Raw genomic sequence first — 69600 nt, 5'->3', positions numbered from 1 at the left:
TCTCCTCCAGAGAGTCCCTTTACAGCCAATGGGCTCATACCTTGGAGGCATTGATCTCCTCTGTATGGATGTGTATTCCTCACAGGAGAGCGCTGAGATCAGAAAGTGTCTGATTGTTCCCATTAGCTTCAGAAGGACTCCAGAGGAGCAGCTTCCGTGGGGTGTCTGTGTTACAGGCAGGTCAGTTTGGGTAGGAGAGACTCATTCTAACAAAGTGTATTTTTTCCTTGAATGCCCTTCTGTTCCTGGGATTCCTTTCTGTGCTTTGGCCCAGCTCAGCACTTGCACCTAACACAAAATGGGGTGGCACTGCTATATTTAACAACAGATACTTTAGAGATGCTAAATATTGAGACGTGCCTAACGCTTCACCAAACAAGGATAAATCAGCACTAAGGAAAAGCAAATTAATTTGCTTATAACAATATGTTTTGTTAAATGCCCTGAAGAAATATTGAATGAAGCTTGCCGCAATGCCAAAGCAATTCCTCTTGGCACTCTCCCAGCACAGTGTGCACAGCCACACAGCTCCCACTGCCTGCGTTGTTTCAGGCTCACAGGATTTGTTTATTCTTCTTCGCAGGTGCAGGGAGCCTGCTCAGATCCTCCTGCTCGGTGAGGTTGTGCTCAGAGCTGTCGTGAGAACAATCCTTCACAGCACTGTAGTACACCGGGGTGGTGCGGGGGGCAGGGTGCTCTGCACTCTTCTCCTGGCACTTGTACAGCTTCCTGAAGGCAGCCCTGAACTTCTGTGACATGAGGTTGTAGATGATGGGGTTGATGGCGCTGTTCAGGTAGATGCACAGGCGGCAGAAGAGGAGGAACCAGGTGTTGAGGTACGGAGGGTCCACGAAGGAGTTCACCACCACCAGCGTGCGGTACGGCAGCCACAGCACGGCAAAGAGGGCCACCACCACAGCCAGCATCTTGGTCACCTTGTGGGGGACATCAAAAAGAGAAACAGCCAGATGGGGCTAAATCTCCTGCAGAACTTTGCCTCCCGCAGAACTTTCCCCCCAGCAAAACATTCCCACCTGGAGCACTGCTGCAGACAGCTAGTTTCTCTCTCTAAGCATTTAAAAGAAACACCCAAGCCATGGGGTTATTTTTCGCTTTTTTTCTCTCTATTTTAATCAGGGAATCATCTTGCATAAATAAAACCAGAAATGATAGGTTTTCATCTACCATTGAAGAGCCTCTAAATCTCTTTAGAGAAAGTATTCACCGTCCTGGAAACAGGCTGGGATAACCATAGGAATGTCTGTACCAGAAAGCAAATTTGAAAATTGTACATAACAGTAAATGAATGGGGAAAATACTTGTCTAAAGGCAGGGACCTTGGTTTTAGGGGTGCCATGGGATACACTTCATCTCCATCCCTAGGGTTTCCTGGTTTCCTACGCCACCCATATGGCTCCAGGGAATAGGCTCCTGGTACACAGCAACCCCGGAAGCAGAGGAGACTGTTAGGAATCTTATATTACTTGTGCTGATTTAGGTCTAGTTAGCTGCTTACCATGGGTTACTTTAATTTTCAGCACACTAGGGGAGTACTACATAATCATATTGGGCGCAAAAAGAAACTGAGAACTCAGAAGCGAGCAATAACTGCCCTCAGCTCAGCATAAACTTGTTTAGGAAATTGGGGTTTTTCTGAAACACCAGTCATCCTAGTAATTTCAACAGCTGTTTCTTGACAATCTGCTAAGTGACAATCTTCCTCAAACAAATTACTTACAAAATACACACATTCCAAAGAAGAAAATATGACTAAATACTGATGCCTCATGCAAATCTAGGCAGTGGTGTTTCAAACATCAGAAGGGAAGTTGTGCAATAATCCAGTTATTAGTATGAAAATAAGCACTGGGATCCCATTTAGAGTCTCTCAGCTTTTTTTGGAGTGCTTTTTTACTTCATCAAAAGAAACTATGCCTTTCTGTTATGCCATGAGTAGAAACGGGGAGTCACTGTTTGTGACAACAAAACTTCTCCTAGAAGAGAGGAACTGTTACCAAGCGTGGCTGAAATAGAAGGGTTTGCTGTATGTGGATAAATGGAAATGTGAGGACACTTCCAAAAATAAGCTCTCACAGTGATACAGTGAGTGCTGAGGCTGTTGCTGAGACTGAAGCTTGTTTTCTGCCACAGTGTTTTGCCTTTTGGGAAAGATATGAGAGAACGTACAAGTGGTGTCTCACAAACCTCTGTCCAGCCTCTGCCCCTGTCCAGGGAGCCACAGATGCTTCTCCCCAGCCAGTATCCTCCCTCCTTGCTCCTGCTCCATCATTCCGAGTTGTACATCCTTTTTTTTTAGGAATCCCACTCCCTCTAGTGGTCCCTCTCCGGGAGGAGAAATACGGACTTGGAGGTGTTCATAGAGGTGATAAATACAGCAAAACTCACACCTTGTGTTGTCCTGCTGAGGATTTAGGTGCTTTTGAAGCCCCAGCGAGAGAACAGCAGCATCTTCATACCCCAAAAGCAGTGCAGTTCTGGGGCTGTGTAGGAGCACAGCCAGAGAAAACCTGTCTCAGCCATCTAGGAGAAAATGGGCACCTCTGAGAGAGCCCCTTTTGGACCTTTCCCAGGGAACTCTGGGCATGGGGTCTGGAAGAGCCAGTTCCCCTATAAAGAGAGGCCAGAGCAGGAATGCTGATGTGAGTGCCTGTCCTCTGTTCAGAGGCACCTCCAGAGCTACTCACACACACCAGCTGGAAACCCTGGAAAACTGCTTTACAGTTTAAAAACTTAGTGCCATCTTTATTCTTTATGATAGCAGCACTGTTATGTCAGGCCACTCAGGGGAAGTCTTTGCATGCTAGGATATTTTGGGAGGTAATGAGAATCTCCAGTAAACTCCTGGTGTAACAGTGAAGAGAGCACAAGATGTTTCCAGGAGCTGGAATGCCTCAGCAGCCACTTGTCCTAATGGTGCTGGATCACACTGTGCCCCTCCACGACACAGCACTGCAGGGGGAGCAGCACAGCCCCTCCAGCAGCTGCTCTGGAAGGAGAAATCCATCAACCAGCCAAGAGCCCTTGCTGCCAAACGCCCTGCCCGAGGCTCCTGCAGCAGCCTGGGAGAGCAGGCAAATGCTTTAGAAGAAGTCAGAACTTGCTTTAAACGTTTCAGAAAAAGAGGAAGGAAAATCTGGACTGGAAAGACTTAGAAGTTCATGAAGAAATACACGTTCTCTGAGCTGTTTGCTTCCCCTCTGTGACCCTGATTCATCTCTCCTGGGAATGGAGGTTCCTCTGCAAGGCAGGCAACAAGTCACTGAGCTGGAAACAGGACAGGCTGAAGTCTACTTTGGGCTATCTGCAAATCACAACAGAGCTAGTGATTTCAAGGACTCAAGCCAAACTCCCAGATTCAACCCTTTCCTTTAAAAGGAAAGCTGAATGGGCCCTGCCTATTCCGAATGGGACTGTCCGTTGTCTAGATACTGACCTGTCCAAAGGGATGGGACACAATGCTGAGATTGTCCATGTGAACAGAGCAGTGAGGACAGAAGGAGGTGGAAGGAGAAGGACATGGTGAGAAGCAAGCAGCTGAGAGACACAGGAATCACCAAAATGCAAGCACACCATTGTGACACCGAGGTGACTCACCTAGCTGGCTGCAGCCAGGACTCCAAGGGAAGACAGTTCTCCCTTCTCTTTGCTCCTTTAAATCTGAGTTCACATGCACAGGACACCGTCTGAGAGGTGACCCAGCCCTCTCCTCCTCAGGGTGGCAATCAATAATTAATTAGCCAGCAGAAGTGCCTGCACTCCTGCCTCTCCCCAGCTGAAGCCCTGTCCTGCTCTACCAAGCCCAACCAAAGCAGGGGGAGCCCATCCATGCTACCAGACCCCAGCAGGGCTTGAGTGGCTCCTTTGCAGCAAACCAACCCTCCCCACTCCCTCCAGCAAGGCAAACAAAGCACTGTGGCACTCTTTCCCTGCCAGAACGCCCCTCAAAGCCCCGAGCCGGGCACACCCAGCCCCTACCTGCCTGCGGGAGCTCAGGGCGCCCCTGGTGCCCCGGCAGGAGAGCCGGAGGGAGCTGCCCAGGTGCACGGAGCCCAGGGAGGAGTGCTGCTGCTGCTGCTGCTGCGGGGTGCCGGGCAGGGGGCTCACGAACAGGATGCGGGCAATGAGGCCGTACAGGACCGTGGCCAGCCCCAGCGGGATGACATAGAAGACGGCAAAATCCAAGAAGTAAATGGGCATGTAAAGGTTTCTGGAGACCCGGTAGCCGCAGATGACCTGCGCCCCGTCCGAGAAGGTGACCTGGGTGGTGTCCACCAGGAAGAACCACATGAGGCAATAGAGGGAGGTGAAGAGCCACAGCGAGGCGATGATGCGGCGGGCGCGGGACACGGTGCACAGGAGCTGCGCCTTGATGGCGTGGCAGATGGCGATGTACCGCTCCACCGTGAAGGCGGCGATGGACCAGGCCGAGATGTTGATGCCCAGGTACTGCAGGTAGGTGATGCAGAGGCAGCCGGCGTAGCCGTACACCCAAGAAGCCACCACTTCGGAGATGTTGGGCAGCCCGGCCGCCAGCAGCACGATGAGGTCGGCCACGGCCAGGCTCACCAGGTAGCAGTTGGTGGGGGTCACCATGTGCTTGGTGCGCAGCACCACCAGCACCACCATGGCGTTGCCCGCGATGCCCACGCCGCAGATGAGCAGCACCAGCAGGATGGTGACCACCTGCAGCTCCAGGGGCTGCCGGGGCATCCTGCCCAGGCTCTGGTTGCCGCTGGCCGAGCCGTTCTCCATCGCGCCCGCATCCATCGGCGGAGCCCCGCGCACCCTGCGGCTGCAGCGGGGACCGGGGCTGCCCCGAGCCCCCTCCCCGCATTCCCGCCCACCCCGGCTCCTCCCTCCCCTTGTTTTTTTGAATTTTTTTATTTCCACGATTCACCCGAGGTCTTGCAGCCGCCCTGCTCCTGGCATCCCCCTCCCCTGCAAACTCTCAGCCTGCAGGGGCAGGGAGCGGCTCCCCGGGACCCTCCGGCCGGGACTGTCCGGACCCGCCAGGCTCCCGGGGCTCTCCAGCTCTCTCCTCAGCCGCCGGGACCCCCAGGAGGAACCAGCCCTCCCCCGGGACAGCCCGCAGCCCCCAGGGCCCCCTCGGTGCCCGGGACCCCGCATCGCCCCCGCCCGCATGCCCTGGCTCAGCCCGCCGGGTCCCAGCGCGCCCGGAGCCGGAGCGGGAGGAGGAGGAGGAGGAGGAGGAGGAGGAGGAGGAAAGCAGCCCAGGCAGGGGATGGGAGCGCAGGTGAGAGATCCCAGGGTGGGGTGGAGCACAGGCTGAAAGCAGCCCAGCACTGAGTGGGACCCCGGAGTGTGGGTGCCTTTGTCCCCCGCCGAGGCTTCGCTGTCCCCTAGTGTGACCGTGTTCACAGGGGTCCCAGGATGAGGGAAGAGATGAGAATGTTGACTCTGTGTTTCAGAAGGCTTGATTTATTATTTTATTTTATATATTATATTAAAACTATACTAAAAGAATAGAAGAAAATGTTTCATCAGAAGGCTAGCTAAGAATAGAAAAAGAAGGAATGATAACAAAGGTTTGGGGCTCGGACAGTCTGAGCCAGCTGACTGTGATTGGCCATTAATTAGAAACAACAACATGAGACCAATCACAGATGCACCTGTTGCATTCCACAGCAGCAGATAATCATTGTTTACATTTTTCCCCCAGGCCTCTCAGCTTCTCAAGAGAAAAAAATCCTAAGGAAAGGATTTTTCAGAAAATGTGTCTGTGACACCCCAGGGCAAGTGGAGCTGAGGGTGAGGAATCCTTTATTTCTCATCCTCAGGAGGATGGGAGCAGAGATGCCAGTGAGATGAACAGCCTTTCCCGTTTGCCTGGGACTGGAGCAGAGGAATGGGACCCTGAACATGGGGCAGTGACCTCCTTGTGCTGTCTTTCCTTTCCCCGTCCCATATTGCCATGATATTTTCTGAAAAATCCCTTTGCCAGGATTTTTCTCCTGAAAAGCTGAGAGGCCTCAGAAACGAAATGTAAACAAGAATTATCTGCTGCTGTGGTATGCAACAGGTGCATCTTTAATTGGTTTCATGTGGTTTTTTTAATTAATGGCCAATCACAGTCAGCTGTCTCAGACTCTCGGCCCAGTCACAAGATTTTATTATCATTCCATTCTATTCCTTGCTAGCCTTCTGATGAAATCCTTTCTTCTATTCTCTTAGTATAGTTATAATATATAATTTTCTTTCAATATAATATACATCATAATAAATCAGCCTTCTGAAACATGGAGTCAAGATTCTCATCTCTTCCCTCATCCTGGGACCCCTGCAAACACCACCACAGTCCCAAACAAGCACAGTGTCACCTCTGAGGGAGAAGGCTTAACCAGTCCTGGACTGGGAGATTCCAAATCCTTCCAGCAATGAGCCTGGGGTATCTGGTATCTCCCTGGTGGTCAGGTTGGGAGATCCAGTGTTTCCCTGATGGTCAGCAGGAAACACAATTTGCTGCCAGCTCTATGCTTGCTCCTGATATCTCTGCAATCTGTCAGAAAATGCACTTTCAAATTGAAAGAGCAATTGTGCTAAGGGGCCCCTAACCTGTGGAGTGGAGGAAAGGACTAGGGGAGAACTCTCCTTTTATTAATTAGATTTCAATTAAAGGCAGAATTGTGCTGTTAATCCCAGACGCTGAGGCACATATCCAAAGTGTGAAGGATCATTCTGATGCTGAGTTATTCAAGTCCAGCATTTCACAGGCAAATTTTTAAACCTGGGCTGCACAAACCTGGGTGGATGAAATGCCTTTTGCCTCAGCCCAAGGAGCAGCACTCTGTCCCCAGGCTTTGACATGCTGTGGCAAATAGCATTTTCCCCTTTGCTTTGGGAAACTTCATGCTGCTCTTTGGCAGACAATAATCCATGTAGGCTTTTACTTCTTCCCATGATATTTCCTTCACCTATGGGTCAATTTTAAAGGACAGTTATTCTCTTCTCTTTCCATTTGGTTTCCTTAGGGCTCCCCTGGCAGCCTGCACCAGGTCCTCCTTGTCCCAGCAGCCTCACACCCTCTATGGCCCCAGGTTTGGGGCATGGCAGCTCCTGTCCCTCACTGCCCTTCCGTGGGAAGGACTGGCAGTGTGGGCACGAGTGTTTGCTCACACAAGCCAAGGGCTTGTCTATTTTGGTGCTCTGGAGTGACTCAAAACCAGACACAAGTGCAGCACTTCATCCGCTGCTGCTGTCTCACAGTAGTGCTGCACATCCTCAGGATGGGGACTGTGTCACAGAACTGTGTGGAGGAGGAGGAGAAGGGACAAATCTGGCTCAAATGTCCTGAGAGGGGGGTTGGGGCTCATTTGCTTCCTCAAACCCATTCCAGGAATTGGCTTTGTGGGATCAGGAAGCAAAATTAAGACAGACTCCTACAAGTAGTGGAAAAAGCTTTGTTTTGGTTCAGACCTGGAACACTGTGCAGCATAATTGCAGGTAATTATTTCCCTGGCTGCTTTGCTCTGTGGCACAGACAATCCAGCAGTTATTAGTGCAGATAACAGCAGCATTAAAGCACCCCACTGCAGCAGCTCCTCCTGCCTGTGCCTGAGCTGCTCTGTGTCCATCCCCAGGCTGGGGGAATGTGTGCCTGCCCAGTGCACTCACTGGGGGATTCTGTGTCAAAATTGCGAGGTTTGCTGTGATGTCTGTTTAATATTCCCTGTACATACTCCTTCAGTAACTGTGATGTTCAGGATGTGACTGAGGCATGTATTTAAGAGGCTACCCAGCTTGACACTTGCAAAAATATTTTCTTCCAGGTTGACTTAAATGTAAATGTTTTGATGGCCAAAGACATTGATTTTTTTAACTAAAATTCCACGTTTTGTTCTTTTAGCACACATCAGCATTTCCTTCTCTGCTGGCATCACCTGGTACTGCCATCTATGAATACCTGCCACCACCCACTCTCTGAAACATCAGCAAAGAGAAATCTTCATTTTCCTGAGGTCCCCAAATGGGAATGGCCACGTCCCTGGGTGCTGGCAGGGCTGTTTTTGGAAAGGGGTGTTCGTGATGGTGTTCACAGGGGGTTTTGGATAAGGGAAGAGAGGAGGATCTGACTCCATGTTTCAGAAGGCTTGATTTATTATTTTATGATATATACTACATTAAAACTATACTAAAAGAATAGAAGAAAGGATTTCATCAGAAGGCTAGCTAAGAATAGAAATGGAAAGAATGATAACTAAGACTCTGTCTCGCACTCTCTGTCTGAGCCAGCTCACTGTGATTGGCCATTAATTAAAAACAACCAACATGGGCCAATCACAGATGCACCTGTTGCATTCCACAGCAGCAGATAATCAATGTTTACATTTTGTTCCTGAGGCCTCTCAGCTTCTCAGGAGGAAAAATCCTAAAGAAAGGATGGTGTCTGTGCAGCTCCGTGGCCAGGTGAGCAGCACTGTGCCCAGGCTGGGTGCTCAGGCAGCTCCTCACTGCCTTCAGGATGTCCAGGAAGTTTTCTTGCAGCTCATCCCTCTCACACAGCCTCACTGGGCAGCTCCCTTAGTCCTATGAACAGAAAAAACTCTGAGGTTTCGTATATTAAATAAACAGAGCTAAAAGAAAGTGATCCTCCTACCTAAATCTGTGAAAAACTTCTTTCTGTTCCCTTGGGCTTCATTGCTACAAATATTAAATCCATAAAACTTCTGCTGCTAGAGCTGGGGCAGAGGTGGCAGTGTCCACGTGGTGCCAGTGAATGTGGAGAATTGCAATTACAGAAACCACAAGTGATTTTGAAACCCTGGTGACAGGGTTTAGGCAATGGCCAAATTTTGAGTTGTGAGTGGTGGTGGGGAAGTGATTCCCACTTGTGCACTCCTGCAGCTCAGCAGGGAGCAGGCAGGAGGGTGCTGGTGGCTCTGCTGAGCAGCCTGAGGGCTGACAGGTGCCAATGGAGATGGGGAATGGGCCGGTCTGACAGAAGCAGCAGGGATTGCTCAGTCAGAAAGACAAAGGAGAGAGAAGTTCTGTCAAAATCACCTTCAATGTTTCAGAGTCACAGGCAATAAGTCAATTGCTTTGGGGCTTTCTGGGTTATTGCCCTCAGAGATCAAGCAAAAAAGGCAGCTGTCAAGGAATTAAACAGATGCAAAATTGATCTGGGTTTGTGTTTCATGAACACAAAAATGTGGAAAAAAAAACCAAAACAACAAACTCTGGTGGTTTTCTACTGGTTTCTGTGAACAGCCCTAGAGGGAGCAGCTCACAGACCTGGTGGCATCACATCCATGCCAGCAATGTGGAAGGGAACAGCTTTATGGAAAATGCTGAAGACTGAAGGAATGGAAAACAATTAAGAGGAAGGCAGTGGTGTGGATTTCTGTGGGTGAAACCATTCCAGGTCTGAAGATGAGAATATCTTCAGGCTCTTCTCTCAGGTACCAACACAGGGGACACATTTCCCTTGTGGCAGGGGGTACCTGATGGACCTGGAGGTGCCAGGGGCTCCAACCTCTCATTGGAACATGGAGCCTGGGAAGAGCTGTCCCAGGAAAAAGATGCTTCCCCATGCTCATATGAGGACAGAGTTTGTTAATTCTGGGTTCAGGGAGCACAGGCAGCTCTGTGGGTCCTCTCAGGATCCTCTCTTCCCTGTCTCACTGGCAGTTTCCTCCTGGTTCTGGGTACCTTCCTCTCTGGTTTGAATAATCTCTTTTAAAGAGCTGTTGCTGTTCAATCTGTGATGCACTGTGTCTTACAAATGCCTTCAGGACACAAAGGAACTGATGATTTTTCTTCAGCTAATAACTGTAATTTGAGCTTTTAAAGAAAGTCAAGTGAGGCCATTTCACAAACAGGAAAATTATCCCTTCACCCTTCCCTTGCTTCCTTGCTGTGTTTGCAGCCTGAGACCTCAAGGAAAAAGCCTCTCACTGCCCCAGAGTTACCAAACAGATGAAAACAGGTATTTCAAATGAGGGGCTTGGCCTGGGCCAGCCATTCACAAGCCTCTCATTTCTGAGTGTGTCCCTACTAACATTTTGATAAGTGCATCCTTCAAACTCTGCTTGCTCCAGGTAGCTCCTGGAAGGGCTGGGCAGCCTGAATAGTAAAAAAACCCAAAATAATAAACCTGCAGCAACATACACTGGACTGATTTCATAAGTCAATGAACCAAACCACTGGGCATTTATTCAGCTCTGCAGAGAATACCAGAATGGGAAAGGATGCTCTGTGCAGGTTTGAGTGTGTGTGGGACACAGTGTATTTTATACAGCCTGTGAAAACAAACATTGTCATCCCAGGGGATTCCCCACCCTGTGTCACCAGCAGTGCTGCTCTGGGCTGGCTGTGCGAGCCTGGAGGAGCCCAACATCCAGGGATGGCATCACCTGCACACCCCATGGCCCTGCAGGACCTGGGCATCAGCCACAGCAGCAGGGCAGGGCTCACCAATAAACCCTGCCACCTGCTCCAGTGTGCTCAATCCTCCAGGAAATCTGCCTGGATAAGCAAATGGAGAGAAGCAAGTGGAAGTGTTGGCTTTCAGGGCTGCACAAAGAAATGGAAGCACTGGCAGCTCCACTCTTTCTGGATCCTTGATGTCTGTAAGAGGAAATTGTGGTTTGGGCAGCCAAAGCTGAGCCTTCACCAGAACCAGCAAGGCTTGGAGGTGTGCTGTGGAAATGACACATCTTCTGATGTGCTTTTGGGGCAGTGTCTGTGACACATCCCACCTCAATCTCCCATCCCAGCAGGCAGGGGAGGATGTGCCTGCAGCCAGGACAGAGATTGGCAGCTCCCAGAACACTCATCTGGGTGGATGAATGCTGGAGGGGCATCCTGGGGGGATAACAGCCACAATAATGCTGAGGGGAGATAAAAGCTCTTCGTGTGATATTACAAAGGAATAAAAACTCTGGCAGAACAATTAGACTGTAATTATGGGTTATTTCATATTCTGTGACATCTGAATGTCAACACCATAACTCTGTAACAACAAGCACTTGGTACAGCACATTCTGCACACCTGATGAAGTACTTTCTTGCTTTTATTAATGTTCAGTAATATTTCCTTTTCTAAAATTTGGCGCACGGAAGTGTCTCTTCTCCATTGCAATTACAGTGCAAATAATATAGATAGGATAAACAAAATAAAAATGGGGTTTGCTTAAAAGTCAGAAAATACTTCTGGAGAAAGGTTTTTGTTTGCTTGCCTGTCTGCTGTGATAGATGCAGATTTGTGGCTATGAATGAGATATTTCCTAGAGTCTGTCTGAGCTGGATTATTTACACTTGCACCTCAGTATATTAAGGCCATTCATTCTTGCCTTACAGCCGGCCATAAAAAGAACTTAGCATTTGTTTTACCTAATATACCTGAGGCTGAGGAAATAGAGTCAGTTCACCTCCATCCCTTCACTAAAACACACAACAAAATTCCAAGGGAATCAGGGGCTTCAGGGGCTTGAAAACAAAGGCAATGAGAGCCCTGATGAGCAGGAGTGAGGATGTGAATGTGGAGGGGCTCTGAGGGATGAAAATCCCTCAGCAAATAACCAGACTTGTACATTGGTTCTACTTAATAAAAAATATGTGAATAAATTAATGTTTCCTGCTGGTTAATCTGCTCAGCATTTCTCTCTTGCACCATCAAGCAAACCTTGGCAAGGCAGCTCACCCCTCCAGTGGGCAATGCAGCTTTATAATGGCAATGTTTTCTGATTTGTCACACCTTTATCTGGCTGAGGAACAATGCCTCTCAGGAGGGCAGAGCAATTTCCAGCAGCTCTGCCTCCTGCCAGTTCCCCTGTCTGGGGAAAACATTAAATACAGCCCAATTCAGCACCAGGGACAACATGGCTGATGTCAAAAAGATAAGTCTTCCTGAGGAAAAACTCCTTTTCAAGTTGTTCTTGTTGGAAGACAGCATGCTGCTGGGATGGTTTGCTGTCTGAAGGCTTCTCTCCTCCCAGCTGTTTGAACCCCAGCTCCAGATAATTTTAGGTATTTAGTGGAAATCTTTTTACTTTCACCCAAACCATAGAGCACAGGGCATTTTCTACAGAAACACCATGACAAAGCCCCCCAGCTGCTGTAGAGGCACAAAGATGCTTGGATTAATCATCAGAACAACAGGGCATTGAAAACTCTGGGGAGATGAATTCACCAGGGTTTTGTAAGATAGATGCTTAAAAAATACAATCCAAATTATACTTGTTTCAAGTACCTCAGAAGATGAGAAAATTCAGTGCATCTGGCAGCAGCTACCACTTCATTTCTGTCATTTAATCTCATTGAGGTGCATTATGTCAAATAATTACCTTAATGAAGACTTTAATGGAAGAAGGGAGGAAAATAATAGATATGCTTCGAAGAAATGAAGCTGTGAAGTTGTTTAGTTTTTAACCTGGCAGGGATTTATCTCTCCTTTGGTTCCTAAAGAGGTGTCCAGTCTGCCTCTCTTGGAAAAATAACACATTTCAGATGCTGCCCAAGTGATGCATTTATTAATTTGGATACAATAACGTATTTTCTCTGCTTGAAACAGACCAACATTTAAAACCATGGAATCCAACCATTAACCCATTGCCAAGGGACCACTAATACATGTCCCCAATTCCACATCTTTGTGTCATTTCAATCCCTCCAGGGATGGTGACCCTACCACTGCTCTGGGCAGCCTGTGCCAATGCTTGGTAAACCTTGAAGAATTTTTTTCCTAATATGAAATCTAAATCTCTCCTGGCACAACTTGAGGCCGTTTCCTCTCATCCTATCACTTCTTACTTGGGAAAAGAGATCAACACCCATTGACCTTTATTGACTGTTCTCATTCTCTTCTGAGGTCCTGCAGCTATTTTATTTCTATTTTATTTTGAACAGCCATTTTTAAGAGATTTTGTAAAGCCATCCTGTGCTGATTTCCACCACCCATGCCCAGTATGAGCCTCTTATGGTCATATTGATCTTGAATTTACTTCAGCAGGTTGGAATGACACTTTCTTTGGTGAATAAACTACTAAATCTATCTGGTGTACCCAGGTTTCTGTGCACAAAACCTGAAAGAAAAAGACATTGAAAATTAAATTAATCAAGTCAAATGACTTTCCCTGGAGGTATAACTTAAGAAAGAAAGGAAGTATGTACTTCTTCCAGCACAGATGTGGTAGAGAAGGTAAATGAGCTCCTCCCTGACCCCAACTCCCATCTGTTTCTCAGTTAGCCTTGCCTAGTGCTGCGGATATGCAACAGCTCCCTTCAGACCTTCTTATAGATATTAAAATGGAAATGTAGCCCATTTTCCTCAAATTAATGCAAAAATGTGACATTTCAATTTTTTTTTTTCTTTTTTTAGGGTTGGGATTTTTTAAGGCTTTGTTGGTTTCTTTTTCAGTATTTTTTCCCAAGCTCCGAACACTTCCCGAACTCCGGAAAGCGAGACGCGCGATCCCGCGGCCGGAGCCCGTGCTGTGGTGCCAGCCATGCAGCCATCCCCCTGGCTTCCCCGGGCACCCTTGGCAGGGCTCTGCTCCCTGCCCTGCCTCCTGGCCAGCTTCCCGTAGAGGTGCAGCACTCTCTGGTCCTCGCGGCCCGGGAAGAAGGAGGCGGCGATGCTGCGGCACAGGCGGCGCGCGAAGGGCTCCAGCAGCGCGGAGCCGTAGAGGACGCAGAAGAGCAGCCCCACAACCAGCAGCACTGAGGGGCTGGGGGGCCCGGGGGGGCTGATCCTGCACTGGGCAGAGCTGAAGATCAGCTGGTGGTGGTAGGTCTTGTTGAAGTCCCTGAGCAGCAAGGCCTCGGGAGGACGCCAGAAAAGTTTGTATAGAAAGGGCACGATTCCCATTTCAGCCTGAAAAAAAGGAGAGTTGAAATGTAAATCCATTTTGGTATGAAGGAACCATTTGGGGTATGAAGAAACCAAAATCGACTGGTTACTACAAAATCATCTGGGGGGGTGGAATCACTGTTACAGCACTAGAAGAAGGACGCTGAAGGGTGTGATTGTTGCTCTGAATTTTTAAGATTTTCCAAGCCTTCTGATGTTTACATTCTTGTAACAAACTTTCTCACACACTTTCTGTAAATAAGTTATTGTTTCACATTCTTTTATAGAAGAAAAGAAATTTGATAGACTGTTAGTTTGTCCAGTGTCATTGGAGAAGTGGCACTTTCATTCTCCAATCCTATGTCACTTTTAGAAATCTATAAATGTTAGAGTCAAAAAATAAACTTCCCTTTTTTTTTCCCCAGAAGTGTGTGTGTGTTGTGTTGTTTCGTGTCCTGTAGTGACATGTGATCACCTCAGGCTGAGTAACAGTGCAAAGTGCAGGCACTGAGCACTGGGCAGGCTGAGAGCCAGCCCTATGTGTCATCTTCATCCATTGGAACAGACATCATAACATATATGAGATTTATGGTGAAAGACACCATGCAGACCATGGCATTAGTGGCTAAATATCTGAATATTAGAGGCTTTTTCTAAGCCCTGTCTGTTTTCCTGTAAATCCATCATAAGCAGGTATCTGCAGTAAGGATCCTGGGCTGGGGAAGGAGGCAGGCTGTGTGGCAGAAGAGGAAAGTTCACACACCAGGCCAAAGAATATTGAGTTAGAAACTGGTAAGGTTTGTGGGAAGGATTGCAGAGGGCAAGGACAAAGCCAGCAAGCAGGGATTTCTACTGAAGAAACAGCCCATGCAATAGGATGAGGAGACATTCTCAGTGTTCATCAGCTGCCCCCTTCCTTTTGGACTTGCACCCCCTCTGCAATGGGGGGACAGTGTCCAAGGGACTCCCATTCCTCCACCTAGCTTAGGGAAGGAGCCTGGAGATGTTGCAGACATCTTCTATGAAAAATCCTTTCTTAGGATTTTTCCTTCTGAGAAGCTGCACTTTCGGCAACAAGATGTGAACAATGGTTTTCTGCTGCTGTGGAATGCATCAGGTTTTGTCTGATTGGGCCATCTTGAATGTTTACAATTAATGGCCAACCACAGACCAGATAGCTTGGACTCTCTGTCCCAGACACAGATCTTTGTTATTCATTCTATTCTATTCTTAGCTTAGCCTTCTGAGGAAACCTTTCCTTTTTTTTCTTTTTAGTATAGTTACAATGTAATATATATATATAATAAAATAATAAATCAAGCCTTGTGAACATGGAGTCAACATTCTCCCTTCACCTGAAAACCTCTGTCACCACTGTCACATGGAGACACAAGGGCATCTGGCTGCCTGGTCTAGCAGTGCCTTTGCAGCATGAGGCACTATTTGCTCCCCTCCAAGCTCCCAAGGGGCTGTAACTTGGAGAGTGACTGCTGCTATCTGATGCCCTGGGAGGAGCAGCTGAGGTTGTGCCACTGCCTCCTTCCCCAAAGCCTGTTGCTCATCCTGCTGGCTGCTGGGAAGGGAAGTCAGGATTGTGTAAATAAGAGTACAAAGACTGCAATCCCCACCACCTCCTCCCTGAAGGGACACGGGGTCCCCACACAGGGCAGGACACCCCAGGACTCACTTTGTATTTGATGCTGAGAGTGACAGGCACCACAGAGAACTGCGCTGCCTTTCTCACCGCCGTGTCTGCCACGCTGAAGGCAAAGTGGTCCATGGCCACCAGCACCAGCATCAGCATCAGGGCCACGGTGACCAGCATGGCCTGCACGAGGCACAGCGCCACCTCTTCCCTGGTCAGCTTCAAGCCTGTTGGTCTGATGAGTTTTTTTGATGAGCCCACCAGATGAGCTGCTCTTCTGTCCATGGCTAAACATTCCAGCTTCTTGGTGATGTAAAAATTGTCAAAGCGAACGTTGGTGAGATAATTTTTCAAATACCAGGTGGACTCAAAGCAGAGATAGAGCATGAGGAACCCAGCAGCCAGTCTGTTGGCTGCTCGTACTGAGTCTTTGACCAGTACCTCAACAGACAAGAACTCTCTGCTAATTTTCTCACCAGCAAGGTGCATTTTTTGGTAAATCAAGGGGCTGTTCTGCAACAATGAAAAGCGAACATGTCCATTCATAGGCTTATAAATGGGATGAGTGGCTTCTTGGACTGCATCTGCAAACTCCCAGGAAACTTTCTGTAGTAGAGTAGTTGAGTTCAGAAGGCTGTCAGAGGAGTTCTTGCAGATGCACTGAATGACCTGCAGTATGGTTTTCATGTTGCTTATGATGTTGGGCGTTATGTTCACCACTGCAATCATGATGCAGGTGGAGAAGAGAAGCTTCCGGCCCTGCTTGGTCCCTAAGGTGGGCATGATCATGGTGAAGACACAACGGGCAGGATGCACCAGAAAGAGAGTCAGGAGAAGTAGCAGGCTGAGGGAGATGGCCATGGCAACGGAGAGGCGCCAGGAGTACTCCAGGGAAGCAAACATCCAGTTGTAAAAGAGGCCTCCTATGACTGCTGTAATGCAGGAGCACTGCAGGAACAAGGTCCATAGCTCTCTGCTGTCTGCTGGGACAGGTTTGGAGTAAATCCCCCACAGCTCTGCCATAGTTCTGTGCACCTTTGGGAACAGAAAGTCTTCGCAGTAAACACGGGCTCTCATCCTGGAAAAACAAGTGCCTGTGTGTTAGCAGAGGAAGTCCATAAACACTGATTAGAGGCGTTCTTGAGATGATAATTTATGGGGTTTTGTACTGTCCTCCTCTGGTTGCCTCTGGTCTCACCCTTCTCTACTTCCTTGCTAACTTCCCCGAGTAGCTGGGGCTGAGATCTCCCCTGGAAGCAGCAGGACAGGGAAGTTCGAGGCGTTTATTGAAAAATAAATACTAATTACAATGCAACTGCTCCTCTATTAATGCAAGCACAGGAAAACATTGTGTTATTCTATAAAAACCATAATAGACTCATTCTGAGGGGTCACCTCACTGGCAGTGGTTGAGGCTTTAATGCTTATTTAGAGGATGTTGGAGGGAGAAAGAGGAGGCCACTGGCTTCTGTGGAAATTGTTAGACCAGCTCTGTATTTCAAAGGTTTACCATGGACAAGAGGCAGTTGAGTGGTGCTCTCCCTGCCTCTTAAGAGGAGGCCAAACACAAATCCACATGTTCAAGGGTGACAAACAAGAAAACAGTTTCACACTGAAGCTGCAGTGCCAGAGGAAGTCTCCAAGGACAAGAATTTGGCCACTACAGACTGGATGAAATGTCTCATAAAGCTATTCAAAAGTCAAATGGAAACAAACATTTGGGAAAGAATATAATTTCTCAGGCCTCACATCTGGAGTGACTCTCCAGAAACCAGAAAACCTGGAGGGGAGAAGAGCCTGTCCTGAGGTTAAACCCAGCCAGGCAATCCCTGTCTCCCACTGCTGGACAGCAGCCTCAGCTATCCCTTGAGGAACAATTTTAGCTAGGAAAGGGGGTTTTCTGTGGAAAAGCCATACAATAGCTATCAAGACAGAGAGAAAGGGGGGGAATAAAGCTTTCTCTACATACCCAGTGGCAGTGAGGTGCCCCAGACTTGCCCAAGGACTCTCCATGCTCCAGTGCCTTGCTGCTCTGAGAGAGGATCCCGATGTGGTTGTGGGGTGAGGCAGGGTAGGAAACCAAGGCAGCACCAGAGAACCAGGACTCAAAACCCAGGATGTTTTAAGGCAATTCAGATCAGCAATCCCTGAAGCGTGCAAAACCTGGTGATGAAGCCTGGGGAATAACAGCACTACACAACAGTGCCAGGATGCACAGCACTGCTCGGGCTTCACACTTTTTCTGGTCTCACCCTTATTGCAGAGAAGGCTTATTTTAATGACACATAGGTGAAAAAAAAAAAAAAAGAGACAATGACACGCAGGCTGACAAAGATGGAACAAGGATCCTGGAACCTAGGGTGTCATCATTCCATATGGGGAAATCAGATGACTACTCCTCCCACTGCCCACCAGCAAGCAGCGAGCAGGGCTGGCATCTCTCTCAGGGTGGAAGGGACCTTTTCCTCTTTCAGATATTCTATATCTATGCCCTATATGGGCACAAAAGGCACAGCAGGATCCAGCAACCCAGTTGGCAACTGCTCATCTGTTCTGACAGGCTGCTGCTCCCTGCTGAAACTGTGTGTGGGGTTCACAAACGGCTTCAAGGCTCATCTCACAGTCCCAGCAGAGAGAGTTTTAATCTTGAACCTTTCTGAATTCCTGATAGCCAGCAAATCCACTGCAGAGAAAACCCACCCACAGTCAGGATCCCCAAACTGTTGAGAAGCTCCCAGATGTGCAGGCCAGTGTCGCAGAAATCTTTTCATGAAAAATCATTTCCTTAGGATTTTTCCTCCTGACAAGCTGAGAGACCTCAGGAACAAAATGTAAACAATGGTTATCTGCTGCTGTGGAATGCAACAGGTGCATCTGGGATTGGTCTCATGTGGTTGTTTGTAATTAATGGCCAATCACAGTCAGCTGGCTCGGGCTCTCTGTCCGAGCCACAAACTTTTGTTATCATTCTTTCTATTCTTAGCTTAGCCAGTTTTCTGATGAAATTTTTTCTTCTATTCTTTTAGTATAGTTTTAATGTAATATATGTCATAAAATAACAAATCAAGCCTTCTGAAACATGAAGTCAGATCTCCCTCTCTTCCCTCAACATAAGACCCCTGTGAACACTGTCACAGGCCAGGTTGTGCAGATCCCAAGGGACCAACCTGCCAGGCCCCAGGATGTGCCCAGCAGAGCTCCAGCCATCAAACCTGCTCACCTGGAGATGAGGAAAAACCACAGTGTTTGCTCCTCATTTATGAGCTCAGGGGTCACAGGAGCCTCCCCTGCCCCTTGGCCAGACTCCCTCGTGCTAAGCCACCATTTGTGGGCAGAGGTGACAGAGCTCCCCCAGCTGCCCCGGAGCCCATCCCCTGTGGGAGCCGCTGTCCCAGCCAAGCCAGCCGGGAACCCCCGGCCCCCGGGACGTTCTCATGCTCCCCTGGGTGGGAAAGGGCAAAGGGCTCAAGGTCAGCCCTGTCCCAGCCCCCCCTGGGGACAAAGCACGTGGGGCTCTGCCCTCCAGAGAAAGGTGGGACAGCAGCACCGTGGCTGGATCCCACGGCAGCGGCAGGAATGGGAGGGCAGGGAATGAGGAGCACAGCAGGCAGAGCAAACCTCTGCCCTTGTGCCCTCTCTGCTCCGCTCAACAGCTCCACTTCACAGCTGAGGGTTTCATTTTTCCTGTGTGGCTGGTGGAGCAAAGCTTTCCTCCCGGTGCCCTGGAGCACAGGGGCCAGATGAGAAACTCTGCCTGGCTCCAGCCGGGCAGAGGCACCAGCCAGGCGGGCAGGAAAGAAAGTGCTGTTTGTTTGGAGCATCCATAGCAATTGCTTGCTCAGGCCATGAATTAGGTCTTTAATTCAATGTGCACACTCGAAGAGACTAACCCCAAAAGATCCATAGCTGGATCCTGCAAGGCTCATCAGCTTCTTCTACAACTAAACTCCTTTTTTGCTCTGCTTCAGAGTGAACTGGTATTAGCACCAGCCCCTGGGACCCCATCCAGGCTATGCAGGCAGCTTTCTGGGGCAGAAAAATAAATACATTTAGCAATAGGCTATAAAGAACAAAATCCTCTCAAGTCCACAATGTTGTGGTGTTTTCTGAGCTTGCTACACTGTCTGGCAAAGGCACCTGAGGTCTGGGGAGACACTGAGCAGAAACTATGGCAGCACCAAGAAATGCTTGTTTGCACCTATACTTTGAGTTTTTCCTCTGGCTCTACTCAAAATTGTTGTCTGCCAGCTGGACCTACAGCAAGGGCATAAACCTGGGGAAACTTTGATTTTATATACCATGAATGACTTGTATATGAGCTAGAAACCTAAATGCCTAACCTTGCCCAGAATACAATGAAGAAGCTTGTTTTGCCAAAAAAAACTCCAACAAAAAAACACAGCAGCAAAACCCCCAAGTACCAGCATGTGTGTTCATAGGGATACCTGGGGCTGAAGGCTGGGAGTGGGAAAGGGGCAGGACTGGGACACGGGAAAGGCAGGACCACGCATTGCAGCAAAGCAACTGTGACATCTTGTGGTCACACTCTGCCCAAGGACCCTGAGGCTGGGATCATTTTGGTTCTGCAAAAAACCACTCTGTGGCTGGGAGAGTTCTAAGATAAGGAGCAATGCTGTGTCCTCCTGGGATGCTCCAAGGTGCCTTTTCCCACCTTGTGTCATTTCCAGATGATATAAAAGGAATTTGCTTTCTTGACAAGCTCCAGTCTCTGTAGAGCCCAAGCTCTAAAATTTTATATCACCAATTTTGACCTTTTAGCACTAGGTTTAGGAGCCTGAGCCCCACATGCCTGTGAGCAGCTTGCTGGAATTGTGAGACAGCAGAGGATTCCTTTGGTGTCATTGCCAGGAAGCAGAGCCTGGATTTACCTGGATAAAGGATGAGCACTGAGCTTGTACCCATCAGGACAGAAGTTTTCAACTCAGTTCTGAGTGCAGACTGGGGGGGAACCTGTGCAGGTTCAATCTGTGGTGACAGTGTCACCTTGTCATGGTGACAGGGATGGGAGGGGTGCAATGCTGTACCCCAGGCAGAGGGTGGGGTAAAGGAACTATACAGCTTGAGAAAGAAGATGAATGAAGGGCTAAAATAGAATTATTTAAGTCTGAAGATAATTCTCCATGGCAGTATCATCTGTTGATCACATTATTCTGCCCATTTGAGAAATTGAGGGCGTAGGAAAGGTTAATTAATTAGGGGTGGTTCTTTGTTTGTTAAAATCACTTGCAAATGAGCAGCTTACAGTAACAGAGAGCCAGATCATGTCTTCTTAGGTAACTACTGTAGAAATATAGGAAAATCCCAGCACTATCCTTTATAAGGGATAAATGTGATAAGGGAAACAAAGCTGTCTGACCTGCAGTAGCTGAATTCCCTATCCTGCTGGACTTCCCTTTGTTTCACCACTCTTTCCCTGCCTCTCCTGAAATTCCAGCATTGCTGCTGAGTGCAAACTGATGAGCACAGCTTTGGAATCACTCCCTGCTGTAAGGACCCACAGAGCAGCTCCTCCATGTGAACAGTTTGTAAAGCAACTTGAATGCTTCTGGGATAAAAGACAACGATGAAATGCTTTCCTACTACAAATAAACCAAAATTATTTTCTTCTGAGTGTCTCAGGAGAACATATGGATGTTAGTCCAGGACTTGATGGGGAACATCAAAGGAGTAAAGCAGAGATATTCTGGATGTTGAATTTCAATGAGTGGCATTTCCTGTTAATTAAAATTCACAAGGAGGCTGCTAATGTGAATGGCTTTTGTGATGGTTGTTGGATTTTTACATTCCTAGAGAAATGGTGCATAGGCAAGCAAAGTTCCATTAAAATAACACAGTCAAAGTTAGAGAAGGTTACTACAGCACTTGAAATACCCTTTCCTGGGAATTTTCATATCTCTACACATATCACAGACCCTTCAAGACTAATGGGGTTGACTTGCCATTAAAAGCTGCTTTTGGCAAAACAGTACTAGCAGCAGCAAATGGAATCAGAAATTATTCATGCAGGCCTGTTCACCTTTGAACCCCAGAAATACTAAATCTTAAAATCTCTGCTTAAAAAAAATAATTAAAACTCAAGCATGCCAGCCTAGTCTTTCTCTCACAGAGGCCTGGGTATAAAAGAACAGAATTAGGTAATGCTGTTGTCCACATGCCTTAAATCAGATCCTCTGGGGAGCCCTGGGAAACACAGGGGCTGCTGACAGAGCTGGCAAACAGGTCTTGGACTAAAGAGGTTTAGGATCCAGGTGCTTCTTACACCTTTCCCAGGTGTGCCAAGGCCTCGTTGTGGACCTTGGGTAAATCACTGGCCTCAGTTTCTCCCATTGGCACAGAGATCACAACCCTGCCCTGGCTGCGTTTGTGAAATTCCCCCTGATCCCTGGACAGACAATGACACAGGCATGCCAGCACACTGAAGGTGATTTTTGGAGACTACAACACAAACTCTGTGGTTTCAGCTCTGCTTTCAAGCCAAAGAAAACCATCCTGGATTCGATCACCAGGGATGCACAAAGTCAGAGCTGAGACCATGAACAAAACTGATCCCAAAGGTGACCCCAGCACCTGAGAGGGAGCTGGAGTGGATGTTACCCTTTGGAACTGGGTGATCCCAAAGCCCTTGCTGCCTGTCCTGCAGGCAGCTCTGTGCCCGTGGCTGACAGCATCCCCTGCAGCAGCAGCAGCAGCAGCAGGAGTGGCTCAGGGCAGTGGGACCGCGGGGCTCCTTCCTGCAGGCACAGCCTGTTCCTGTTCCCTGTTTGTTCCCAGTTTGTTCCCAGTTCCCTGGCCTGGGACAGCAATCCCGTGCTGTTCACGGACAGCTGGCTGAGAAAGCAAACTGCAGGGAGCAACTTTCCCTTCCCATTCAGCCCATCTTTGCTAAGGCCTGACGAGGAGCATCCAAGCAGAACGACAGTGCCCAAACCCAGCACAGCCAAGCAGGGATTTGGGGTGTGCTCAAAGGCTCTTGAGCAGAGCAGCCCTGAGATGCTGGGCCAGGGGTTTTCCCATTGCTCCGGTGTTTAACAGGACTGCACTGCCCTCCTGCTCCTCCTGGGGAGCCACTGCCCAAATCAGGGATGGAGCTGGAGCAGGGAGAGGCTCAGGCTTTGTTTTTCTCCCCTCGAACTACAGAGCAAACAGGACCATGTGATGTGCTAACCAATGTGCTTTATTTTAAGTTTTCCACAATCATTATTAAGGATTTTGTTTGAACATTGAGGATTTTTTTTTTAAACTTGATTGATCAAAGTTCCACATTCAATTGGTTTTGGCGATTTCAGTTCATCCCCCTCAAGTTCCCATCTGCCACATCACCCCAAGGGGACCCCCACAGGGTAATCCCTGCAGCAGCAGCTGGTGAACATCTCCCTGCCAGCCCTCCTGCCTGGCCCTGGGGGTTATCAGCAGCACAGGAGCAGGGGGATGCACTGGATCTCTACCCTGGGCCAGTTCATCTTGTCAGCCCCACCACTTTACATTGTCAGAGAAATCGGTCCCAGCACAGGGATCCAGTCACTCACCTTCCACAAAACAAGAATCAGATCCTTTATCATTCAATCATCTGTTTCAATGACTGATGATTTAAGTTTAATATTTTATATTCTTACAGAAAATAAAATAAAAATAATTGGATAAAATGGTGATTAAAATCACAGTCAATTTGCAATGCTTTCATTGAAAGTACCCAAGCAATCCGATTTAAAAAGACGTTAAGAATCAAAGCCTAGTTTTAAAGAAATGTCAATAATATTCCAATGCAACTTGTCCACTGACCTGTGACTCAGCGGGTCATTTGTGAGTGAGTCAATCTCACAGCCTAAGACTGGCCACAGTTACCACAGTGAGACACCACTGATGTCCAAAGTTATGCCAGGAATTAATTTGGTCCCAAGCCCCCATCCGTGCACTCAGTGCAAAGAACCAGGCAGCAGTCGCTGCCCCAGGTTTTCAAACATTGAACATGTTCGGAAACAAACCGTGGCCTTCCAGTTTCCAAAGCATGGAGCAATGCACCGAGTCCTACCCACACATCTCCTGAGTCATCCCTTCACACACAAACCTGAGGAAATGCTCCTCATCCTCCATGAGAGAATTACTCATGAGATGGCAACGAGACCCCAGCCCTACACCCTGCCACAAGCACCCGGCCACCACCCTCTCCCCGGCCAGATTCTGATACACTCACTCACGTTGGGCTGCACATCAATAATCCAGTTGCCTCCACCCTGCTGCCAGGGCTGCTTTCCAAAACGAGGTAGGGTATCAGAAACTGGAGCAGCAAGGCTCATCAGCTCTCATGGGGGGACAGGCATCTATCTACCCAAAGATGCTCCATGCTTACAGGTTGTCCAGTTAACAACCATCTGTGGCAGAAGGACTCTGGGAGAGTCGGATTTGTACCTGCAAAAGGTGGGGAAAGATCTCCAGAGAAAATAACGAATGGATGTTGTGACACTGACCAGAATTTCTAGAAATAAAATTAAACCAGAAGGTCCCACACAGTGTGAGCGGCCACGTGGCTTTTCCTCCTGTGCAAACTCTGACGATTCCAGTGCCCCAGTCCTAAGTGAGTGAGTCCTTCCCCGGGGGTGGCTTTGTTCATATTTTATTTAGTGCACTTAAAGTGACATTTTCTACAGCTGTCACAAGTGAGGTGGCATTTTCTGCATGGATGTTGGCCCATGCAGGGAAGGTCCCCAGCTGGAAGATGCTCTTGGCCCATGTGTTCATAGCCAGGCTAAGAAGGAGAACTCCCATAAGATTCATGAGCAACCCAGTTCTGGCCTACAAAAGAAATACAAAGACAGCTGTTGAGTTTAGACTGGACATCTACAGCATGTGAAGCACGAAGCTATTTGAATGCAAACATTATAAAAATGGAAGGTTTAATTGCTGTTAATATTAGCAACATTTTAAGCAGGCTTAAAGCCACAAAGGCCATTCTGCAGCTGGTTACCAAGCTTTGATCCATCAAAAACATTAACATCTGTTTAGCCTCAGGAATGTGAGCAGGAACTGGGACTAAGCCTAATTTTACTCATAAGCTTTGTTTCACTGAGCTGGGGAAATTTTCCTGCATCCAGAGACCTGTGAAAGTTGAGCTGTTGACACTAGAGAAACAGGACAAGTGGCTGGGGGACGCTGACCACACTCAAGACCACTTTTGTCACCATTTGGAGCCATGGTGGCTCCAAATTTCAACTTCATTCAAGCTCCTTCCATCCTGTGCCTTCAAAGACTGTTGAGAACAGTATCAGACTTCTGTCTTCTCATTTTACTACATATTGAGTACTAACAATACAGAAAAAAAACCTTCTTTAAACACACAGGCTGATTGTTTTCATCATTTTATGTATCTAAAGGAACTTACCATATCCTTGACCATCAAATGTCCAGAGGAAAAGGCAATTGAGTTGGGAGGTGTTGAGACTGGCAACATGAATGCATAGGAACATCCTATAGTTCCTGGTATCATTAAATAGAGGGGATTCACTTTCAGACGAATGGCCTGGAAAACCAGAAGGGAACAGAAATCGGACCTTGGGGATTTGAGCTGCCAAGAGATGAACTAAAGGATGCAAATAGCCAGTGTGCTGTGCACAGCCCTATCCCACACTGTGTAATAAATAATCACATCTCTCATAACAAAATCTGAAGGATTTTTTTCCTTCAGTGCCCACGTTATGCTACAGGACTTGTTGCTCCCAAGGGTTTCAAAGAGCCTGAAGCCCAGGAGCAGGAAAATTCCCCAGTGCCTGTCCCAGCACAGACCCAAGGGGCAGGGCAAAGAGGGGGCAGAGCAGGAGCTGCTCTTGCCATGGGATGACCTTACCAACTCTGCCAAGACAGGCAGGAAGATGATGATAGTGGCAGTGTTGCTGGCAAACTCTGTGAACAAGGCGATGACAACCGTGATGAGGATGACAGCCACGGGAGGTGGCACACCCTCCAGGGGATGCAGACGGCCTCCTATCCACACAGACAGGCCAGACTCCTGCAGGAGGGAGAGAGAAAACAGGAGTCATCCTCCTGCCTCCCTGCAGGGGAACTGGTCCTCTCCTAGAACTTGTCCTCAGGTGTCTCACAGCAAGGAGTTGTAGCCTCCTTAAATATCTCCTGTGCATTGTTGTCACTTGGAGTTGACAAATATGTCCTTTGAGTGTGATGACTCCATTGTTGGAAGTTTTCCAAAGCCAAATGGGAACACCAAGTGACCCCCTGATAAGCTCCAAGCCTGTTGGGCAGGATGGTGCCTCACCTCACAGCCCTTGGCCATGGCAAAGCCTCCTCCAAGCAGCAGGATGATGTTCCAGGGCACTGTCTCCTGGGCCTTCCTCCAAGTCAGCAAGGGCTGGGTCTCTGTGTTTGGTGCTGGACAAAGAGGAGAGGCCTGTGTCAAACACCCACCCAAAGAGGAGCATCAGTCACGGCCTGACTGAATGATAGCACAAGTCTGACAGCAGTGCTGAAGCTCACTGAGCATGAATTGCTTAGCAAATACACACATGGAGTGTCTTGGGTTAGCCAACTAAAGGAACATTTAACTTAGTATCAGATATTTTAATAAAATAGCATTCTAGCAATATAGTTTTCTTTGAGGCTTTCTTGATTTAATATTTAATATGGGGTTAATTTTCTCTCTGTAACAGACATTAACATTGCCTTCAACAGATGAGGGTCCACAGAAGGAGGAAATTTTCTGCCATTTGAATTAAAGATGTTATTAATTTTCCATTTTTCATTCAACAGCCAGTGAGTTTAACAGCAGAGAGCTCATTTCCCCTAAAAGCCATTTCTTAATACGTGATAAAGTGAGCTCTGTTGTATGGAAGGAGGCACTAATGGGACTGAAATTTTCTGTTGAAAAAGAGCACATATTTTATCCACAGGAGGCCTGATTAAACATCTTCCTGTGTATGGACAGCACAACAAATGTGCATAACTCAGAGCAGCTGCTACTTTGTTCCCACAGACCCCAGGCGATTCTCCATCATCCACAAAAGGCCTTCATCTACTTCTCCCCATTCAGATCATCTCTTATGAATTAAAATTTGTATTTCATTGCTCCTCAAGAGGAACGACCCAAGACTTCAAAACCTGCTGGAGAGTTTGAGCTTTAGGAATTCAAATTATTCCAGAAACAGAGGAAGAGCATCCATATCTGAGAATGGACAGCTAGCCCTCTCTCTGCCCTCTCAGAGGTCCATGCTCCCTTGAAGGAGCCTTTGGGAAGTCAGACACTAAACCTGTGTTCCACCATCAGATCTGCTGTGTAAATGAACACCATGGGTAAATGAACACCCATTTCAGGTGACTTCATCCCACCATGGCATTAACCCTGACATTAACATGAGCAGCTGATGATTCCTGCCCTCAGCAGCAGGCGGTGACTGCTGAGCCTCTGCTGGTACTTCAGATTGTTTTAAAAAAGCCTTTCTAGGATGAAATGGCCCCTTGAAGCCATCCTGCTCCACCCTGCAGCTCCAAGGGGGGACAGCACTGCTCCTTGCCCCATGCCTGCCCTGCCAGGACACAGGCTGGCACACAGTCCCTGCCTGGAGGGTCTCCTACTCACCTTTCAAGTCAAACCACCACCTGAGGGAGGGTTTTTGTGAAGGGAAGAAGAACAGTATAATCACAATGGTGATTCCTGTAACTGCATCTGAGATAAACCTGTCCAAAAGCAGCAGAAACACTCGTAAGAAGCACAAGCCTGTAGAATTAGAAAGTTTATGAGAACAGGGATTTACCAAAGAAGATTACAAGTTTCCATCAGGTTTGAACAATGCTTGTTGTTCAGAGTTGTTTTTTAATTCCCTGTCGAGCTAATTTTCTACCATGGGCTGTGAACCCCCCAGAAAAGCTGCCCTACAAAAGTAAAAACCAAGATCTAATCCCCTCCACAGTGATGTTTTGGTTTTCTGATTGCAGAGTTGTAAGGACAAGTTTCCTGAGCCTGTTGCAGGGAGGAAGAGAGACAGAGCCCAAACCATCTTATTTACATGAGCTCTTTGCAAAATGCTCAAACTGTCAGGTGAAAGGGAGGATCCATCCAGTAAAAATAATAACTGATGAGGAAAAGGTCCATAATTACTTTGTTATATTAAGGAAACATTTATCAAACTAGGATTTTATGTGAAAAAAAACCCACCAAACTATGAAGATCTCTTCTTTTAAGAAATAACAACACCCTCTGTGAGCTCTAGCATCCCCTAACTGCTGCACCTATTCATCTTCACAAGGTATGGTTGTCACAGGGGACACAAACTTGGCAAACAGACAGGACAGCACTCAGAATCAGCTCATGCCACCTCTCTTCAGTCTTCAGACCACTGGTGAAATCAGTGGATTGCCTAAGGAACTCAGTATTTCACTGCAAATATCCTATAAACAGCATTCCCAACATTAAATCCTAGGGATGGCCTCAAGCAGACACATCACAACTTCCCACCAGCTTCATGCACCTCCTCTAGGAGACAGAAAATGCAAATTTCGCTCTGCTACTTGATTTAATTTATTCCAGGAAATCTGAGCAATAGTGTTAAGCAACACAATGAGAAACTCAGGAATGTCAATGACCTGGAAATGTTACTGCAAAATGGCAGAGTGGAAGGAAAATAAAAAGTCTTACCCTGGTGCAAACAGGCTTGCCCAGCCTGGAATGAATTTGGGGTCCCTGGAGAACAGCATGATTGCAAACATGCAGAAGAAGAAGAAAATTGCCTGTTCTGCAAACCTGAAATGAAAAGAAATGAGGTTAAAATGCTGATGTGCTAAAGGGGCGGATCCAAGCTGGGACAAGTACCCAGCTCCTGCTGCAGCACCTTGGCTGAGAAGTGAGGCTGATTTTCTAAAACCAGCTACAGTGACACATTGGGACAGACTGTAAATCTATTTGCAAATCCTGGTGTTTGCCAGCAATAGTCTCTCATTGGCAGACACTAAGGAGAGGCAAGATGGGGATCAGGAATGTCCCAGCAGGGGGATGCAAGGCTGACCCTCTGGGTGTGGAAGGGCCAAGCAGCTCCTCATGGTCACCCCTCTGACCATGTCCCTCCAGGACACCAGCCAGGCACGGTGGCACTGCAGCTCAAGCCACACAAAAGGATGATTGAGATTCAAATCATACATGAGACTGCAGGAACAAATTCCTCCAAGGTCAAAATCTAAACACTGTCCCTTAGACACATGACAAACAGCAGGGTAAAAGGCAATAGCATTCACTAAGTATCTAGCGGAGTTAAGGTTTAACCAAGGTTTAAGATGATGCCTCAAAATTCTATTTAAAATCTCTCTGAGCACAGGCAAGGGCACACAAGCCCTTTGGATGAGGCTGCTTGAGCTGATTTTTAGTTATGGGGTTGCTAATCAAATTGGTAGAGCTCAGCTTAATGGACTTTCCCACTCCTAGATCTCAAAGTGGGACTTTGATTCTTTCAGAGACATTTTGCAGGCTGCTTGATAATGTACTGCATGGAACAAATAAACCAATTGCTTTCATTTACAGCGCAGGCACAGAGAGCTGCCTTTGAAGAACCACTCCATGTTCCACACAACAGAAATAATTACAATGTCGATAGCATGACACAAACATCACTGGATATTCACAGCACTGCCCTGAGTATGAAAATATTGTTTTACAGATGGGGAAACGCAGACCATTTAAGGAAGAACCCTACAGTTTCAACAGCCTTCAGTAGTATTGGCTGCCCAGAATATCAGTGGATGGTTGGACATATGCAGGGTTGGATTTCAGCTTTTCCTGCTTTCCCCTTTTTCTTGGCATTTCTCAGAGTCTAAAACTCATGTTTCTTTCTGCTGGTGCCTTACTCCAAAAATATAATCCCCATCATTGCAGTTTGTACCAGCTTTTACTTTCCTCACTTGACTAGCATAGTTGAGGGAATTATTCAGAAAAATAATTTGTTCCATGGCATGGATCTGGTTTCTCTCTGTATACTTTCCCTGAGCTTTAAGATTTCTTTAAGTATACCCACAATCCATATGATTCATATCCATAATTTGATTCAGCAAATGCCTCCTGTATGCACAAACCCTTGAAATCCAGCTTGTGTTGGTTGGCACCTAACTCACACAGAACTGGGTTTGTTCCTGGAGTAGAAAAATCATAAAGAGTAATTAAACAACCCAGCATGAATTCCCTCTATACCAGGAATGTTGTTCTTCAGAAGATTTGAGTGCAAGCTGCAATTTGCAATTATTCATGCTAGCAAAGGTGAGGGGGCTGGAGCATGCAAAAAGCAAAGTTCAGCAGGTTACAGACTTAGCAGAAATATAGGTATAATTTTCTTCAAAAAGCTCCATTCCCCACTCTTAAAACAGGATATTTCCAAACCCACTTCATTTCTTTCTCATTTCTATCCCAGCTTTACAACTCACTTTGTTGGACCCAGTTTCTGGTAGTCCTCCTTTATCACCTCCTTGGCTCGGGCTTCTGCATCCACTCTTATATTTGACTTTTTTGTTTTCCAGCCCCTGCCAAGAAACACAATTATATTTTTACATGCATTTTTACATGCCTCTGACCTAAGTGACACATAGACACATAGGAAATAATGCATTTTCTATGCAGGACTCAGTGTCCTTTTCCAGCACCTGCTCTTCAAGGTTCAAAGAGCTGCACGTCTCTGGCAGCTCACTTTGTGTTATCTTCAGATTATGAAGACTAAAATTGAAAACCTCTGCTGAGATAATGGTAATAAAACTTTATTTTATATATCCTTTGTCTCTGCATTCATACAAAGGAGTCCCTGCAGAGGTGAGGAAGTTTCCTCTCATTTATATTCTGAACTGTTTCCTCCAGCATGGGCTGTGATTGCCAAATGAAAGTCCCAACATTGCTGGATTTCCTTGTCTTCCTTCCAAGCAAGTTACCTACTTGGACAGAACGACTAGGAATAGGGTGACACAGAAAATTAATCTGTCCCTTCATTTTTCAAGTCACTTGTAATTTCCTGGGTGATCCCAGGATGCTGCTGGGGATCAACAAAAAATGTGAGGAATTTCTAAGTGGCCGGGAATGTTAATGTGCTCCTGGCTAAGCCTCTTAGCCCGGCTGCACTGACTGCTCACAGTTTGCTCCTTTGTAGCATGTGCATACAAATGATATATTCATATCTTGCACTTCATCTCCCATCACATCTCATGACACTGAACCTGGTTTCTAGCACTGTGACCTTGATTAAAACTGCAATCCCAAATTTCTGTGTCAGACACATCTGCCCATCCCCATGGTCCCTTGCCTGTCCTTAATTCATTTATTGTTTCAAAGACTGGCTGGATGTTCTATAGAGATGAATGGTTGATCATGCAGAAGCTGCTGCATTTCAAGTTCCTGGGTCTTTAATTTCTTGGTTTTTGGGAGGTGGTATTAACAGCAGCCTCATCTCAGCTCCATTCCCCACAGCCCTCCACTCTTAAAACAGGACATTTCCAAACCCACTTCATTTCTTTCTCATTTCTATCCCAGTTTTACAAGTCACTTTGTTGCACCCAGTTTCTGATAGTCCTCCTCTATCACCTCAGCCTTTTAATGCCTTTTGGATCCAAGCAAAGCCCAGGTGTCCCCCTGGGCTGCAGACACCCAGGACGTGCCCACAGAGAACTCCAGGCCCCATCCCCAGGCAGTTACAGCCCAAGCAAGGTTCCTGTGGAGCCTTGGCCGTACTTGAGGAGCTTTGCAGTGTCCCCTCCACCACGGGGGAATTCTGGCATCCGTGCTGGCCCAGCTATCCCAATAGAGCTCGGGGGACGAGCCAAAGCAAACACAGAGCATCACGTCCCTGAGCTCCACAGCAGCCCTGCCTCTCCCTGGCTTTGGCCTCTTCCCTCACCTGAGGCTGGGGATGTGCCATGTGCCATGTGCCGTGCCCAGGGACACGGGAACTCAGCTCTGCACAAGCCCTGGCACACGGTGAGAGCAGCCCAGCCCTCAGGATTGAGCTGGCCAAGCACCACACAGCAGCACCCAGAGCCTCCTGAGAAACCCCACCAGCAAGTCAAGGACAAGCCTTTGGCATTTTCTGGATTAAAACTTTCCCATTGATCTTTTTTTCTCCCTATGTCTGAGACAATGTAAATATTTGGACACCTGTTCTTCTTTTTCCCCTCTCCCCACATCTGCATTTTAAAGTCAAAACAACAATTAAAGGCTTTTCTAAATATCACGAATTCTGTATGGTCCCTGGAGGAAGCAGGACTCTGTTACCATCACTTGTGAGAGTGTGGAGGGGGAAAAGGCTCCACATGAGCAGCAGAGCAGAGCTGCAATCGCTGTGGGCTGTGCCATGTGTCCAGCAAAGATTTACTGGAAAAACATGTTATTCTCAGTTACAGATTAACACCTTGTTGTAAAATTAAGCCCTGTTGTGAAGTAATCTGTTCTAAACCCAGGTTTTTGCCCCAAGAAGAAATCCTGTTTCTTTCATGGGCAACCAAGATTTTATCACAGTCTTCAAAGCTAAATCTGCTTTTCCTTCTGTCATTAAAAATCTGCCATTTACCCTCTATAGGCCTAGGTCAGGCAGTAAAACTACCTTTAAAAATTATGCATTTAACTGAATGAATATAATACATACTCTGTACATGTATTTCAGTTGGATAAGGCATATGTAACTATGAGATATCTTTAAAACCTTCCTATTCTATATCAGCTTTTTAAAATAGATGACTTGTTATGGGATGGGCCTGCTAGAGTTAGTTGTAAATTCCCCCACTTTCCAGGAGATGATCCTGGGTGATATCAGTAGATTTAGGATGAGAAGCATGATGAAAACACATTATAATGCTAATATAACCAGACTACATAGATGTATAGTGAATATCAACATACCTCAGGTTAATTCCTCCATACAGGATAGAGATCCATAGCCATCCCATGAGAAGAAAAATCAGCATTAAAGGAAATGCAAACATAAACCAAGAACCAAAGTTCACCACATCACATTCTGGAAAATAACTAAGCAAACGGGAAAAATCAAGTTAATGCAAGATGGGAAAGCAACCCTTCCATCCATGGGTAAGCAAGCATCTGAAATCAGCAGTGCAATATCCCACAAACCTGCCCCTGTGCATTTAAAAACTATCCCTGTGAGTTATCTGGACATAGGGAAATGTGGGAGTGTTGTGTTGGAGCAACTCACAGGACACCCTGGCACCCCCATCTCACCCAGCCCAGCTGGGCAAGGAAAGTTCTGGAAATCTCCCTCCAGCTGGACAATGCCTTCATGCAAAGATCCTCCTGAACACCCAGGATTAAATCTGCTACAGAAACTGCTGGGCAGTCTGGACATGAACCTGGCAGGGATGCTGCAGTGCCCAGGACAGGCCATATGTACTCAGCAAAAGTAAGAAATACCTGTGGGCACCTGGGCTGGCAAAATCTCTGCTGCTGTGCACACAGGAGAGGAATATTTTATGACTAAGAAGTGGTGTGTTCATTATTTTTCTTTCTCCCATACAGCAGTAGCTGTAATTGCTCACAAAGCACTACATCAAAACAATTACCAGGTTAATTGTAGGTGTGGAGTCAAGTCCCATTAAATTCAATGGGATTAAAAGCATCAGTGGGGTGAAGCACACATGCTCCAGCCTGGCTGACAGCCTGCCTGCCTAGGCTGGAAACCTGCTCATTAAATCTAAGGCTGGTGCACTCCCTGCTTTCATTTCCCAAAACACTCTGGAAGGGCATGAATTTTCCAAACCAGCACTCAGCACAGAAAGGAGTTTCCTGCAGGGATGAAGAACATGTCTGTGTCCTGCAGGACTCACAGGGATCCCTAGGACAGCCTCCCATACCTCTTCAGCTGTCCCAGAAGGATGAGGTTTGGTGCAGTTCCTGTCAGTGTTGCTGTGCCTCCAATGCTGGCTGCATATGGGATTGAGATGAGGAAACCTTTCCATATGTTTGTTTTGTATTCCTCCTCCTTCTTTAAGTCTGAGAGAGCATCACTGGAGAGCTCCTTCTCCTCTGCCAGATCTTTGCTTTAAAACAGTCCAAAAGAGAATCCGGTGAAAGCCCTGGTTTAAATACAGTGCAGCCACTTCAGAGCCTTGACAGAAGGAAAATTCCCAGCTTTTAGAAATCCAAGCTACCAGTGTGGTGCTCAAGGACACCTTAGCAGCTCAGGGCTGCAGAGGGGTCTGCTTGGTGAAGTGCCACTGGGACTGTCAGCCTTGCAGAGGACAGAGCACCCCCAGACCCGTCCATAGGAGCTGAGGGTGCCTGTGCCTTGCTCAGCCCCTCAGCAGCTTGTAACACTGAGCATAAAGTCCACAGGACTGCCAAAAGGAAAAAGAACTAAAATTTGATAGATTTGAGGGAAGAAACATATGTTCCTGTGTTCCTGAAAAGATGTTTCCTCCCCATCCTTGTTATCAAAGCAGGACCATCAGCAGTGTGTAAATCCTGGGGGGTTTTAAATTGGCTTCACCCATTTGATGCTCCTGAGAAAACCAAGGCACAAATCCCCAGCAGGAGACACCTCTGGCTGTGATTTCACAGTGGCTGAAAAAATTCTCTGTAATGATTTGGACATGCAGAGGGAGGCTGGACACACAGAGCAGGGTTTTTATCATCAGTGACCGGGATGTTTGGTATAATCAAAACATTGCAATGACTGAATTTCAAATTCCTAACACTTGGTCTAGCTCAGAGGATAGTTCTTTCTCAAGTCTAATACAAACTTTATAGTTAACTTACTCCTCAGTACTTGCCAGAAACTGCATCTCAGTTGGTACAGTGTAAAGTTTATTCTGCTGTAAAGATGCTGAAAAAGAAAGATGAGGACTTTAAAACAGTTCAAAGCATCTAGAAAATTCTCCTTGAACCAAACAGAGGGACAGAGGAAACAGCTACCATGTTAGAGGAGGGGCTGTGCAAATGAAGGGTGAGCTCACACCATGGGGATGGGGTCAGGAGCTCACACCTGGCAGGGATGAGGGAGCCCTCCTCCTCCTCCTGCCACTGCTCCAGCCCCACCACAGCACCCAGCTTCTCCTCCAACACCCAGGCACTTGGTCCCTTCACAGCCTCTGCCAAAGGCTGGCCTTTGGGATCTCCTAACACAGCCCAGAATTCGAGGGTATCCCTTACCAAGTCAAGGGTTTGGGGTGGGTTTTCTTGGGGGAGGATTAACTTTAATCATTCTTAGGAAGGAACACTGTTGGGCTTTGTTGTATCTGTAAGGCAGGTTCCCCAAGGCACAGCAGGAGCACTGAGCTTCATTCCCATGGGGTGAGAATTTTACACCCTGCAGACATCTAGTGCAGTCACCATAATGCTGTAATTCCTTCTTTAAAGACAAGAGTGAGACACATTTGGGATTAGGTTTTGTACCAGCTCCTCCAAAAGCTGCCCTGACAGCAAGGACCATTCCAAGCCCATCATCGTCTCCACAAATGCCAGGCCCTGCAGGCTGAGCAGCCACTCCCAGTACTATGGGAGCTGCACACCCCTTGACCACACCAACCCATGGGTGAACTCAGAAATCAAAAAATAGAAATGCAATACAATCACTCTCTGTTACCAGACCTGACATTAAGGCTCGTGGCATTTGTGGCCATGGCTTGGCCTCCTGAGGCTGGGAGATGTGCTACCACACCTCATTTTCCATGTTCCTCACAGGACTGCAGCACTTGTTTTATCCACCTTCAGCCCAGGTGGCCCTTCCCCACGCCTGCTGGCTCTGCTGCCTTTCCTTGTCCTCTCTGCGTGGTTTTGGGTGCAGAGGTTTGTGTGCTGCACTTCCCTGTGCTCTGCACAGCTGCATACAGAGCCCAACTCCTGCTACTGCCACCCAAACAATCCCCAAATTTCCCTGCACCCCTTCTTAGTCCCAAACCCCAATCCCCTTCCAATAATATGACCTAGATATCAAAAGCATGGAGAGAAGGCAGTGGTCAAAGTCTCTGGACTCACTCACATGTGCACCAAGACACCGTGCTCGTTCCAGCTCAGTGAACCAAGGATTTCTGCAATGTCATGTTTTACACATGGCTAATTTACTGAATTGGAGGTAATTGGCTTGGACACACACATGCTGAGCTTTCACCCCAACCTTGCCACGATGAAGGGATGTAATTAGAAGGATGAACATTAACCCATGGTTGACTGTTGGTCCCTCAATGGATTTAGCCCAAAGGCTCTTACACTTCTGTCCCACTGAAGCCCAGTCCTGGCTCTGCAAAAACATTTCATTCTACTTCAACATCTTTTAAATTTTTTCCCCTGCTAAGCTCAGACTACCAGCCCATCTGAGCAGGACCATCTGTGAGTTATTTTTCAAGGAAGGTTTGCAAAGGTAACCATGCAAAGGAAAGCCAGGCATAATGCAGAGATTTTTCTATTAAATTTATAAAAAAGGAATTGAAAATTATTACAGGTCCATAAGTCAGAAAAGGCCAAAGATAAGAGTTTGGACCCATCTGTGCACACCTCTCACAGAGCAGTATGAGGATTCTGTGGCCAGTTCACCAAAATATCTCATATACCTTAGAGGCAGAAATGCTTTCCCTAGGTAATTTTTGCTTTAATTACATTTTTTACTGTTTCTAAAAGGTTGAAAAGATCTGAAAAAGACTATTTCCACTGACTGAGAGATAGAGGCAGCAGTGCTGTAGCCACACCCTGCCAGCACTGCCTGGGATTAGGCAGTCAAACCAGGCAGCACTGTCCAAAAATGCACATTTGCCAATTACACCTTTAGAGACATAATTTCCAGGTCTGTGACTCAGTTACACCTCAAGCACTGAATGCAGTTCATCTTGAATTTGCAGAATATTCTCTATAAAGGAAAAAAGAATGGAGATATTTTCTTGTGATTTTTGCCTGGAGATGTTTAAGGTGCTCAGAGAAATGAAATATTGCCAATGAGGGGTTAGTGGGCAGAAGCAGAGAGAGGTCAGGTTCACAGGCACAGCAGCTTCCAAATTGTCACACACCTGTTGCTGGAGATGTCAGCAGAACTGCAGGGCTCACCTCCAAAAGGAAAGTTCTAGAAGCTGAAAAATGTCTGTTGGATTTAAATTTATAACCCTGCTTTGATTCACCAGAACCAGCTGGGACTTCAGCCACCCAACCTCACTGCCTGCTCCCCTGCATCAGAGGCCAAGAGTGTGAAAATGACAGCTAAAACTGAGTGTAATGATTTGTTCAATGACACAAGAATGTAAATATTTGCTGATCTGTAACATGCTGCACACACGGCTGAGCATGGACATAAGTGACCAAAATCTTGATATTCTCTCATCAAGAAAAAAGTGCCACCAACCGATCAGAGATCACTTAATTTCAGGCACCATGTCTGTAAGCAAAGTCCTACACAAAACTGGTTTTCATACACTTGTTGAATTTTTTTGCTGTGAGTCAAATGCTTTGAAATTTTACATATTCTTTATTATATTTTAAATTGTTATTTTTAACCACCCAAACATTTTTTTTTGCCTCATGGACTCTACCACGGTGTTATGAAACCAAGTCAATTGGCAAACAGATTTTATCACCTGCCATTGGACAAGTTTTCTTGCACATACAGCTCCTTTCATAAATGAATCTTTTTTGGAGCACAGATCACAATTCAGATATATCATAAACATTTAGTAAACTATGAAATGAGTATACCTTTTTCTCTTCTGCACATCTCCACTCCTAAGTGTAACATCAGATTCATCACTTTTGACTGACTTTAGGTTTAAGGCTTCCTTCAAGGAACTCAGCTTTGCTCAACCATTCAGAAAGATTACAGAAAAGGATGAGTCTACCTTGGGACATTAAGTTCAAATAAAAAGTCTACATAAAGATGCAGATTTTGATGCATGAAATGTACATTTTACAGGTGATTCCTCCTTTGCTTGTATCATAAATAACTTTTGAAAGCCTTTATCTCAAAAAAAACCACACAAAAAACCACAAACATAATCACACCATCACATGCTATTTGGAAAGCATCACTTTATTCATTCTTCTACCTGCATTCCCCTCCTTTGCCTTTTCTGGTTTCTCTTACCACTGCAAGTGTGAGTCAAGGATGTTAATTCTGTGCTTAAAAGTGTCTAGGACAAGGTGAGGAGTCTTCCTTTTATGTGTTCTCAAACTCTACTGTACTTACAGCCACAACTACACAGTCAGATTCAGAGGCTGGAGACAAAATGTTCAAAGCAGACTGACAAAACACAGAACAGGAAATTATAGAAAGGAAATCAGTGAGGTTGATTTTCATAGATGTGAATAGTCAAAAATTCATAAAGCAAACATGATAAAGCAACCTGGAGTGCAAATATCTCATAATTGCTAAACATCAGTGATGAATGATTAACTATATCTTTATTAGATGTGCACATGTTTGACTTTTCTTCTGGGGACTCCTTTATCTGCCTTAGGACTCAGCAGGAACTAAGAAGCCATTGCTTTTAAATCACAGATGAATTACTAATTAATGCAAGAAGAAGCAGAAGAAGCAGAATAAGAAGTTGTGACTACTGCTCCAGCTCTAAGCAATAGCTGCAAAGGGGATGTTAGGATGTCATTTCTGGATTGCTGTTTCTCATCACTGTCTGCCAGAAGCCCAAAGTTCTGGTGAATGGCTTGTGAAGAAAGGGCTGCAGAAAGGCCTTACCTGGCCACACACCCCTGACCTATCCTCAACCTGCTCAGCAACAACACCAAACAGCAACATGGAGATGGGAAATATCACAAAGCACTTTATGGACAGATATTTAACCTGCCAGCCTTCCCCTGAGTCTTCGCTTTCTCCTCCAGCTCAGGCTCCAGTTCCATGTGTGAACAAGCAGGAAAACAAGAGAACACAGCTGTCCCAAGTGCACAACCAACAGCTCTGTGTGCCACAGGGAAGGACCCCACTCATCACCTGCCCTATCTACAGCCCTCCCTGGCTCCAGCCATCCCCACAGCACCCCTACAAACCCACCACCACTGTGCCACAGAGCTGGACTTTAACCTGTGCCAGCAGCAGGTTTATGGAGCAGGTTGGCTGGGCATCACCTCTTTGGTTTTCCAGGCCACTCATGAGCACTGCATGGCATGAGGAAAGGGCAGATAAAAGGGAGTTGTCTGCCAATATTCTTCCACCATGGGAATAAAGTGTGCAGTAAAGTGGGACCAGCCTTAGATTGAGCTGCAAGCTATGAACATGGTATTTGTGCCAGTGAAGTCAATAAAACGGGGCAGATTTAAGGGCAGCAGGGCAGACCTCAGCTGGCTTACACTACTGCCCTGTCTCAATTACCTTGGTTTTCTTCATTTTCCCTGTTCATATCCTTAGATGTGTCTTTCTCCCCAAAGAGGCTTTTTAAAATTGCATTTGCAATTGGAAGCATCATAGCAGTGGAGGCAGTGTTACTTAACCACATGGACAGGAAAGACGTTGTCAACATCATCCCTAAGATTAGTCTGAAAGAGAGAAAAAAGGAAAAGCTGAATTTCTTCAGTTTGGAAAGTTCTCTGACACATTGGGAGGAAAAGCTCATGTGCAGAGATAACAAAACCAATACCAAAAAGGATTTCTGTGACTCTCCTGAAACTGGATGGAGCACAAGCATGGAGCTGAACCAAATGATGTGCTGCACTGGCCCTGGGGCAAACAGCTGAAGAAATGGAGAAAAGGGGGTGTGGACAACCCCCAATATAGCAGCAGCACAGCAGAGCCTCTTTCCAAGCCCCTGCAGCTCACATCCCCCAGGCAGAGCCCCATAGTCACCTGGCTGGCTGGACTCCCACCAGCATGAGCACCCGGAGGGCAATCCTGCGGTGTAAATTCCACTCCTCGATGGCCGAGGCCATGATTAAACCACTGAGGAACAGGAAATTGGTGTCTAAAAAGTATTGTGGGCAAACTTTGTTAGATGGGAGGATCCCCAGGAAGGGAAAGAGGACGATGGGCAGCAGGGCTGTCACAGCCAAGGGCAGGGCCTCGGTGCACCAGTACAGGGCCATCAGCAGGATCACATAGAGGCATCTTCCTTCCTGCAAAAGGAGGAGAGGAAAAGTGAGATGTGGCATTACAGAGACATCTTGTCACTTGGAGACACTTAGAGAAGCAAAATGTTCCAGTTACTCCCTTAAGAATACAGTACTTCTCCCAGATAATTTCCATCAAGTACAACATCTTCCCCCCTACATTGTGTAAGGGGCTCTGGACTGATCCGAGACCACAGCAAAACCAAAATCCTCCTTGATTGCCTGATCTTCCCATGTGCTTGCAGGCATCAACCAAGGAATTGGAGATCAGGAACTGCCCCACAGTACTGAATTAGGGCTGGCATTGCTGCTGACATGCTCAGGTGTGTGACCCATTTAATGTTTGTGCTTTCCCTCCAACTTCCGCAGACTGTGCTCTGCACAGCTATGCAAAAACAGCCTTGAGAGATGTATGCCCCCCACATTTGCAATAGGCAGCACTCAGGGAGGTTTCTTTTCTTGGATCAGAGTCTCCTAAGAGATTTATGAGAACCCATTCCATGGGAAGGGATCCCAGTCCCTACGGAAATCAGTAAATCAAGCACCCCGGTGTCACAGCACTTCCTGCAGGCATCACCCTGGCCTTGGCCAAGGCTGGCAGAAACCCAGGGCCCCCAGGCCACAGTGTGAATTCACCCATCCACGCAGGAGGCACAAACTAGACCAAAGCCATTTGTCACCACAGCCACAGCCAAAACAATGAGCAAAGGGAGGAAGTCGGGAGAGCGGCCCCGAGCCCAGGACGGGAGAGCCCAGGGCAGAGCTGAGCTGGGTCACAGCAGGCCTCAACAGGGACATTGTCAGCAAGCACAGGCAGAGTGCCACAGCACTATAAATAACTGCTGAGCATCACTTGGAAGCCACAGAGCTATTTATTTTATCACTTTTCCAGCTTGTTGTGCAGGTTGAATTGCTACTCAAAGGCACCTCTGTGCCTCTGCTGGGACCTTCCTCCTCTGGGTTTCTGAGGGGGGATGATGGCTCTGCTCCCTGCCAAGGCTGGGAACGGCATGGTCTGAGGACTGTGGGGAGCTCCATTTTGGGGATTATGTGGTCCCAGCCCCATCATCTGAGGGTTCAGCCAGGCACCAGAGCAGGTACAGCACAGCCAACACCTGCCTGTTCACCTACGAACAATTTGCTGCAGGCCTGGGCTGAAGGAGGTCAAAACCAACATGGATTTATGTTGACCACATCTGCAAGTGAGGGTTTGAAAGGTGGACAAAATGACAGATTTCCTGATTTTGTTTTAGCAGCCAGGCTTTGCATTGACAAGGGGTCCTGCTAGCAAGGCCCCAGTGAATGTGGAAGCATAAGCACAGCAGAACTGAGGGTAACTGATTTTTTTTTTATACATTAATTGTAGCAGTGTCAGTGCCTCATATGAAGTGCCCAAGATCTGGATTTCAAGATCACTTTCAGACCTAATTTTAGATGCCAGTAAAATGACACATGAGAGTGTGTGAAGCAAAACTATCAGGCTCAGCCCAGCCCTGGCAGCTCTCATGGGCTCCCTGCTCCTCACTTCCCCCAAACCAGCAGGACCAGAGCAGCAAACTTGGCCGTGCTAAACTTTACAAAAATAAAGAATCATGTTTTCAAGTGTTTGCCACTAGATTAGTGATTTAATTTCTGTGCCAACTGATAATTCCTCTTTACTATGGTTCTTTTTATATGCCAAATAAATAGCTTTGCTCTCATTAAGCTCTCTTCCATTTGATTTCCAAAGGCCATATGGATAATTTTTTTCTCCCACTGGCAAAATATTCTTCAGTTTCCTGCAAGGAAAGTTGCACCAAAGTCAGCTTCAAAATAAAGACACTTTAGCTCTTACTGGAGTAGAGCAACTGAAAATATTTAACAATGATACAAGAGCATATCAGTGAAGGCTTTAATTGACTTTACAAAATAGATGATGTACAATTTAGAAAACTAATTATAAGTAATGGATATTTATTCTCCAGTGTATGGAAAATGTTCTGGAAAACACTGCAATGAGACACAGCAGCAATCTAATAACTCCTCTTCACTGCAAGATCAAAAGCCAAGGGGTAAAAATGAAACAGGGCAGAAGGAACTGCTGTGTGAAAGGCTTCCCTGAATTTTTGAAATCTATATGGATCAACAGGAAACCACTTGAAAAAAGCAGTAGCACTGTTTATCCAATTTATTCTACCCTAAAAGAGGACAAATAGCAGCTATATTGGTTTTTGAGATAGGACCAGCATTGAACAAAAAAGGAACGAGACCAATCCACAATAACTTCAATTTCAACCAAGCGTTCCCCAGAATGAAAAAAAAAAAAAAAAAAAAAAAAAAGTCATCAATAAAATTGAATCAAACTCTATATGAAATGGAAAGCTTTTTGATTTCAAGATATTTTGCAAATGTTAATTAATTGATGTCCCCAGTGTTTGGTATGTTTGGTTAGTACACAAGCAATAAATGCTAACAAATGTCAGGAGAATGGTCCTGGACAGGCTGGGCTGAACTCGCTGCTCTGTGTGGCACCATCACCTCCACATGATCTTCATCCTTCCATCCCTTGGCTGCAGCCTTGTCAGGAGTCCTTCTACTTCTTGTATCTCCCTGCACCTTTGTATTTACATTTTTCAACAGAATTCTATCAAAGTTCATGGTGGCACATATGAACTGTAAAATGGATCTTGTGATCAGGTTAATTATACAGCCATTTAATGATTTCCAGGAAAGCACTTGTGGCTCTGGACTGCAGCAGCTCCTCTTCCTGTTGCTCAAGAGCCTTGGGATCGACCTCTGCCCCTCCAGACACAGATGCTGTCTTTGCCACACTGCAGCACTGGGGATTTTCCACCCTGGGGACCTGCTGGGCTGTGGCAGAGGAAGCCAAGGCACGAGGCTGCGTCCTGCAGTCTCAGGGCAGGGCAGATGAGGTGCCCCAGGGAAAGGAGGCTCTGGCAGGGAATGTGGGTCAGGGGAGGCGAGCTGGCTCACCCAGGCACAGCCTGAGAGGGACGCCAGGACCTGCAGCTGGACCTTGTTCCCCATCAGAACCAGTGCCCACAGCTACCCCATGAGGTAGATTCAGTGCTCAAAGCAGCCCTGCCTCGGCGCGGCCAAATTCTGGGTTTTCTCCATCACCCCCTGAATGCTGCATGGTCATCACAGCCCCATCAGCCACACCGGCTCCCCCCAACCTCTAACCAGGTAAAAGAGGGGCAGACAGGGCTCCTGCAGGACCTTGATAGCAGCACCAAGAGAGATTTTGGCTGAATTGGAGCTTTTTAAGCCCCTTTATCCCTCTGCTATCACAAAGAAACATCCTACCTGTGAAATGCAGAACAACCTGGAGTAGAAAACAAGCACTGAGAGCTCTCATGGCACAGCTGTCACTGTGCCACCAGCCCCACTGTGCCCAGGGCCTGTTCTCCAGCAGGATGGAGCTGGGAATCTGATTTCCACTAACCCAGCTCCTGCAAGCATTATGTAATCTGGACTCAGCCCAAGCCCTGTTTACCAGCCTCCCTGCCAGTGCAGTCCTTTTGCTCCTGCTGGCTATTTGCAGAGTGGCTAGAAAGGGGCCAGTAACACAGGCCACAAAGCTGCAAGAGCTTCAGGGAATCCATTTTCCTCTGCTAAAATGACATAAAGCTTAAACACTTTTATTTGAACTTCCTGAGGTATTTTGTAGTTGGCAAAAAAAAAAAAAAAAAAAGTCTGTTTTAAAATGAGACAGCTGAAGCTCAGATAAAGTGGGCAAAGTGAGTGTATGGCAAAAAGTCACCAACTCATCAAACAGCAGCCTGGTAGACTCTTCACTTCTCTTGTCAACTTTCACACATCCCATGCACACAAATACCACATTTACCGCCTTGGCTGTGGGTAGCCAGTCCTGTGGCTGTGTTGAGGTAACTACATATTATGATCTCCTACCTTTTTTTTTATTTGAAATACTTCCCAAGGGAGGCTACATATCAGCCTGGCATGTGGTCAGCATCCCTGGTGATCTCCATCTGTACTGGGGCTTGTAGAGCCACACCCACTTATTGGTACACAATAAACTCTTCAGACTCTTGAAAAATTATTTTATGGAAGTTGTCTGAACTTATAGATTTTAAAGTAGCCAGGGTTAGATGTATGAAATTTTAAATTTCCATTTAGTTACTGTCACAGTAAAAAAATTATCAGTCAGTTTCTTATGCTGTAGGATTGCACTATCAGAACTTTGCTCAGTATAGAACAAAAATGCTTCACTGAATGTGGCTTTTTCTGCACTGTCCATCTGGCAACAGATTATAACATTTGTGTTCATCACTCTCAACACCCTGCCCAGGGATTTCTTCCATATCTCTTTTCATAAAACCACAGAAACAATTAGTTTGGAAAAGACCTTGACAATCATTGAGTCAACCATTGCAGACACAGGCAGGAATCAGGCAGACATGTTTTTTATCCAGTTGTATTTTCCAATTAATATTAACTCCTGTCAATAAAGACTAAAGACTTCCATTTTCCCCAACCCAAGTATTGCTGCTTTCATACCCTCCCAGTGCCAGCTTGCTCTTTGCCAGGCTGACCCTCTCTCTGGGCTGAAGCTCACAGAGGATGTGGTAAAATGGAGTCACTGTACCTTCAGTTATCCCCCTCTTTCCCCACTGAAGTTCTTGCTCTCATCTTTTAACTGACCATTGCTTCTAGTTCTGTGAAACTGGCTTTCCCAAATCACCACAAACACTGCAGAGATGGACTTTGTGTATGAAATGCAAAACCAGGCTACAATCACTTATTTCTCCTGCCAGGCTGCTCTCTGGACTGTTCCCTGCCTGCCCATGCTCCTGCTCTGCTCTCCAGCCAGGATCCAGCTCCTCCAGCATGCAGGACAACCCACTCCCATCCCCTTTGTCTACATTTGCATCCCCCCTCTGCCCACAAAGACACCCTTCATGCTCTCTGCTCTCCAGTGCGAGCAGTGTCACTTTTCTTCTGCAAGATCCTAAAGTCTCCTTGCACTAACCAGGAGGACCCATCACCATCATCCAAGTTAATTTTAAATTGCTCCATGGCCACTGAGGAAGTCAAGTAAGTTTTCTGAAGGCACTGGGCCCTATTTGCCTGCCCAGAGCTCCTTTTAGCAGATTTGGCTGCCTCAGCTGTTACCAAGCCAAGAGGCTGTAGACATTGAGTTCATTAGAAGCTGTTGGAACAAGCTCTTTGCACAGCTCATTAAAAGTGCCCCCATGCCCCTTCCAGCAGAACAGTTCCTCCAGCCCCTCCTGCCCTGCCCCAGCTCTTTGCAATCATTCACAGCCCTCCGAGCAGGGGGGTCACAGGCACTTCCACTCACGGGACAAATATTCAGCCATTTCAGCAGTGACCAGAGCAGGAGGTGACACACAGAGCCCTGAGCAGACAACTGGCCCCACACAGAGCATTTCCTTCTGCTGCCTGATGTGGTGGACACAAAGCACTGTTCCACACACAGCTTGGGCAGCACACCCTGAGGTCTCAGCAAACACACCCTCAAAGCAGAAATTTCATTTCTCTATTTAGCAGAAAGGAGGCTGAAGACAAAACCATTTACATCAGCCTCCCTCTACACAACCACCACCTACAGAGGCCATCAATTAAAAACAAGGCAATTAACATAACAGCAGCAGGGATAGCCCTGTCACCATCCCTCTGTGAAGGGACTCACATAAAGATCTGGAGAAAAACCATTGCAGAGTGACAGCTGGCAAGAGCTCTAATCACAGTTTGAAGATATGGATGCTGGAGTCCATCACCAGTGAGCAAGAGCAGACCTGATGGATGATTTGTCTCTTTTGTGTTTCCAGAGGGATGTCACTTAAGTGTAGGGAAAAACAAAAGCACTGCACCCACATCACAGGATATCACTCAGAAAGGACACACTGACCCAAGGAGCCACAGCCTGGTGTGTTCTATCAACTTTAAGGCATGAGGTCTTGGTCTCCAGACCCAAGTGAAATGCTGCCCTTGAAACCAAAGCTGAAGTGGCTTTTTATGGTAGAAATCCTTTGGGTGACTAAAATTGCAGAGCATCCCAGCAGGGAGACATGATGTGAGAACAAATTTTTAACATTGACAGAGAGGAAATTACTGCAGAGGTGCCTGTAAGACACCTTCTCACAAGGGAATGCTCATCCTGAGACCAGCAGAGGCTGAGCCTCACTGCTTCTCCTCTCCTACCAGCTCCTGTTGCACCCTGCCAGGCAGCATTCCACCATCCCAGCAGGAGCACAGGGCTCTCTCCAGCTTGTCCAACAGCACCGTGTTCCAGATGCACAGGACTCGGCAGCATCCCGGCTGTTCCAGTGACTGCACATCAGCAGCACTCCTCCTGCCCCAGCCTGCTGTCCCTGCGTGCCCTCCCTGCCTGGGACAGGCTCCCAGTGACTCCAGCACAGCCCAGTCAGTCGAGCTCTCGCTGGCCACCTGCAGCAGCTCTCACGAGCTGCCTGCCCAGGAGAGGCCAGGCTGTCCTGCAGTCCCGTGGCAGGACAGACAGACGCCTGGCCAGGCGGTGCAGTGAGGGCACGCAGCCTTTGCCATCACGTGCCAGGACAACTTCCACACTCTGCCACCCCTGATCCCCTGCCTGCTGACCCTGCTCCTGCCCCTTGCTGCTCTCACAGCGTGGTTAAAAGCATAACCTGCTCCTTCCCCTCCCACAGCCCCTCGCGGCTCGGGCTGCGGACAGGGGGTCAGGCGAGCTCCGGACGTCAGAACTTAATCCCCTGTTGATGCAACAGCAAGTTTCTTTTCTTGCTGAACAAGTGAGAGAGTTTAGTGTTGAAACCCTGGATGAATCATTGACCCCTGAACATGAACAGATACAACTGTGTACAGGAGTTAGCAGCTACAGGTTCCCCCCATGCCAACTCTGGGGAGAACTTGGGGAAGCTGCAGTTTGGACTTGCTTGAAATACTCCCTCATGTGAGCATCCAGGTTTTGACAGGCATCAGCCAGTGGCACTGCTACCATCTGTGATGATTTAAAATCCATGGAGAATGAAGTAAAGACCCCCAAGCTGAGCAGCAAGCTCTGCCAGGGTCTCCTTCCATCACCACAGTTGTATCCCTGCTTTGCTGCCTGCTCAGCTGCAAACATTTCCACTTTCCCAACAGCGTTTTTTGTTCAGCGTTGATCAGACCACCCTATACATGAGGTCCTCCATGGACTGCACCCTAGAATGGGCTACCAGCTCACTCTGGGAGCTAAGTAGGAGTGAGCAGCACCATTACACCACAGAGATATTTTTTAGTTCTCTACACATACAGAAATCCCTTTCCTGAACATCCAAATCCTTGTACAGCCTGTGGGACACTACACACTTCAACAGGCACACAGAGCACCTAGATCAAGGCCCTTTCCACAGCACTGGGTTCATCTGTGATTTCTTCTCACTATTAACCACTGCACAAAACCAGACATGAGCTTGCACTTAGCATACAGTGCATCTCCTCCCTCTCTAATCCTATCTCACAATTTTACCAAGTGCCAAAGTCAAACAAGATGCTATTAAATACACTTGAAGTCATTTGTTCACTTATTGAAAATTAATGCAGAAATGTAACTTTTCAGTTATGAATCTGCAAGGGAATGTAGTACCTGCTGTGCAATGTGTTTCCTGTTCCTTGAGGCAGACATTTAACACAGCTCCATTCATAACTCAGCCAACAATATAAAACAGAGGAAAAAAGTGACATTCAATCCAAAGAAATGTCTCTTTTAATATATGGTGTCATTAAATAAAGCAATGGTCAATCTATATTATTTTTAAATTTAACAGGTGTATTTTGTATCTCAAAGGAGAAGGTTTCACCTAACAAGCACTGAACAGGCAGAACTTAGTGCCAGCTTTGTGTCCTTACAGCTCCTAAACTATTCTATGTTCACTACATACTGATCATTACTTATTTTAGGTCATTCTCAAATGGATCTGAGTCAGAACATGAGGGTGAAATCTGGCTCACGCTGAAGTCAATGGTGCAAAAAAAGTCCACAGGGCAGTGAAGACATCCACAGTGTCTTCACTGCCCTCTGGACTTCCATCCAAGGCTCAGAGGTTCCTGGTGCACAAGAGCCGTGCAAAAGAACCCTCCAGCCCCCAAAGCCTTGCCGCAGATTGCTTTATGTGCAGCTCATCACATGCTAAAGCACAAACCTTCAGAGGAGACCAGTTTCCACCTTTACAAAACACCACTTATCTTACTCGCAAAGCCTTTTCAGATACAGCACCAAAGTCCCCGTGAGTGTCACCCACAGCGGGGCGGGCACTCCGGAGCAGCCCTGCAGCACGAACTGAGCACAGCTCCGCGGGTCCCTGTCCCACCGCCACTCCCATCGCTCAGGGCATGTGCCAGCGATGCCAGGCAGACTCCCAGCACCGAGCACTCCGTTCTACCCCAGCTCTGGGTGATGCTGGTCTTGCCTCAGTTTCCCCAGATGCCATTTGGGCACTACTGATAAAAGCTACAGGGCGCTTGGGTACCAGCAAGAAGCGCTGATCATTGCCACTGAGCTTGAGTGGACAGGATCCTCCCACCTCCCAATGTCTATATAAGAAATATCAAACAGAATTCACGTTGTCTATCCTTTCTTCTCCCTATAAGCCCGACATGACCGCAGGACGCCCCATCCATTCGCACTTTAAGTTGCTGGAAAAATGTGAGGAGCTGTGCAGCCCACTCTGCTCCATGGTCAGGCAGCAGGGTGACCCTCTGGAGAGGAGAATTCTGCTGGTGCTGAGGCAAGCGGTGGCACGGAGCCCCCAGGCTGTGTCCCCGATCCTCCCAGGGCGGAACGGCGCTCCTCACACCCGGAGCTCCCGGTGCAGCATCCCCGGCGCGTCCCGCAGTCTGTTTGTGCCGGTGTCCCGCAGTCTGTCAGTGCCCGTGCCCCACTCGGTGTCCCGCAGTCTGTCAGTGCCCGTGCCCCACTCGGTGTCCCGCAGTCTGTCTGTGCCCGTGCCCCGCTCCGTGCCCGCACTCTGTCTGTGCCCACGCCCCTCGCCCCGCAGCGGGCTCCCCAACCCGCAGTGCCCACCCGGAGTGCCCCGGCGGTACCTTTGGGGGGAGGCTGAGCAGGATGGGCACCAGCGCCAGCGGCGCGCACAGCAGCACCACGAACCTCCGCACGCTCCACGCCTTCTTCACCAGCGCCCCCAGCGCCGCCATCCCGCGCCCATCGCCGCCGCCACCCCGCGCCGCCGCTTTATCCCCCGGGATCGGCCCTCCCGGTGGGCGGCACCCCCCCGGGACCCCCCGCCCTTCCCCGCCCCGCCTCGCCCACCGGGAGGGGCCCCGCACCGCCCCACGGCGCTGTGCCCCGCTATACCGCCTCCTAGCCCCGGTACCCGCCCTTTATACGGCCCCTAGATCCCCCTCCTTGCCCCCATCTCGCCATTTCCCAGCCTTTTTTCTTCTTCTTTTTCTTTGTTTTTCTTTATTAAAAATAAGCAAACACAACCAAACAAAAGGTCAGCGGCGCGGAGCGGGATAGAGCCATGGGAAATAGCGGAAAAGCAAGAGGAGAAGTCTTGGCTCGCACAAGTGTGAGGTCCAGCAGGCAAGCGACGAGCCTTGACTGTACCCTGGGTGTGCTGTCGGGCTGGACCTTAAGGATGCTTCACGAGTCAAAAAGAAAACACAAAAGCTGCCCAATTTGAGCTCCGAGGGTGGATTTTCTTGCCAGCTCTGTCCTGTATTGGGGCCATCAGAAAGAAGATGGGGGAGTAGTGGGGCAGGACAGGATCCCCTCTCCTGACCACAGTGAATCTCAGCAAGTGCTGCAGAAGCTCCTGGTCTTGTCTGAGTGCAGTGAGAGGCAAACAGCTCAGGAAACTGAGCTGCTCCACTTTAAAGATGAGCAAGAGATCAAAGCCAAGAGAGCTGCTTTTTGCACAGCCTGGATTCTTGCAATTGAAGGCTAAACAAAGCTGAGTGGTGGGGAGAAAAATGGGAAAGCAAAGTAACACCCTCAGTACCTCAGGAGCATACTCTGAGTGCCACATATGACAGAGAAACCTCTCCATTTCACAATTAATCAGCAATTAATCAGCTCTCTGGAGACTTACTCCCCCTTGATACCATTCCCTAGGTCATCAAGGAAGGTGGAGTCAAATGCATTGGTTTAAAAAGCAGATGTGAGAAAACCTCATCCCCCTTACACAACCCGTGAATCACTGGCACATAGGGAACAAGAAAGCAGAATGTGGTGGTACAATCAGCAATAGAGACAGGACTGTGCTCCTGGTCTGCATCCACCTCCTCCCTCTCCTTAACATCATAAATGCAATCTCGCACAAACAGTAACAAATCAGTTAATGCCCGCAGCCATCCCGGGCAGGGGCTAAAGGGTGGCGACATCACCGCTGCGGCTCCTTTCAAACAGCAGAACGGACACAAAAGCTTTTGCCGGGCACTGCCGGGGGCCGCTGGCAAGGCGAGGATCCGGCATCCGCCTGGCGCCGGCCCCGCTGCCCTGCCCCGCTGGCAAATGCACCTTCTGCGGGGCCCAGCAGAGAGCACAGGGCTGGCCCAGAGAGAAATCCAGGAGGATTTTCATCTTGCTTCTCCTGAAGTGCTCAACAACATGGATACAAAGTTTTCATGGCCAAATAAATGAGGAGGAGATTGCTGTGCTGGCTGTGGGAGGAGAAGCTGCTTCATGACTCGGGTGGTGGTGCATGATGGAGAGGATGGACAGAGGGATGAGTGAAAGCAAAATTCAGGCCAGTAAAACAATGCAACTGCTTAAAACAGGTTCAGCTCACCCAAAATACCCATCAGGCAGAGACTGGGAGCCCGTGTTTGAGTGTGTGCCACATGCCGGACCAAAGGAGCTCTACCAAACCTCTCAAAATCAACCTTGAAAGTTAAAAAAAGCTTCAAAACAATAACAAGGAGCACAGTTTGTTCTTTCCCTTATAAGGATACTCATTTCTGGCAGTGTGCAGGGTCAGGGGACAGACAGCATGATCCCTGAGTGGTGGCTCAGGCCAGGACAGCCCCAGCCCCTTCCCCAGCCCCTCTGGGCTCAGTGGGGCAGATGCTGGCTCAGCCTGCAGAGCTCCCCAGCCCAGCCCATTGTGCAGGGGCTGCACGCTGGTCCTCCTGGCCTTCAGAGGGGAATTAACATTTAATTAGTTTGTTTTCTTGTAAACTCCATCTCTACCACCCCCATTTCCAGTGCCAGCAGCAGCTGCAGCTGCCCTGTGCCTTCTCTCCGTCACTGGGCTCAGACCACTCCTGGGCTATTACTTTAAGTTTAGTTTATTGGCAAAAGAAAGGTGCTGTGAAGTGCCCAAAGGTACCACTGTGGGACACAGCTTGTGCTTGGGCCAGGGAGGGGCTTTATTTATCTGTAGTGACCCTCACAGAGTGAACCCTGGGTTACAAATGAGCTTTTATGCTTTTATTGCACTAACGTGGTTTTCTATCAGCAGTGATGGGAGAAGAGGCTTGCAAAAGGTTATCAGTGTTCTGCATCTTGCAAAACTGGAAAATATCAATTTCCTGCAGACATCAAGGCTTAGACTATAAAAAAGCTCACTGAAAAAAGCTACACCATATATCTTGTATGCATAGTTTTTACATATACACACAGTAACTGCTATCACAGAGCAGCCACTGTCCAAAATTCATGGCAACAGCATTCCCAGATGATTCAACAGTGTCTCCATCCCTGTTTCTTGCTTGAATGGGATTTTTTTTAATGTTTCTTTTTCTTCTTAGTGATCCTCTAGGTCTCCAACTCATATTTATCTCCAAAAATCCCCTTAGTTCAGTTCTGCCTCCATGGCATCAGTGGGCAAAACAGAACTTGGTCTTATTGTCAACCTCAAGTTGGGCTGGTTGCCACTCCCACCACAGAAACCACTGATGATGTCAGATACCAAAATAAACAGAAAAGGTAATGCCATCAATAATCAGCATTTTCCTCAGAAATACTACACTGCACTTTGTGCTGACAAAACATCTCTATTTCCATTTAATTTGTCTTTCCCTCTTTCCTTTCATTCCTCTTTCCACATCTTATCTGCACCTCCTTGTATTCACGGCATTTTTGAGTGATATCCAGGTGTAGAGCAAGGTCAGGGAGGTGCTGGAAAGCCTCTGGAAATGAAGCTGTTCCCAGCAGGCCTGGAGTTGACGCCCTGAGACAACAATTCACTTTTAAAAGCAAAAATATTCAAGCAGGAGAAAGACTCAGTGATCATCTGCACATCCAGTACACAGATGTAAATACATTCTGCTCCAAGGTTTTCCCTGAACATACAGATTTTCCTGCTGCTAGTGATGGTGGCAGAGAGACCCCCAGTGGCTTTGTGCACCACCAGCCACCACTTGTCACATCCCACAATCTCAGGGTCCCCCCAACAGGCAAGCAAGAAGGTTTTGTGGGGGCTGAAGGACAGCACAGCCTTTGGGAGAACAGCCTCTCTGGATAGGACATCACCACTTCCACCAGTGTGGGTTGCAAGTACTTTGTCAAAAGTCAGGCAAACTCTGGAGGAATATTGGTGGCTCAAAAGTGGATTTGCAGCAGATAAACTATTCAGGAAGAAAAAAACCACAAAACCACAAGAAAGAAACTAGGAGTCCTATTTATCTTACAACAACAGACATGCACTAGACATAAAGACTGAGTGTTAATAATGCAATAGCAAATTATTTTAATAACAACAATAATAGTAATTCAAATCCCTGTGTTTATGAGCACAGAGATGCACAGAAAGCTAACACAGCAGCATGTCAAGCTATTCCCAGCCAACAAAAACTGGAACCTCCACCTGCCCTGTGAACCAGTGGTTTTCATCCAAGGAGGTGCTGCTGCAGACACAGCTCATCCAGAATCACAGAGTGAGTTGGAAGGGACCCCCAAGGATCACTGAGTCCAGCTCCTGAGGGGCTGATACAGCTGAGGCTGCAAGATGTGGAGTGAACACTTTGCATGTCCAGAGTGTCCTTTTTGCTGGACATGAACCTGCTGAGATTTTTCAACCTTCAAACAGCAACAGTTCAGCATTCTCTATAGCAATCCATCTGACACGCCCGGCTGAGCAAGAGGAAATATCAACAAGCCCTAACACAGATGTGCAGAAAGTAACACTTATATAACAAGGAGGGGTTTATCACGCAGTGAAAAAACAAAACATTTTGCTTTTCATGACCAGTAATGTCCTGCTTTGTTTTGCAGCTCCATCTCGGAGCTGATTTCAGCAGAGGCCAGTCCAGCAGTCCCTGCTCGAAGGGCAGTCCCACGCACAGCTCCCCGGGAGGACTGGCCTGACCACAGGCTGCCGACCCGGCTCGGGGTACCGCGCCGCCCTGAGCACCTCCCGCGGATCGCCTTTGTTTCTGCTCCGCTGTCCCGCAGGGAGAGCCGCATTTCAACAAACACCGTGATAGCTGGAAACACACTTCTTCAAAGGGCTGTGCAAACAGAACTCAATCCTGGCATCACCGGGAGCGGGGACAGCGCTGTTTGTACAGATGGGGGATGGCAGGCAAGGGGGTCAGGCTGCTGCCTCACCTCCGCGGGGCCGGCATTCGGGGCTCACATCCCTCCTTCGGGACTGGTGAGCTCAACATCCATCTGCTCCCCACCGTGCCACGACGCTCCCGCAGTCCACGGGACACCCGGGGAGCACCGATCCGAGTGTCGGTGTGTGCTCCGGACTGACCGAAGAAGAGAAGGTGCAGCAGCAGCAGAGACTTATCCGTTCTCTCCTTCGCGCGACACGGGAAGGAGAACCGAGGAGTGTTCGGGGCACGCAGGCACTGAACAGAACACGGCAGCTAACACTGGCGCTGCAGAGAACGAGGGTGCCTGGCGCGGTACCAAAGCTGTGGCTGGGCCGGTGGAACCCGTGCCCCACACGCCGGGGTCGGGCACTCGCCCAGCGGCTTTTCTGGCAAGAGGTGAAATGCGCGCCGGGCACGGGCAGCCCGCCGCGCCAGGACACTTGCGTGCGCGGGACGCGAACCGGCCACCTGCGCGATCGGGGGCGGTGGCGCTGCGGCGGCGCCACCGCGCGGAGTGAGGCCGGAGCTGCGGAGGCGCGTGGTGGTTCTCGGCGCCGCCTGTTCTTGTCCCTTCGGCTCGGCTGCGCTGCTCCAAGGGGGCAGGAAAAGCCCTCAATCCTTCTGCCCTGCCTGCCAGAGCAGCTCCTCACAGCTGCCCTCTCTCCTCCTCTGCCCCCTGATCAGTACGGGACTGGCCCGTGGCTGTGCAGAGGCGAGGGACTCCACTCCCTGTTTTTGAAGAGCAGTTTCAGAGCATAAGGGAGTGCACAAGAGCACAGAGGATCTTCCCAACAGATAAAGACTGCCCAGCACAGCAAATCGCTCAGCAAGAAGTGGGAATGCACAAGGAGAACAGAGGATCTTCCCGATGGATACAGATTGCCCAGCACAGCAAATCGCTCAGCAAGAAGTGGGAATGCACAGGAGAACAGAGATTCTTCCTGATGGATAAAGACTGCCCAGCACAGCGAATCGCTCAGCATGAAGTTCACCATTTCTTTCCATCATTACCTGCAGACAATGATGCTCCCCCATTAACACCCCAACCTGCTCACAAAGCTGATAATCTCCACTGTGGGGTGTGCGAGATTCTCCTCTGGCACACCTTCCATTCACACTGTTAGATACAGTAAACCGGAAAAATGAAGTAATAGAGAGAAAACATTACATAAAAAAAGACAATTACCACCTACCTCTGCCAACAGCCTACCTGGACAGGCAACAGCAATACCAGCAATCCCCCTTGTAAAGCTCCAAAAGAGGTAATTTACAGCAGGCTTCTTGCTTAAAGTAGAAGTTTCTCAGTAGAAAACTACTCTGGATTAACCAATTTTATATTTCTTTCAGACAGTGCTATTGACTGAGAGTAAAAAAAGACAATTTACTACCAAAAGAAAATAAAAGCAATTTATATTAGTGTATTCCAGCATTGCCCATGTTCCAGAATTCAGTTCTGAAAATTTTCAGGATGTGTTGAGTCGTTTATAACAGATTTAAACCCTTTGTTGTAAAGTCTCCTGAGAAAAACAACACACTTGTTTTTCTCAGTTACCTTTTGTAGATGCTGTTCTGTAGTCTCTGAAGTAAGAACCTCCCACAAATTTATGGTCTACAGGCCAAGATTGCTCTGGATGGTTCTAACCACACACACATGAGTAGAATGACACTGTGAACTAGTTTGTATTAGAAATATTTAACATTTAGGACAAAAGTGACCTCTAATTGTTTCCCTCTTGGCCGTGCCCCAACCTCACAATTACTTCGGTTACTTGATGACACTTAAAACTCCTTCAAGTTTATTTATTTGAAGACACAGTTATCAAAATACTGATCTGTGAAATAAAACCAACTAGAAATATAAATAACGCTCTTTGTAAAACCTACTATTTCTCCATCCCTAACCCCACTCTCTTCTACCCAATCATGGATCTCTTCCTTCCCCTTAGCCGAACCTCATCCAGCTTTTTGATCACAGGACCTGATTTTTTAGACGTGGCTGCGTAGGTCTTTAGCAGAGCTTGGAACATTGCTTCAGTATCTGGATGAGTGCTAATGAAGGCTTTTTCCAGAACATACAAATCAACTCCTTTATCCTCTGGGAGGCCTGAAATAAAACTGAGTCCAAAGTCTATCAACACCAGGTCCAGGTTCTCCGTGGGTGGCCTCAGGAGGAGATTGGCAGTTGTGAGGTCCCCGTGGATAATATCCTCATCGTGCATCCTTGCTAGCAGCTCACCCATCTTCTCTGCTAACTTATGGAGGCCGCTGGCATCACTTCCACTCTTTTGTACAGAATAAATATGATCCTGAACAGTAATTGAGTCTACAATATCTTCAAGGTAGATGGAGTTGGTGACATAATCCACGAAGTAGACCGCTGGCGCTGGAATCCCTGTTTAAAAGAACAAATCAAATGCCAGCAGCTAATTTACACGATTCCCAGCTTTACTTTAACAAAACACAACCAATAAAAGCTTTAAGCAGAAATGCCAGTTGAGATCACCCCCAGCCACTGGTGATTCACCCCTTGGAGCGGCCTGGCCAACACTCAATCCAAGCCATCTGCACAGCCCCGCGGCTTTACAAGGATTTGGCAGCTCAGCCCCTCCTGGGGGAGCCTCCCCGATAAAACGCGCTCTGGGACACACCGAGGGCAAGATGAGCTTCAGGGGCACCCTGAAAGAGCAGAGCGCGTCGCCCCGGCCTCGGAAGGAGCCCCTGCATCCTTCAGGATGGCGCTGAGTGCCTGAGATCCGCTCTGAGCGACCTGAGGAGCCGGGGTGGCGGGGCTCACATTGTAAGTCCGTGTGTCCCGCCCCGGGATGATGTGTCTGTCTGTCCGTCCGTCCTGCCAAGCAGCCCCGGCCCTCCCGCTCGCCCCCGTGCCCACCTGCCCGCCGGCACCGCAGCAGCGAGCGCGCCTCCTGGGCCATGCGGCGCCGGCTGAGGCGCTCCTCCAGCGCGGGGTGTCGGTAGCGCTTCGGGACGCGGAGCTTGGCCACGGCGGCCCGGCCGAGGAAGAGCCCGCGGTACACGTGCGCCTCAGCGCCTTGCTGCACCAGCCGCAGCCCCGGCAGCGCCGGCGGCGCCGGCGGCTCCTCCGCCACCACGGCGTCGCCCGCCCCGCACTCCGCACCGTCCGCGGCGGGGCCCGCGGCTTCCAGCTCGGCCGTGGCGGGGCCTACGGGCCCCACGTCGCCCATGGCGGCAGCGCCCGCGGGCCCCGCCACGACCGAACGCGCACCGCCCGCCTCCGTCTGGGCCGCCGCCATCGCTGCGACACACACAGCGCATGCGCGGGGCGCCTGTTCGGCAGTGTTCGGTAATCTCCGGCCATCCTCGGTGACGGAAAGCTACGAAGTGCCGAAGCGCCGCCCGGCTGTACCGCTCGGCCGCCCCCGCTATAACGCGCTTTTGTCCCGCTTTCTTCCAGGGGCTGCCGGCGCTGCTCCTTCCAAACCTCCAAACCCCTCCCTGTGCTTCCCCCCGGGAGCCCTGCCGCCCTCTCCTTGCCTCTGGGTAACTGCAGCGTGGTGGGACTCCTTCCCGAGCATCCCCGAGCCGGCGCGCCCTCCCGTGGATTTGCCCGTGCAAGAGCGAGACCTGAAGCCGGCGCGCAAGGGAGATGTTGGACGTGTTTCTTCCCGAGGTGGCAAGTGGGAGCTGGTGGTTCCCCCGAGGCTCTCCCAGCATCACTGTGGATCCCCCCTCCAGGGTTCCGGGGATGTGCCATCATCCCTGCGACACCGCAGTCACGCTGTCACCCCCGCCACTGCAGCATCACCGCGGGGGCTTCACCTCTGGGACATCACTGACTCTTGTTCTTTCATGTGCCAAAAGCCCCTGCTGGAGCCCGTGCAGACGCACTGCAGCTGCCCAGGTGTGGCTGGGAAGGAGAAGGGGTTTGCCCCTAAGGTGCCAGGATCAGCAGCCTGCAGCAGGTCGTGCTGTCACCTCGGGTGCCCACGCTGGGCACCACCAAAGCTCCTGCCCCAGCTCTGCCATGGGCCACTCATGCCGTGGGTCAGGATCCCCCTTCCTCCAGCAGCCAAGCCCCCCATTGCCATCTTATTAAAAAATGGATAAACCTCATTATCCTCAAAAACCTCACTGGAGCAGTTCTTTGGGTTTTATGGCACCGTGAAAACCCACTGCCCCACTGGGTGACCTGTGCGTGCTGCAAATATGTTCCTCAGAAGATACAAGAGAATTCAGCCCAGTCCATGTCAATATGTTTTCAATTGTTGCTTTTGGAGGTGCCTCAAGTCCATTTTGTCTTTGTTTTCTCACCCACAGCATTTGTTTCCTTTTCAGAACATTTATATTTTATTAACACATTCCACACAGCTTACATGTCATTGCACGGTGGGATCATGCCTGGCAAATATTTATCTTGCTTCAGTGACAACTTTTAAACAACCTTCCCGAGGTTTCAATGATACAGATAATCCATCCTGCAATTCTGCCCACCCATGGCACCCTCCTGCAGCTGTGGCAGGGCTTGCCCAGGGAATGGGGTGAATTCTCTGTGGCTGGAATTTGCAAATGCCTCAAACACTCAAATAAAGCAGATTATCCCTGTGTTGTGAACAGATTTTATCAGAGCATCTGTGCACAGATACCCCCATAAACACACATACACAGCCTATAAGTGCACACACGTAGCCTTGGGTTCGTTATTCTGGCAAACATGATGGTTTTCTCTCATGCTGACTAAAACCTTCTCCAGAGCTTTCAAAATATGAAAGAAAATATTTTTGCTTTATTTTCCCCTTTATTTTATTTATTCAAATTTTATCTTCCCTGTGATTTCACTTATTCTTTTCTCTTTTAAAGAAATAAACAGTTGACATAGCCCTTGGAAACTAACTAGAGCCATTTACAATATTTATGGTATCACCCAGTATTTTTATTGGAATATGGAATCACCCCAGAGAACTGCTCTGACTGGTAAATGGTTTCATTATGTAACTTTGTGCTCCTGGTGACAAGCATTTACAAACTCTCCTTTCACAAACAATGTAATTAAGTTAAAAAATTGCAGCTCAGCAAACAAAGCTAATGGGGATCAAGACAGGTCTCGTGGGCTGTCCTACAGATTCCTTGGCATCATGTTCAGCCCTGGAAGCAGCTCTCCCAGCTTATTTAGGGATGGAGCCTGCCATCCTCTGAGCTGGACACATGGAAAAAGGGATGAGTTTGATTTGTTGCAGGGTGCCATGCTGGAGACATCCCTAAAATGTACAAGGGAACAAGATTTCTGGTGGGATCAGCATTGCCAGGGAACCCCCTGGGTTAGGACATCCTAACAGAAAACACCTGCAGCCTGGCATCAGGAGGAGAAACCTCTCTGGGATGTAAATGAACGTGCAATAAATGCAGGTTCCTGTGAGCTGGCTCCATCCAGGCCACTTCTGCCAGCTCAGGGACCATCATTTCCATCAAGAACTGAATTGAGTTTGGTCAATTTGGTCCCCTGAGCCCCTTCCTAAGGGTCAACCATAATAGAAGAAAATACTCTTGAGAGTGTGGTGAGGATTCTTTCTCCTGTTGTATTTGTATTTCAATTTGTGATTTTACAGCCTCTTTCAGCTGCTGCAGCTCAGAGGTAGAAGGTAACATTTCCAGCAATCACGGGCAGGTGATGGTGCCAAACACAGGCTGCGGTTCCCGAGGCAGAGCTCTCAGGAGCACATTCCTGTGGCTCAGCCCTGGGATGGATGTGTCAGCCCTGGGGATGATGTTTCAGCCCTGGGGATGGATATCTGAGCCCTGGGGAGGAGCTGTGCGCCTGCCAGGCAGGAACGCGCCCCGCAAGCCCGGCAGCCAGCAGCGAGATAAGGATCGAGATAAGGATCGGAGGGGAAAAGGCACTGCCAAGAGACACGGAGGGCAAAGGAGGAGGAGGAGGAAGGCATTTCAGAGGGAAGCAAGGACAGAACGTGCCTGCAGGCATGAAGCAGTGGTGGATCCAACCCCCCCAGGGCGTTCTCAGGTGGAGCTTAGGGACAAAGGTGCTGGGGAAAAAAAAAACAAAACAAACCCCAAAAAACCACCACCACCAACAACAACCAACAACAACAACAACAACAAAAAACCCAAAACAAAACAACAAAAAAACCAAAACAGTTTTTTTATTGAAAGAGTCATAAAGTTCTGGAATGGTCTGCCTGTGGAGGTGGTGGAGTCACCATCCCTGTATGTGTTTAAAAAAAGACTGGATGTGGCACTGGGTGCCGTGGTTCAGTTCAGGTGTTGGGGCAGGGGTTGGACGTGATGATCTTGAAGGTCTCTTCCAACCTGGTCATTCTGTGAATTCTTTCAGCAGGCCCAGAACACCCACTGGCTACAGAAGGTGTGATAAGAAAGCTGTACTTTAAGGACCCCAAATAAAGATTTTTTTTTCCCCCCCAAATTATCCCTGCTGCACATCATAGCACATTTTCACCCTTTTCTCCTGAGGGCAATAACCCACAGCCTCCACAGTGTCCATGTGCAGCTGCATTTCTGTACACACTGATGTCATCTTTTTGTCCTCCTTTGGTAAACACACCATAAAGCTCTTCCTGTGCTCACCAAGACCTCACTTTCTTGTTCTCAGTGCTAATAGTATTTCTTGTCCTGCCGGAGACCAAGAAGCCTCCAGAAAATGTTCAGGTGGCAGAAAAATAAATGCTGAGTGACCATAGCGAAAAATATAATTTATTCCTTCTCACACTGAAATAATCTCAGAAGGAAGGAATTGTTCAGGCAAATTGGAGATCATGTAGCCAAGAGTGAGTTTGCCCTGAGGCTGATGAGGACTCCAGGTTCTCTCTGGCTTTTTGCCTGGCACAGTGGAGAGTAATGAATGAGAGACATCTCATCCAGTTCCTAACACAGCTCACCCAAAGTGCCTTGGCTTGAGCTCTGGGGGCCAGAGATCATGGGCAAGATCACTGCATGCCCTGCATCCCCAAATGTGGAACATTAGCCCAGACACAAACATATAGTGTTTGCTGTCTGCCATGAGCTGGTTCAGCTTTCAAGTGTCCACCCTGTTCTTAGCAGGTTTCTGTGGCTTTCCAGCCAAGCTACCTAAAAACATGAATAAACTGTCAATCGCTTGGGCACTTTCTGGAGGCTTCCTTGTCTAGAGAGCTGCACAAGAGCAGCTCTGCTGGCAGTGAGGAGATTTCTGTTCCTCCAGTGAGACAGGCTGGGGACAGAGCTGACATTCCAGCCACCAGAGCCACATCCTCATTTCTGGACTGTGAAAAATATTTATTTTATGATTGGCTTTTCGCAAATATTAAAATTAATATTATATGTGTTGTGTTAGAAAGTAATGCTGTATTAATTCTCTTAAGTAGCGTGTTAAATATAGTTTTAGGTTATAATGTTAAAAAATGTTAAAATGTTGAAAGAGAAACTATGCTATGTAGGATATTTTTTTTTAAAGAAAGGACTCGCACTGAGATAGCAGTCACAGGATACCTGAATCTTTCACAGAAAGAGAATTTATTGCTCCATTATCAGGAGAAATGAATTTCTTCCCACCTCGCTTGGGCAGGATTATGAGGAAGAAGTTGACACTGACCAGACAGAATCCTGTGTTTGAATGGAATTTATGCATCATGTATGAGGTGTATGAATATGCAGCAGGCTGTTGCTTTTAAGGGTTAATCCTCTGTTAACGTAGGTCCTTTTTCAGGCTTATGCTGCCCAGAAAAAGGTACCCGGACATCTCTAACTCTTTGTTTCTATTGTCTCATATTGCCCTAATCCAAATTGTCCACATTATTATTACTCTAACTGTATTACTATTTTTATAACATTTTATTAATATTAAAATTTTAAAATTTTAAAATTTTAAAAACAAGCGATTGGCGTTTTTTACAAGGCCCTAATCACCGCGCACCTCCGTGTCCCGGCCACCCCTCCGGGCTCTCCCATCCCCAGGGACCCGGCTCCGCTCCCGGCTCCGCTCCCGGCTCCGCTCCGGGGCGGTGCAGCGCCCCCGGGCCGGGACCCCCGCCCCCGAGAGGGGCGGGCAGGGCGCCTACAAGCCCCAGGCTGCCCGGCCGGGGGCAGGGCACAGCGACGTGGCTGCGGCCGCTCCGGCCCCGCTCCGCCCCGCGGCGCTCCGGGGCTCGGCCCCGCCATGGGTGAGTGCGGGACGGGATGGGACGGGGGGCGGCCGGGGAGGGACGGGAACGCGCTGCCCCGGGGAGACATTTCCAAAAGAAAAAAAAAAGTTTTCAACTTTTCCTAAAGGCTTGGGTGCATCCCCCGCCCCTTCCTTTCTTTCCGTGCTGTTTTTAGCGGTCCCGGCAGCGCGTACAGCGAGCGTCGGAGCCAAGGAATTTCCTGTGGTTCGTTCCCGGGGCTGTCCCGGGAGGGGAGCGGGTTCGGGAGCATGGAGGGAGCTGGGTTTGCTGTGCCGTGCCGATTGTTGGCCTCAGCATTGGTGTGAGCAGAGCCCGGGTCAGCCCCGTGCCAGCCCAGCCCCAGCCCGGCCGGACAGCCGGTCACTGCCCTGTCCTGCAGCACGGTCCTCACACCGCTTTGCTGGAGGGAGAAAATCGCCTGGCACAGCTGCTTGCTCCTCCAAACCTCGTGTGGAGATCGTGAGAGTCCTCAAATTCCCCAGCTACATCAGAATAGACGATACACTAACTGGATTTCAGTCAAAGTTCATAAGCCCCGAGTGCTTATTGAGTTAACAAGACATGCAGCAAAAGTTGATGAAATCAGCCATGGGACTGTCTGTGCCTAATAGAATTTGTGGCCTGAAGCTAATGGGATGGCCACTTGTGCCTTGTGTTCTCAGCAGATATTTTTTCTAATTGTCTGCATAACATGGACAAGGAGTGCTAAAAGCAGTGCAGATGGTCACACAGAGCATGGTGGGAAGGACTGGGATAGCTGGGATGGCATAAGTAGCACAAATGAGGGTTGGAGAATAAATAAAAATAATTGTATTTATATACAGCCATCACTGAGAAATAGCCTTTATTGATAACGGTAATTAAAGGCCAAGCAGAGACACTTCCCATTAAACACAGCTTATGACAGGAAAAAAGTCCTTCAGCAGGGTGAGAAAAGTTTCCACAGTCTGGTGGTTGTGCCCACATTTTTTCCATGTACAGGCTACCAAAAGTGTGAGTATTTCTAATTAAATGAAAGAATGCAGATAGCATTTCATGCTGCAATACAGCACAAACCCCAAAACTAATCCACTTCATGTATGCTTCAAAAGTGTGATTGGAGGTGAGGTCAGTGTCACTTCTGTCCCCAGAGGTCCCCACATCAGCTCTTGCTCCCGTGCAATCCCTGCTGGTGGAACATGGCTCATGGTTCATACATGGTCACCCCCTCATCCCCTACCCATGGTGAGAAGCATGTGCAACACCTTGGTTTTATAGGGTTGTTTGGGGTGGGTTAGTTTGAGTTGCTTTTGTTTCTGTTTTTGTCTTATTTTAGCTAAATTTGCGTATTTGGGAAACTGGCACACTCAGCCCTGTGGGAAGGGCAAGGTCAAAGAGTCACTTCTTGTGTTTGAGGGTGGCGACAGTAAACTTTTCAGCTCACAGTGATGTTTGTCCTGTGGGCCTGGACCAGCCTGAGGACACTGCAGTTGATTTGGAGATCGTGGGAGCTGTGGGCTGTGGAAGGAGAAATGAAGAAATCAGGGCCACCCCACAGAAGGTACAAGATTAACTAAAGGAGGAAATAGAGGAAAAATAAACTTTTGAGCAGGGCTTTTAACCACACGATATGAAGTAAGAATGCAAAACCTGCAGGGAGAGCTGGTCATACCATATGCACTGAAATGTGAAAATGATAATGCAGAACCAGAAAGCAGAAGCTGCATTTCCTGCCCAGAACACAATTTGTAGTTACAATCGAGATACCACAGAGGATCCTACTGTACAACTCCAGGCATTGCAAATCACTGTCCTGCACTTAAAAACAAGTCTTAACTCTGTTTAAAAGTCCTCATTTCAAAGTTCTGCACCCCAAATGAGTACCCCTGCAGTTAGTGGAAGTCTGATGGGTTGTGTGACTGTCTGCAAGTGCATCTATACATGTGACTTAGTGACCTATGGGGGAATTCCACATCATGACTTTGTTGATGGAAAACTGTGATTGTCCTGGGAGAGTTCTTCCAGCCTGTGCATGCTGACAGCTTGTTTTATAGCATCAGAAAACTGAACCTAGCACTGCTTGCTTGTTTTCCAGGTCGTGCACTGCTGGTCCTGCTCTTGTCCGGAACAGTGTCTCTCCTGGGTGGACTGATATTTGGATATGAGCTGGGGATAATCTCTGGAGCACTGCTGCAGCTGCAGGCAGACTTTCAGCTCAGCTGCTTCCAGCAAGAGGTTCTGGTGAGCGCCGTCCTCATCGGAGCCCTCCTCGCCTCCCTGGCTGGGGGCATCCTCATCGACCGCCATGGCCGCAGGAGAGCAATCCTGGTCAGCAACCTGGTGCTGCTGGTGGGCAGCCTCATCCTCACCCTGGCCAGGTCACTCACCGTGCTGGTCATTGGCAGAGTGACCGTGGGCTTTGCCATCTCTGTCTCATCCATGGCCTGCTGCATCTACGTCTCAGAAATGGTGGCTGCTCACCAGCGAGGCCTGCTGGTGTCTCTCTATGAGGCAGGGATCACCGTGGGCATCCTGCTGTCATATGCACTGAATTATGTCTTTGCAGACGTGGATGAGGGGTGGAGGTACATGTTTGGGCTGGCCATTGCCCCAGCAGCCATGCAGTTCCTCAGCATCCTCTTTCTCCCAGTGAACCCAGTTAAATTAAGCTCGTGGGACTCAGACTGCCAGAAGGGCCTCATCCCATTGCAGGACACAGAGGGCAGAGCAGCAGCCAAGCGGGAGCCCTATCAGGAGAAGCAGTACTCATTTCTTGATCTTTTTAGGACCAGAGATAACATGAGGAGGAGAACTCTGGTGGGCCTGGGGCTGGTGCTGTTCCAGCAGTTCACTGGGCAGCCCAATGTGCTGGGCTACGCCTCCAAAATCTTCCACTCAGTGGGGTTTCAGAGCAACTCCTCAGCCATCCTGGCCTCCGTTGGGCTGGGAGCCATCAAGGTGGTGGCCACGCTGGTGGCCATGGCCTTGGCAGACAGGGCAGGCAGGAGGGTGCTGCTCATGGCAGGCTGTGTGGTGATGGCCATGTCTGTCACCACCCTGGGCCTCACCAGCCGCATGGCTCCTCTGGCCATGGCCAGGGACTGCAGGGCAGCCACGGGTCCCAATGCATCCCAGAGCCTCAGCCAGCACCCCCTGACCCCACCTGTGCTCCCCCAGGCTGCTGTGTCACCTGTCCCAGCTGTGTCACCCATCCCACCAGCGTCAGGTGCTGCCAGAAGCCAGGCAGGCCCTGGTTTTGCTGCCACAAGGAGCCTCACAGAAGTTTTTGCCCGCATCCAAAGCAAAGAGGTTGTTCCTGATCCTTCCCTCACTCAGAAAAGGGACTTGGCAGGTCAGTCCAGGAAAGGAGCACTGGAAAGCACCAGCCCTCCCCTCAGTGCTGCTCCCTGGGAACAACATACGGCCTTAAATTGGATTACACTGCTGAGCATGATGGCTTTTGTGAGTGCCTTCTCAATTGGATTTGGGCCAAGTAAGTGTGGTGTTTATCCCTGCATTAACCCAGAGAATGAAACTAGGGCTGGTCTGCAAGCTGCCTGCCTGAACCATTCCTTGTGTATCTGCTGTGCTGAGCAGCTCACTGTCTGGGAACTGGAAATATGTCCCCTCCTGTCCCCTCAATCATTTTCTAGCACTGCAGCTTTTTCAGCTACTGCACTGGAGTAACTTTCTCTTCCATGCTATTCACTACCCTTGTAAAGCTGTTTTTTTCTCTGAAGTTCAATGGAAAATCAGAGCATCCTACAAACCCTACAAGCACTACATAAACTCCCTGTCACCCTGGTGAGGAGGAAAATACAGGGCTGAGGACAGAGGGACTGAAGGGCTTCTGCTGTGTGATTATGAGAGTCAGTGCAGAACTGGAAGTTGAACCTCTTTTGAAGTTTCTCAATACCAATTGGGGTTCTTTTATTCCATTTATTATTAGGTTTTTTTCATCAGATGAGATTAAAGATTAGTTCTTGCTTCCATGTAAGTTCTACTATTTTCTGGCATTTAAATGCCTTGATGTGAGAAAACAGCATTTAACTCAAGAAAAGAATGTTAGGTGAGCAAGTCTCATGGGTTTGATAGCCACCCTGCAAATTATTTCAAGCAAAATAACCCCAGGATGAGAGAGACTTAAAGATATGTATTGCTTTAACTCTGATTTTAGCCCAAATGCAATGTTGTCTGCCTAATTCCACCCTTTTCTCATTTCTTTATAAAGAGCATGACCTGACAGCAGGCCTCTCGGGTCTCTTCATCTCCTGTGCATGGAATGACCAGCTACCCTGCTTTCTCCTTTACTCCCTGGGCTTGTTTATTGCTATTTCATTCCTGCATGAAGCATTGAGCCCAGGAGGTTTGAAGGGTTCTGCTGTGATCAGCCTCTGAGATGGATGAATGTTTGACACCAGCAGCAGTGGGTGCTGGGTGAAGCCAGAGTTTAAACCCCCTGCTGGAATCCCCCTTGCCCATTTCCCAAACAAATTGCTTAATTCCACGCTGTCTTTGTGATCTCTCTGATCTGTGCAGTGACCTGGCTGGTCCTGAGTGAGATTTATCCTGCTGGGATAAGAGGAAGAGCCTTTGCCTTCTGTAACAGCTTTAACTGGGCTGCTAATTTACTGATCAGCCTCTCCTTCCTGGACCTTGTTGGTAAGTAGCCCCTTCCCTTCCCTCTGATTAGGGAAGGCCACCATAAGCCATTTGGAGATTTAAGTGGCATTTTGATCCGTGAGGACTTGAGGCTGAAATAGGTGTGACCCTTTGCTACTGAGAGCAGGAAAGCCAGGCACCAGCAGCTCTGCTCAGAGCCTCTCATTTATAAAAATCACCAATTGCCCACTGGGCTGCACTGTAGCACCACAGTTTGAGGAAACACAGAGCCTGCAGCTTCCACACAAGCAGCTTTACAGCCCTGCTCAGCAGGCACTGCTGGTCCTGCCCCTCAGCTGCCCTCTTCCCCCTGCTGCTGGCAAAGCCTGGCATGCACCAACCTTTCCCTTTGCCAGTTCTCAGTCCAAACCTTGTAGATAAGGAGTTCCTCAACCCTCTTGAAGGCTTCACAAAATAAGGTGCCCCTGTCAGGCACCAGTAACCACCTCACAGTAAGCAACCAGTTTCCTTTGTACCCCACAATGTGACTCCTACACTCACACACCTGAATCTCTGCAGATGCCATTGGATTCTCTTGGATGTTTCTCCTCTATGGGCTGATGGGAGTGATGGCTGTTGTGTTCATTTACCTTTTTGTGCCTGAAACAAAAGGACAGTCCCTGGAGGAGATAGAGCAGCAGCTCTCCAGGAAAAGGTAGGTGTGCTGCTGTCCCAGCAGGAGTGCTGCCTTTGGGGGCTGCCCACTGCCAGCCCCTGGCCTCTGTGGCATTGCTACTGAGGAAATAGAAAATGTCACGTTTGTGACAGGGCTGTGGGACAGGGTGGGAGAGCTGCAGTGCCTTCATCAGCAGCTCACTGCCCTGTGCTGCTGGAGGGCAGTAGTGACACTCAGGAAAAATGAGTTAAAAACCAGGACTCATGGTCCAGGAGAGGAGACCAGGACCACAACATGGGACAGGAAGGTCAGGACTGGGAGGAGGCAGGAGGGGAGGATAGTCCTGTCCTTTCACTTTAGAGTAATCCCAGGCTGATCCTTCTCCTCTGAGGCAGAGACATGCCCTGGAACATGGGTTCCCACCTGGTGATTTTCACACAAAGTTTGTAATGGACTAGGGAAGATCAAAATGTGGTTTTGGCATCATGGTTGTGATGGAGGTGGCAGGGCAGGCCCTGCTGGAGCAGGGGAGATGGTGCTGATGCCAAGGGGAGGGAGCACACAGCCCTGGGGCAGGAGGGGTGGCTGCTCTCAGCCCCTGCCCAGCTCCTGCTGCTGCAGCTGCTGCTCCTGACCTTCATCACTGCCCAGCAGGGTGTGGGAAGCAAATATGTTTAAGCAGAGACGTGGAAGGGGAGCCAGCTGCACACACGCACTGTACCAGAGAGTGGAGCACTCCAGCAGCACATGAAACCAGCCCACAGCGTCGAGTGTGAGGAGCTTCACCAGCAGAGGAGCAGGCTGGGCCACCAGGACACTTCTCTGGGCCTTGAACTGGTGACTCTGGTCAGTGACAATTCTCCCTGCAGTGCCCTGGATCTGGGAACACACCAACAGCATGTCCTTTGGGTCCTTGGAGAATCTCTGTTCCCAGGCAGGGAATACATCCTTCCTTTGATATATTTTAATTTTTAATAATTTGTGTCTCCTAGCATTTAAGAGATTCATGTTTTTATACACAGCAATTAAAGCACGGCTTTTGCTGACAATTTCTCCATCTCTGAGGCTCCTTTGTGAGCAGGGTGTGTTCTTTTCCAGGTCTCTGGAACACCGGGATGGGGCTGGGAGGGCTCCCCGCACTGCGCCGGCCCTGCCGCCAGTGGGCAGCCGGCACCACCCGCTCGGTCAGACCCGCAATGCCCAAAGTCAGAGCCCCACACCCCCGGAGCCCCTTCCCTGCCTCCCCGGGGCCTGGCGGGGCCGGGCAGGAGGGATTTGCCAGCGGGAATTGGGGGTGCTCTGCCTGGGGGTGAGCAGGGGACAAGGCAGAGATGAGGATGCTGGGGTGTCACAGGGACCTGGGGCAGAGCAGAGGATGGGAATGCTGGGGTGTCACGGAGGGACAAGGCAGGCAGAGGATGGGGATGTTGGGGTGTCAGGGGATCAGGGGCAGGGCAGAGGATGGGGATGCTGGGGTGTCAGGGCGACTCTCGGGGCCTTTCTGGGTCTCTGCAACCCCGAGATTGTTAAAAGTTTCTTTTCCCAGCCCGGTGCTTGAAGAATGAGTTGGAGTTCTTAATTTCTCAGTCTCAAGGTTGTTTATTGTATCATATCCATAAAAAATTTTCTCCTGCTCTGCCGAGGTCCGTCCAGCAGGGCAGTTCCAGGCACTCTGCCTGCCCCCTGGCAGTGTTATGTCTTTATACTAAAAACTACCTGTACAATGTTTACAATTACTTCCCAATACCTATCACCTATGTTAGACAGTGAGCTTCTACTCTAAACCAGTCCCAAAGTGCCAACATCACAGCAGAAGATGGAGGCCAAGAAGAAGAAGGAGAAAGGCTGGACACACCCAATTTCCACCATCTTGCCTCCTGAACCCCCATACCAAAACCCCTAAAATCTACTCTTCCACCCTGTGATAACTTCACTAATATTTTACTTATACTGTTGTGGCTTGCTGATCTTCATACGAGGTTGGTAATTTGCCCCACAGGTCATAATCAAACCCACAGGTGTTTTGGGCTCTGTGCCAGGGTCTCTGAGTCCCCTGGCAGGGGTCCTGGCCATCCTGGACAGCCAGAGGGATGTCCTGAGTTCCCACATTGGACCAGGGGCAGGGCAGAGGATGGGGATGCTGGGGTGTCACAGGGACAGGGCTGAGGATGGGGATGCTGGGGTGTCACAAGGACAGAGGCAGCAGGCAGGGCTGGCTGTGCTGAGAGAACACCCAAATTAGCTCTGGGGCCAGCAGATGGGGCTGAGGACAGTGCCAGGTGCTGGGGTGATGGTACAGAAAGCTGTGAGACAGCTCCTGGTAAGGGGGCTCAGTGAGGCCAGGGTAAATACAAAATGAGATTGGAGAAGTTAGTCAGCTCAGTGATCCATCAGGAAGGAATAAAAAGTGGGTTTGGGTACAATAAAGGGTCTCCAGGACCAAGCAGTGCAGGGAGGGCTGCTGCTGTGGGTTTGGTGGGGAGAGGTGCACAGGACCTGCTTCACAAGGTGTTTGTGGCAGAGCTGGTCTCTGCTAGTGACCACAAAACAACCTTTAATGCTGTAGTGGGAGAGTGCACACCAAATAAATCCAGCCTGGGGCTCTACAATTTCAAGAAAGGGAACTATGAAAAAAGAAGGTGATTAGTCAATAACAACAAACCAAAAAAGAAGCAGGCAGAAAGCAAGGAGCCTGCAAGCAGTCTGGAGGTGATTAAAAAATGCTCTGTTAAAGCCTAAGCAAAACATGTGCCACAACTCAAAAAAGAACTAAGAGGTCCTAAAAATCACCCTGTCTGACTCACTGCTAAGGTTAAGGAGGTATCACAGGGAGAAGGTCAGTGTTTGAAAAGTGAAAAGATTTCCCACAGGAAGAGAAAAGGAAAAGCCATAAAACATGGCAAGTAAAGAGCAGACAGAAAAGACAGCTAAAAAAGAGCATGAAGATTTTGCAAAGATCTTGCAAGTATCTTCTAAAAATCTTTATTTAACTATATCAAAAGGAAGAAACTGGCTGGGGAGCCATTGCTGAATACAAAGATGCACCTGGGTGCCAGGGAGGATGAGACATGATGAGACAGCTTGGGCACAACTGAGTGTTGTTCTGCACTGCTGCAGGAATTTGGAAGAACCTCATGGCCAGTAAATTAGAGGCACTGGATCAGTGTG

At 48.4% G+C, this 69600-nt stretch overlaps 5 protein-coding genes across 5 annotated transcripts; 1 reads left to right on the top strand and 4 right to left on the bottom strand.

The window, feature by feature from the left end:
• Positions 1-554: 554 nt before the first annotated feature.
• Positions 555-4788, bottom strand: LOC131090829 (thyrotropin-releasing hormone receptor-like). Its single transcript, XM_058036433.1, has 2 exons — positions 3997-4788; positions 555-935 (listed from the first exon to the last, which is right to left on the bottom strand). The coding sequence occupies exons 1-2, from the start codon at positions 4786-4788 to the stop codon at positions 555-557; spliced, it is 1173 nt and encodes a 390-aa protein (XP_057892416.1).
• An 8581-nt stretch (positions 4789-13369) lies between these two features.
• Positions 13370-17550, bottom strand: OCSTAMP (osteoclast stimulatory transmembrane protein). The gene is made up of 3 exons (XM_058036483.1): positions 17443-17550; positions 15516-16551; positions 13370-13852 (listed from the first exon to the last, which is right to left on the bottom strand). The coding sequence occupies exons 1-3, from the start codon at positions 17484-17486 to the stop codon at positions 13370-13372; spliced, it is 1563 nt and encodes a 520-aa protein (XP_057892466.1). The 5' UTR covers positions 17487-17550.
• A 5100-nt stretch (positions 17551-22650) lies between these two features.
• SLC13A3 (solute carrier family 13 member 3) lies at positions 22651-48672 on the bottom strand. Its single transcript, XM_058036248.1, has 13 exons — positions 48562-48672; positions 39236-39501; positions 38765-38928; positions 34222-34288; positions 33318-33503; positions 32353-32478; positions 29901-29996; positions 28132-28236; positions 27076-27173; positions 25759-25871; positions 25333-25494; positions 24871-25008; positions 22651-24284 (listed from the first exon to the last, which is right to left on the bottom strand). Exons 1-13 carry the CDS (start codon positions 48670-48672, stop codon positions 24099-24101), a joined length of 1818 nt encoding a protein of 605 aa, XP_057892231.1. The 3' UTR covers positions 22651-24098.
• A 5746-nt stretch (positions 48673-54418) lies between these two features.
• Positions 54419-56312, bottom strand: TP53RK (TP53 regulating kinase). The gene is made up of 2 exons (XM_058036170.1): positions 55916-56312; positions 54419-55417 (listed from the first exon to the last, which is right to left on the bottom strand). The coding sequence occupies exons 1-2, from the start codon at positions 56295-56297 to the stop codon at positions 54939-54941; spliced, it is 861 nt and encodes a 286-aa protein (XP_057892153.1). The 5' UTR covers positions 56298-56312; the 3' UTR covers positions 54419-54938.
• A 6718-nt stretch (positions 56313-63030) lies between these two features.
• On the top strand, positions 63031-67395 carry SLC2A10 (solute carrier family 2 member 10). Its single transcript, XM_058036574.1, is given in 5 exon segments — positions 63031-63166; positions 63169-64647; positions 65694-65816; positions 66336-66471; positions 67087-67395. Coding segments are annotated over 5 exon segments (1971 nt in total). The 3' UTR covers positions 67184-67395.
• The last annotated feature ends 2205 nt before the right edge of the window (positions 67396-69600 follow it).

The sequence above is a fragment of the Melospiza georgiana genome, chromosome 17 (assembly GCF_028018845.1).
Source record: "Melospiza georgiana isolate bMelGeo1 chromosome 17, bMelGeo1.pri, whole genome shotgun sequence".
Taxonomy (NCBI): Eukaryota; Metazoa; Chordata; class Aves; order Passeriformes; family Passerellidae; genus Melospiza; species Melospiza georgiana.
Note: the sequence above shows the minus strand (reverse complement) of the source record. Positions and strands in the feature narration are given on the sequence as shown.

What these genes read in the sequence shown, in the direction of transcription:
- LOC131090829 (XM_058036433.1), bottom strand. Translation starts at nt 4,788, where the DNA reads ATGGATGCGGGCGCGATGGAGAACGGCTCGGCCAGCGGCAACCAGAGC. An exon ending in CCCTGAGCTCCCGCAGGCAG is followed by an intron (nt 936 to 3,996) that starts GTAGGGGCTGGG and finishes GTCCCCCACAAG; the next exon opens with GTGACCAAGATGCTGGCTGT.
- OCSTAMP (XM_058036483.1), bottom strand. Translation starts at nt 17,486, where the DNA reads ATGGAGAGTCCTTGGGCAAGTCTGGGGCACCTCACTGCCACTGG. An exon ending in GGGCACCTCACTGCCACTGG is followed by an intron (nt 16,552 to 17,442) that starts GTATGTAGAGAA and finishes TTGTTTTTCCAG; the next exon opens with GATGAGAGCCCGTGTTTACT. An exon ending in CTCTCAGCATCAAATACAAA is followed by an intron (nt 13,853 to 15,515) that starts GTGAGTCCTGGG and finishes CCTTTTTTTCAG; the next exon opens with GCTGAAATGGGAATCGTGCC.
- SLC13A3 (XM_058036248.1), bottom strand. Translation starts at nt 48,672, where the DNA reads ATGGCGGCGCTGGGGGCGCTGGTGAAGAAGGCGTGGAGCGTGCGGAGG. An exon ending in GGAAAATGAAGAAAACCAAG is followed by an intron (nt 34,289 to 38,764) that starts GTAATTGAGACA and finishes TTTCTTTTTCAG; the next exon opens with CATCTTTACAGCAGAATAAA. An exon ending in TTTCTGGCAAGTACTGAGGA is followed by an intron (nt 33,504 to 34,221) that starts GTAAGTTAACTA and finishes ACTGTTTTAAAG; the next exon opens with CAAAGATCTGGCAGAGGAGA.
- TP53RK (XM_058036170.1), bottom strand. Translation starts at nt 56,297, where the DNA reads ATGGCGGCGGCCCAGACGGAGGCGGGCGGTGCGCGTTCGGTCGTGGCG. An exon ending in GCTGCGGTGCCGGCGGGCAG is followed by an intron (nt 55,418 to 55,915) that starts GTGGGCACGGGG and finishes TCTTTTAAACAG; the next exon opens with GGATTCCAGCGCCAGCGGTC.